Source organism: Schistocerca piceifrons, chromosome 2 (assembly GCF_021461385.2).
Source record: "Schistocerca piceifrons isolate TAMUIC-IGC-003096 chromosome 2, iqSchPice1.1, whole genome shotgun sequence".
NCBI lineage: Eukaryota > Metazoa > Arthropoda > Insecta > Orthoptera > Acrididae > Schistocerca > Schistocerca piceifrons.
This window is the reverse complement of record NC_060139.1, coordinates 1,056,164,498-1,056,236,586: the sequence shown is the minus strand read 5'-3', so window position 1 is coordinate 1,056,236,586 and position 72,089 is coordinate 1,056,164,498.

The following is a 72,089-nucleotide window of genomic DNA, read 5'->3' as shown; positions in this document are numbered from 1 at the left end:
CTTGTAATATACAGCATAATAGCAATGGACCAATGATCGAACTTTGTCGAACGTCCATTGTATGTAGTTTCTTCAGATGCAGATGATGTAGTGCTATTCTGTGAATTACCTGAGCAATCCGTTTTAAATTTCGTAAATAAGCCATACATGAATTAATTCATAAAAGCGTAGCTTCTCTTTTAGAATGTTAAGAATGACAGAGTCAAACGCCTTGTGTATCTCACGGAGGACCGCAAATAACGATGTATTTGCAGTTGAGCAAATACGAAATTTGCTTTGCTCCCACATTTTTTTCAAACGATCTATTTCTCTTCGACAGCTTTAGTCTCTCAGGCAATTTGCACACGAAAGAAATTACAATTACGCCTGCAGTTCACACACGAACGAAAAGGCATCTATTAATCTGATGGAAATAAGAGCTACAACTAGAGGATACATATCTTCAGTTATGTACTTCGTTGATAACAATTCATTTCGCTACGTGAGTAAGAGAGGTACTCATTAATGCAATACTTGAAGCAAAGATTATCTATACTTCCCTCTAGTGTATATAGTAGTATCTTTGGTAAAGAAAGAGGTATGATATACAACTATAAAAGCAATTCTGAACATGCCTACGGAACTAAAATAGCTGCTAGTCACCGTTAGTGGTTTTAAATACAAATGAAAGAAATTTTCTCCTGACCATTACTATGTCATAGAGCCAATCCTGATTATGTCAGCCCATCTTGGTGGGATCCACGATGCTCAGTTTGCCTCATGAGTGACCTCAATCGGAGCAGCCGTAGAAGCGCGCAGGTACCGTCGGTCCACGTTCCACTCTCAAATTTCTCGCCTCTCTGACAGCGGCGCGTGTTATTTATGATGGAGGCACTCACGAACTAAAGAGTTACCTTAATGATGTGGCCTAATCGTAGGCGGGCTCCATTAATGTGTTATATTTTGCACTGCAATTTTATAGTCCCTTTCGACGGCCCAATGAATCGTGAAAGCGCAGCAAGAAAAAAAGGGGGAGGCGCTTGTAATTTGTGTAGAACGCCGTTAAATAGATGCCCGGGTAATGGCCGCCTCATGCATTTTCAGGAGCCGGCAGGCTGGGCGGTGTAAATTATGATGTCGAGGCCAAATGGCGCCTTCAGCAGGCTACCGGAAAAGTGTGCGGCTACTCCACAAAGATGCTTGATGGAGCTTTGCTTTTTGACAGCGAAGTCACTAGGTGCTATGCATTTGAATGCTTTGATAGCGATTTAGAAACACTTCCTATCTTGCGCAAAAGCAAGGGAGTGCTGAAACGTACCGCCTCCGAACAATGTCTGAAAACTCTTAAACGTTTTATGTCAAACAAACCCTTACTAACATTCAAAGTTAGCGTAAGGAGGGCTATGCGAGAAGCGTTCAGTGAATTCGAAAGTAAAATTCTATGTACCGACTTGACAGAAAATCCTAGGAAGTTCTGGTCTTACGTTAAATCAGTAAGTGGCTCGAAACAGCATATCCAGGCACTCCGGGATGATGATGGCATTGAAACAGAGGATGACACGCGTAAAGCTGAAATACTAAACACCTTATTCCAAAGCTGTTTCACAGAGAAAGGTGGCACTACAGTTCCTTCTCTAAATCCTAGCACAAACGAAAAAATGGCTGACATCGAAATAAGTATCCAAGGAATAGAAAAGCAACTGGAATCACTCAACAGAGGAAAGTCCACTGGACCTGACGGGATACCAATTCGATTCTCCACAGAGTACGCGAAAGAACTTGCCCCCCTTCTAACAGCCGTGTACCGCAAGTCTCTAGAGGAACGCAAGGTTCCAAATGATTGGAAAAGAGCACAGGTAGTCCCAGTCTTCAAGAAGGGTCGTCGAGCAGATGCGCAAAACTATAGACCTGTATCTCTGACGTCGATCTGTTGCAGAATTTTAGAACATGTTTTTTGCTCGCGTATCATGTCGTTTTTGGAAACCCAGAATCTACTCTGTAGGAATCAACATGGATTCCGGAAACAGCGATCGTGTGAGACCCAACTCGCTTTATTTGTTCACGAGACCTATAAAATATTAGACACAGGCTCCCAGGTAGATGCTATTTTCCTTGACTTCCGGAAGGCGTTCGATACAGTTCCGCACTGTCGCCTGAGGAACAAAGTAAGAGCCTACGGAATATCAGACCAGCTGTGTGGCTGGATTGAAGAGTTTTTAGCAAACAGAACACAGCATGTTGTTATCAATGGAGAGACGTCTACAGACGTTAAAGTAACCTCTGGCGTGCCACAGGGGAGTGTTATGGGACCATTGCTTTTCACAATATATATAAATGACCCAGTAGATAGTGTCGGAAGTTCCATGCGGCTTTTCGCGGATGATGCTGTAGTATACAGAGAAGTTGCAGCATTAGAAAAGTGTAGCGAAATGCAGGAACATCTGCAGCGGATAGGTACTTGGTGCAGGGAGTGGCAACTGACCCTTAACATAGACAAATGTAATGTATTGCGAATACATAGAAAGAAGGAGCCTTTATTGTATGATTATATGACAGTAGAACAAACACTGGTAGTAGTTACTTCTGTAAAATATCTGGGAATATGCGTACGGAACGATATGAAGTGGAGTGGTCATATAAAATTAATTGTTGGTAAGGCGGGTACCAGGTTGAGATTCATTGGGAGATTCCGTAGAAAATGAAGTCCATCAACAGAGGAGGTGGCTTACAAAACACTCGTTCGACCTATACTTGAGTATTGCTCATCAGTGTGGGATCCGTACCAGATCGGGTTGACGGAGGAGATAGAGAAGATCCAAAGAAGAGCGGCGCGTTTAGTGACAGGGTTATTTGGTAACCGTGATAGCGTTACGGAGATGTTTAGCAAAATCAAGTGGCAGACTCTGCAAGAGAGACGCTCTGCATCGCGGTGTAGCTTGCTGTGCAGGTTTCGAGAGGATGCGTTTCTGGATTAGGTATCGAACATATTGCTTCCCCTTACTTATACCTCCCGAGGAGATCACGAATGTAAAATTAAAGAGATTCGAGCGCGCACGGAGGCTTTCCGCAGTCGTTCTTCCCGCGAAACATACGCGACTGGAACAGGAAAGGGAGGTAATGACAGTGGCACGTAAAGTACCCTCCGCCACACACCGTTGGGTGGCTTGCGGAGTAGAAATGTAGATGTAGTTGTAGATTCTAATCTTAACTCTTACTGCCAACATTTGCAGCACTCTGCTGCTAGAGGGCTCCGACCTATAGCTTGTAATATCGCGGTGTATAAAGTAACCATGCCGGTGCGAGAGAAATAGCGTGCTGTCATGGGATTTCGAGTTCGAAGAGTTTGTCCACACATGGAGTCTCTCCTTCAGTGTGTCAGTACCAGACCACACACCAGCGCTGCGACATCTTCAACAAGCCGACGCCTTGCGTTCACTATCATCGATCATCTTCCATTCAGTCCCGACTTGACCCCATCAGATTTTCACGTGTTTCCAGATCTTAGAGAACAGCTTCGAGGACTTTGCTTTCAAAGTGATGAAGCGGTGCAAGCAAAGGTGAGGTTGTGGATCACTCAGCAAAGTCAAACATTTTACCGCGACAATATCAACAAACTGGTCTCTCGTTGGGAGAAATGTGTTTGTAGCCGAGGTGACTTTGTTGAGAAACAAATACACCACTGGCCATTAAAATTGCTACACCCAGAAGAAATGCAGATGATAAACGGGTATTCGTGGATAAATATATTATAGTAGAACTGACATGTGATTACATTTTCACGCAAATTGGGTGCATTGATCCTGAGAAATCAGTACTCAGAACTACCACCTCTGGCCGTAATAACGGCCTTGATACGCCTGGACATTGAGTCAAACAGCGCCTGGATGGCGTGTACAGGTACAGCTGGCCATGCAGCTTCAACACGATACCACAGTTCATCAAGAGTAGTGACTGGCGTATTCTGACGAGCCAGTTGCTCGGCCACCATGGGTCAGACGTTTTCAGTTGGTGAGAGATCTGGAGAATGTGCTGGCCAGGGCAGCAGTCGAACATTTTCTGTATCCAGAAAGGCCCGTATAGGAGCTGCAACATGCGGTCATGCATTATCCTGCTGAAATGTAGCGTTTCGCAGGGATCGAATGAAGGGTAGAGCCACGGGTCGTAACACATCTTAAATGTAACGTCCACTGTTCAAAGTGCCGTCAGTGCGAACAAGAGGTGACAGACGTGTAACCAATGGCACCCCATACCATCTCGCTGGGTGATACGCCAATGACGAATACACACTTCCAATGTGCGTTCACCGCGATGTGGCCAAACACGGATGCAACCATCATTATGCTGTAAACAGAACATGGATTCATCTGAAAAAAAATGACGTTTTTCCATTCGTGCACCCAGGTTCGTCGTTGAGTACACCATAGCAGGCGCTCCTGTCTGTGATGCAGCGTCAAGGGTAACCGCAGCCATGGTCTCCGAGCTGATAGTCCATGCTGCTGCAAATGTCGTCAAACTGTTCGTGCAGATGGTTGTTGTATAGCAAACGTCCCCATCTGTTGACTCAGGGATTGAGACGTGGCTGCACGATCCGTTACAGCCATGCGGATAAGATGCCTGTCATCTCGACTGCTAGTGATACGAGGCCGTTGGGATCCAGCACGGCGTTCCGTATTACCCTTCTGAACCTAACGATTCCATATTCTGCTACCAGTCATTAGATCTCGACCAACGCGAGGAGTAATGTCGCGATACGATAAACCGCAATCGCGATAGGCTACAGTCCGACCTTTATCAAAGTCTGAAACATGATGGTACGCATTTCGTCTCCTTACACGAGGCATCACAACAACGTTTCACCAGGCAACGACGGTCAACTGCTGTCTGTGTATGAGAAATCGGTTGGAAACTTTCCTCGTGTCAGCACGTTGTAGGTGTCTCCACCGGAGCCAACCTTGTGTGACTGCTTTGAAAAGCTAAGCATTTGCATATCACAGCATCTTCTTCCTGTCGGTTAAATTTCGCGGCTGCAGCACGTCATCTTCGTGGTGTAGCAATTTTAATGGCCAATAGTGTATGTATGCATGAAGAATAAATATGCAGAATGTTAGTTACGTTTGTTTTATTTAAAAAGCTTTAAGAGTTTTCACATAAAAAGTTCGGAGTCATTATTTTTAAGTACGCCCACTTATTTTCATTTCTTAATACCTACGGCACTCATGTCATAATCCAGATAATCTTGATCTGCTGCTACAGTTTTTCGATTCTTCTGCTCCTCCCAGCAAGACATATACACTGGGGTCCAAAATTAAAGCAACAAACTGCTATTTCCCCAACCTGTGTCTAGTTCACGATATAATTATACAAACCGTCAACGGATGCCGCTACGATCGCGTTCTGCGAGGAAGATGGCTTTCCGACCAACGGACAACCACGCCAGCAATGACGTCAGGGCACGTATCGTGCGGGGTTTGCGGGATACTCCCACATCCATAATCGCTGTGTACACAGTCACAGACGGTGCAGTATGGCACAGAGAAGACGTTTACAGACACTCTGCGGTGGAGGGCCGTAGGAAGAATGGAAGCAGGAGAGTCGCAAACTGATGTGCCCCGATGGCTTAATGGGAATCGTTCCGTTGTTTCTCGGATGAGGCGACAGTTTATAGAGACCGAAACTGTATCTCGAAGACCAGGACAGGGCCGACGACGTGTGACATCAGAAAGAGTGGACCGTTATTTGACTGTAAGGGCACAATGGTACCACCTTCGTACTGCATGGCAACTGGCGTCTGTCCTCACACCACCCCTGGACGTGTTGTAGCGAGGCAAACGGTGCACAGAAGGCTTCAGCAGAGTGGCCCTTATTGTTGGAGGCCTGCTGTCTGTTTACCTCACAGAAGGGAACGTCTTGAGCGGAGCACCTCGACGGTCGAACGTTGGGCCAATGTTCTTTTCACAGATGAATCCCTATTTGGTTTGGAGGGTGATTCTCGATGGATTCGCATCAGGAGGGTACGTGGAACACTATTTTCGGACCCAAACATTGCGGGAAGAAGCCGATGTCGAGGAGGATCCCTAACGGTATGGGCAGGGATTATATTGACCGCAGGAACACCTCTTCACGAAATTTTATGGGTGAAACAGCAAGATTTAACTGCTGTCAGGTACAGTGAACAGATCTTGGGATCTCATGCGCGGTTGTTGCGAGATGCTGTGGACCCAGACTTCCTATTGATGGACGATAATGCTCGACCTCACAGAACACGGGTGGCTGATGTTTCTTGAATCCCACAGAGCATGCCGGAGATGCACTAGGGAGACGGGTTGCATCACGTCAGCATCCACCTACCACTCTCCAAAACTTGCGGGGATCTCTGCAAGAAGGATGGGCGTTATCGCCTTAACATGAAGTTGATGACATCATTCACAGCATGTCCTGTCTTTGCCAGGCCTGTATTGATGCCAGCGGTGGTCACATCCTATACTGAGAACATTAACAAGTTGTCAAAATGTGTGTGCAAATAGCCGGCAGCTGTGGCCGAGCGGTTCTAGGCGCTTCAGTCCGGAGCCGCGCAGCTGCTACGGTCGCAGGTTTGAATCCTGCCTCTGGCATGGATCTGTGTGATGTCCTTAGGTTAGTTAGGTTTAAGTAGTTCTAATTCTAGGCGACTGATGACCTCAGAAGTTAAGTCCCATAGTGCTTAGAGCCATTTGAACCAATTTGTGTGCAAATCTGTTAACTTGGAGCGAAACGAAGAACATTTTTGTCTACCGTTATGCATGTCACAGTTGATTACGCTCTGTATCCTTTAAATTGTCTCTACTTTAATATCACCTGTTTATACCGTTTTGTGGCAAAATAAACGCAACGTTGCAAAATTTCAGTTTGTTGCTTTAATTTTGGACACCAGTGTAGTATTCTCAACAACATTACTAAAAGCGACACTAACCTTTCTCACCTCCTGGTAATGGACCATCTTCATTTGAAGGCAGGCAGATTGAGGTCTCAGGTCCTTCCAACGACCAGGTCATTAGGGCTCAATTTGGGCGACGGGTGAGCGAGAATATTGGCCGTGTCTATGTCACAGGAATCATTCCAGCATTTCACTTGATCGTTTTAACGTAACCACGGAAAACCTATACCTGAAAAGGTGGGATGGAGATTTGAACGGCCGATCTTCCGCATGCGAGTACATCCCGCTTGGTGAGATATATAAAAATTTGGACTGCGACCAGAACTCGAATCTGTTTATCCTGGTTTGAACAAAATTATCCAGGAAGGTTCACAATTCCCGTTACGGCCTCATAGGGGCTGTAGAGGGAATGTAGTAGATAAGGTTTTGGTAAGCAATCCGTTTTGGAAATGTACTGTTGGGATAGTAAATATGTTTGAAGATCGGTTCACTTTCAAATCGCTCGCTTCACGGACGCAAGCGGCGGAGATGAGGCTGCCACCTGTGTTTTCTACAGGAGTGCTTCACGGTACGGTACGGTACTAAAAAGGGTGAGTGAGTCCCTGTTGTGATTATGACATCACATACCATTTTCGTCCGACTCCATAACGGCTGCTGGAAAATCCGTTCGTTCGCAGACTAGAGGGTTGCCTGTGGTCCTATACGGACGTGCTGTGCTCTTGACTTTGAAGAGGACGTCCTTCGTCACGAAGAAGAGAACCCGACGACGGCTACTCGAAACCCTGCCCGTGCTATGGGGCCCTGTAGAGCACATAGATCAAAACTCCTTGTATGAGAAAAAGTACCACCACAGCTGTGACTTGACAATGTCTTTATTCTGTCAGGCGAGTAGTTTCGGCGGCACATTACGGCCATCCCCAGGCCCTGTTTACCAAAGAACAGTAACGCAATGCCAATATTTGAAAACTAAACAACTACGAACACATAAAATTATGGCGCTCTGATGTGTTCGTTGTTTTATAGTAGGCATTTTGCTATTGTTATTTGGTGAACAAGGCCTGAGGATGACGGTGATGTGTCGCAGAAACTAGTCGTGTGATAGAAAAAAGACATTGTGAAGATACAACTGTGGCGGTACTTTTTCTCATATATATCATCAGCTGAAATCCCTCATCCATGCAATAAGATGGCCTTCCATAAATTGAAAACTCATTGTCTCTCCTGTGTGCATCCGTGCACCAGGAGTCTTGAAAGTGATCCGATCCTCAAACTTTTTTACATCCAAACGGCACTTTTCCAGATATGGATGCCTTATCAAAATTTTATCTGTTAACTTCACTCTACAGCCCCAAGAAGCCTGCAATAGAAACGGTGAAACACCCTGTCTAAGAATAAAAAGTTCTGTAACTTGCAGGGACGCAGCGTCGAATTTGGAATAAATCTCAAGCATTCTATGATTGCCTCCATCAGCGAAAGTTTGGAATTTTATCTGAATGTTACGCAGCAACTCAATCGAAAACTCTTCATCCCAAGATTCCGTCGCGAAAGGCTTCGTAGCCACCCGGTACGAAGCCCTCCAAAGGGATGACGCTCTTTTTCACGGAGCATGGCCCTTATCCTACGTATGTGTACAGCTGACAAGGTTAGTATACGGCCGTGTAACTGTGGACTGAACATTTTTCGTTTGAATGTGATCAATGTACTGAATTTAGATAGGTGTTGGGCTTAAGATCCGAGAGTGTCTGTGGAATGGTACATATTGAGGAAAAGTATCTGCTTCATATTCTAGCGACTAATATATCCAGAGTTAAACTAGATGAATATCAAAATCTCGAGCAAGAAAAGGAAGTCAGTAGCAATCAAATTACAGGAATTGCAGATAAGGAAGTTCTAACGGCCGCTACAGACGGGGCCGGCCGCTGTGGCCGAGCGGTTATAGGCGTTTCAGTCTGGAATCGGGCGACCGCTACGGTCGCAGTTTCGAATCCCGCCTCGGGCATGGATGTGTGTGATGTCCTTAGGTTAGTTAGGTTTAAGTAGTTCTAGGGGACTGATGACCTCAGATGTTAAGTCCCATAGTGCTCAGTGCCATTTTAACCATTTTGAGCTACAGATGGACAAACATCACTAGGAGTTTCGACAAGATAAAGATCAAGATGAAGACGTGGCGTTTCAAGCGATGCGAGTGGTCAAGAGAACGGGAGATCAGCGACAAAAAAGCTAGAAGATAACTTTTATGAGTACAGCTGAGTGGTCGGAGTCGGTCGTCCAGTGCCCTGTTCTCCCGAGATATTGCAGCAGCAATGGCTCCTTCTGAGTCCGCTAGGGGTGCGTTGTTGGATGCGGACGTACCGTCAACTCTGAGGTGCCAGGAGTACTTTTCTGATGACACGGTGGTCATCTCGCGCACAGAGTAAGGAGACTACTTTGTGTCAGACAGACTTCCAGTGCACTCGATAATTAAGCACTGGATAGAGTAAATTATTAGTCCCATGAATGTAGTAATGCAGAGTTACAGTGAGTAATTTTCCTTGAACGGTTGGGTATAGATTTTGATCGCCGGAGTATTATTTCCTTCAGGAATATCAGGTCGTAATTCATATATAAAACGCCATAGGTACTCAAAGTTACATAATCTTGGTATTTAGTATTAAGGGGACTGGGTGATAGGTTCTTAGGATAGATTAGCTGCAACAGATTTGTTCAACAAAGAATAGTTATTATATGAATGCATGCTTCAGTATTTATACAATTACAAATGGTTCAAACGGCTCTAAGCACAATGGGACTTAACATCTGAGGTCATCAGTCCCCTAGAACTTAGAACTACTTAAACCTAACCAACCTAAGGACATTACACACATCCATGCCCGAGGCAGGATTCGAACCTGCGACCGCAGCAGCAGCGCGGTTCTGGACTGAAGTGCCTAGAGCCGCTCGGCGACAGCGGCCGGCTATACAATTGCAATTTGCGTTATAAACCTGCAGTAGGTAACGAGACTGTAGGTACGGTTTGTTAGCAGCACTAACTAAACAACTCCCTCGAGCATTCGCCTTAACTATCAGACTGTCTGATTCTAACTGCGACTGTCATACGATTTTGTAATACCCATGCAGCACTGCCGCCTAAAGAACAAAATGCGTGAGTACGGAATATTGGACCAGTTGCGCTATTGGACTGAAGAGATTTTAGCGAACAGAACACGGCCTGTCATTCTCATCTGAGAGAAATCTTCAGACGTAAAAGTAACTTCGGGAGTACCCCAAGGGAGTGATATAGGACCAATGCATTTCACTATATGAATGGCCTAGTGGATAACGTCAGAAGTTCAATGAGTCTTTTCGCTTATAATCTCTGTATATAAAGGGAAATGTCATCATCGTCCAGTCCTAAACGCTAAGGACAGAAACTTGATATCTTGAGAGGGTTTTGATATTATACTGTAGGCACCGTTTAAGACGGGATTTTTCGAAATTCCTTCACTAAGATATGAAATGAAAAAGTAATGTTTTTTTTTTGTAAATATGTTGCTGTTAAGACAATTTTGAAGTTAGAATTACAAGAACAGGTATTTGGTTTCTTGGTAAAAAATTTAAAAAAAGTTGTGTTCCAGAATATTTGAAATTCAACAACTAAGGGGGTCAAATAGTGGATGAAAGTTTTTTTGAAAGGTAATGAATAATAAAGAATTACTAAAGTATCTTTAAAGCTACTACTTACTTTACGCGATCAGCCCCAATGGACCGCGCACTGCTTTGAGAGATTGCCTCCACTTCAGCCTGTCTTCAGCTCCTTTCTGCCATCCTTCCAGCAGTCCCACTGTCTAAAGGTCTTCGGATACGCAGTCACTCCATCGAGTTCTAGGTCTTCCTACGGGCCTTCTTCCGGTTGGCTTGGCGTTGAGTACAGTTTTCGGCCATCGGTTGTCCTGCATTCAAGGAACATTCCCTGCCCACCGGAGTCGTGGTGTCTTCGCTACAACCACGATGTTCACCTCTTTATAAGTACCATACAAATCTGTATTCTGACGAATCCTCCATTTTTCACTCTCATTATCGAAAACTGGTTCAAAAATCTTCCGTAGGACTTTCCTTTCAAATAACATCAGTCTGTTCAGATCTTTCTTGGTTGTAGTCCATGTATCACACCCATATACACTCCTGGAAATGGAAAAAAGAACACATTGACACCGGTGTGTCAGACCCACCATACTTACTCCGGACACTGCGAGAGGGCTGTACAAGCAATGATCACACGCACGGCACAGCAGACACACCAGGAACCGCGGTGTTGGCCGTCGAATGGCGCTAGCTGCGCAGCATTTGTGCACCGCCGCCGTCAGTGTCAGCCAGTTTGCCGTGGCATACGGAGCTCCATCGCAGTCTTTAACACTGGTAGCATGCCGCGACAGCGTGGACGTGAACCGTATGTGCAGTTGACGGACTTTGAGCGAGGGCGTATAGTGGGCATGCGGGAGGCCGGGTGGACGTACCGCCGAATTGCTCAACATGTGGGGCGTGAGGTCTCCACAGTACATCGATGTTGTCGCCAGTGGTCGGCGGCAGGTGCACGTGCCCGTCGACCTGGGACCGGACCTCAGCGACGCACGGATGCACGCCAAGGCCGTAGGATCCTACGCAGTGCCGTAGGGGACCGCACCGCCACTTCCCAGCAAATTAGGGACACTGTTGCTCCTGGGGTATCGGCGAGGACCATTCGCAACCGTCTCCATGAAGCTGGGCTACGGTCCCGCACACCGTCAGGCCGTCTTCCGCTCACGCCCCAACATCGTGCAGCCCGCCTCCAGTGGTGTCGCGACAGGCGTGAATGGAGGGACGAATGGAGACGTGTCGTCTTCAGCGATGAGAGTCGCTTCTGCGTTGGTGCCAATGATGGTCGTATGCGTGTTTGGCGCCGTGCAGGTGAGCGCCACAATCAGGACTGCATACGACCGAGGCACACAGGGCCAACACCCGGCATCATGATGTGGGGAGCGATCTCCTACACTGGCCGTACACCACTGGTGATCGTCGAGGGGACACTGAATAGTACACGGTGCATCCAAACCGTCATCGAACCCATCGTTCTACCATTCCTAGACCGGCAAGGGAACTTGCTGTTCAAACAGGAAAATGCACGTCCGCATGTATCCTGTGCCACCCAACGTGCTCTAGAAGGTGTAAGTCAACTACCCTGGCCAGCAAGATCTCCGGATCTGTCCACCATTGAGCATGTTTGGGACTGGATGAAGCGTCGTCTCACGCGGTCTGCACGTCCAGCACGAACGCCGGTCCAACTGAGGCGCCAGGTGGAAATGGCATGGCAAGCCGTTCCACAGGACTACATCCAGCATCTCTACGATCGTCTCCACGGGAGAACAGCAGCCTGCATTGCTGCGAAAGGTGGATATACACTGTACTAGTGCCGACATTGTGCATGCTCTGTTGCCTGTGTCTATGTGCCTGTGATTCTGTCAGTGTGATCATGTGATGTATCTGACCCCAGGAATGTGTCAATAAAGTTTCCCCTTCCTGGGACAATGAATTCACGGTGTTCTTATTTCAATTTCCAGGAGTGTAGTACTACTGGCTGTAGGAGTGTTTTGTAGATGTTTATTTTGAAATGTCTTGACCAACTTCTGGTTTTGAGGAGAGCACTAAGGCTGAGGTAACAGCGATTACCTGCCTGTAGTCTTACCTGTATTTCCATTTTACTGGATGGTTCATCTCTGAATACTGCTCCCTGACTTGACGATAAGAACCTTCAGTTGTCTGTAAGGGTGGAAGTGGTTCTTGAGTTTCATTATGTCTACGGTGTAGGACCATGTATTCCATCTTGTCACTATTGATTTGAAGTCCAATTTTCCTCGCTGTTGTTTATAGAATGTCAGCCATTTCCCCTTATTCTTCTTGCGACCCAGACAGTAGCACTGTATAATCGGCATATCCGAGGTTCTTGATGTGATGTTCACATCCCCGGTTTGGACTCGTCTGAGTTCATTACATTACATCTCTCGCACTACCTTCTCTAATTCGAGACTGAAAAGAACAGGTGATAGTCCATCGCCCTGCCGTAGCCCAGTTTTTAGTTTGAATGCTTCTGCCGCCTTATTTCCAATATTTACCTTCTCTGTAGTATCCATCAGGCAGGCCTTAGTGAGGCTTATTAGTTTCTTGGCAAAACCGAACGCTTCCAGACACCTCAGCATACTTTCCCGATGAATGCAATCATATGCTTTTCCGAAGTCGACAAACAGCATGTGTAGTTCTTGGCCAAACTCCCACCTTTTTTCTACGATCTGACGAAGGACAAAGATTTGGTCGACAGTAGATCATCCGTGACGAAATCCTCTTTGATATTCTCTAATAATGGTGTCTGCCAACGGTTGGATTCGATTTAGAAGACAGTTTGAGAAGATCTTATAAAAAATATTGAGCATAGCGATACCACGGTAGTTTTCACATGCCATTCTGTCATTCTTCTTGTGGATGGGACAGATTAGTGCATGCATCCTGTCTTCTGGAATGGTTTTAGTGTTCCAAATGGTCCCTATTAATTTGGGAAGGTATTCACCCACTTTCTGAATTGTTTCCGCACGGATGCCACCTTCTCCTGGGCTTCTGTCCTTTTTAAGCCGTTTTATCTGCTTCCTGTCCTCTTCTACAGTTGACTGTAGGTATTCAGGGTCTGCTGCTGTGGTAGGGGGAAGTTAAAGAGTCGTTGGGTCTTCACAATTCTACAAGTCACTGAAATATTCTTCCCATCTCTCTGCAATTTAATATTCATTTGTCAGCATCTCTCCTTTGGCATTTTTTATTAATTTGTCAGTGGGTTTATAGGTTTTCATCAGATAGTTGACCTTTTTGTACATGTTCTTTATCCTCCGTCCCTGAAAGTCTTCTTCTGCTTTTGTAATAACCCCACTCACGATCTTCCTCTTTTCTCTCCGCAATACCGCTTGTGTTTCACTTCGGACTCTGCCTTACTGCTCTGATCAGTTGCTGACTATAACCACTTTTCACGGGCTTCTTTTATCTTAGTGAACGCCTCTTCACAGACCTCATTAAACCATTTCTTCTTCCTCGCCACTCTTGTTCCAATGACTGCACCTGCAGCCTTTGTAACCACATTTATAATTTCTTACCACTGCTAATTTACATCTGAGTTCTCTGCTTCCGGCAGTACTGTAAAACGATTCCTGATCTCAACTTGAAGTTCATTTCTGGTTCCTTCCTGTGCTACTTTTCCTATTTCTAAACGCGCCACTTTCCTTAGTTTACTTCTTTGGTTTGGTTTCAGGGCGACTCTGAGTTGACTTTTAACCAAGAAATGGTCGGAACCACACTCAGCCCCACGGGAATTTCTTACAACCATAATCCAATTTATGGCTTCTGCGTCAATTGCTATGTGGTCTGTTTGGTTGACTGTTTTTCCATATGGATATACCCATGTTCCTTTGTGCACCTGTCTATGTGGGAAGTTAGTGCTACTGATAAACTTTCCCTTGGACGTAGCAAAGCTAATTAGCTGTTGTCGTTTCTATGTTCATGCAGACTGTGAAGGTTTATTTTGGTAGTAAAGCTGGTCTCCTTTCCAAACCTGGCATTAAAATTGCTGATGAGAATTCTCCTGCAGCTGTTTTTAGGGATGGAATCCATAACATCTTCCAGCTCCGCATAGAATATATCCTTTACTTGATCTTCATTTTCCTCTGTTGGTGCGTGACAGTTCACGAAGGTAAGTTGGTGGTTTTTCGCTGACAAAGTTAGTACTGAGATTCTTGGGTTCCCTGCCGTAAAATTCTTTACCACTGGTACAATGTCTTTGTTAACACAGAAATCAGTTCCAAAACTGTGCTTGACTGCTTCCCTATAGAATATTGTGTAATTTTCTACGTCTGTTGTCCCTGTACCTTCCCATAGAACTTCCTGCGGGGCAATCACCGACATTCTCTGCTTTTTCAATTCTCTAACTAAAGTTAATGCCGACGGAGGTCTGTACAGAGACTGTACATTCAATGTTCCAAATCGCAGTCCTTTTCTATGCTTATCTCGTTGTATTGGGTGTCTGTTCTGTATCCGATGCTTCGCTTTAGCTTTCGTAACACGACTGGTTTTACGAGGTGGGATTGTTAGCCCTACGCCCAACCCCCAACCTGAAGGACCAGGGTATCCCATTTAGTCTGGATCCTCACCTCCGAACTGTCCGGCTTGGGAGGCCCTACCGGTAGCTAAGCTACCGCAGGCATAGCTCTCAGGATCATTGGACCATGCAAGACTCACCACCACGACAAGGTAAGGATAGCGTTGGGGGGATCTTTAAAGCTACATCTATGAAAACTGGTGTTTGACTTCTCGGTTCGAAATAAGGAAAAGAATAGGTGTATCAGTGATTTTGGAAATTCAACCTGAAAGGGTATGAAATAGCGGGTGAAAAGTTTTATAAAAAAATTCTATTATGAAAGCAATATCACTTTTTGGTCGGAGGTAATTCACAAAAGACCAAGCTTCTATGGTCTTAATTAGTGTGAAAAGTGTAAGGGGTGTTGCAATTTCTGAACTAAATCAAAGAGAACTATTTAACAGCTACGACGACAAAACGACTTTGTCAGAATTGCACTGGAAAAGAAATGAATCTTTTATGCATTAATTTTTCACTAGGCCTAATATACGTTTATCAAATTACTTTTGTTTTTTCACTACGTAAAGTTATCGTTACTGACGACAAAACGGATACCATGTTTTAATGCGATTCCATGTACATGAATATCCGTTTGAGACGAGAGAGTGCAGTACTGGGTATAACAATCGCGCTAGTAACTATAAAACTATTTATCTCTTTCACTTTTAAACTCGCTGTATTATACTAAATTAAACCCGTTGTAGAGGGTAAAAACACTTTAATTAAGAAAAGACTGGCAGCCATGTAAATGGTCACTAACTCTTTTATAGTATGCATATTTACACATGAACAATGGGTGTAATCATATACAAATTCGATTAAAGAAAAGCAAAAGAAAATGTCTGTGGGAGAGAAACAGCGGGCGCTAAGGTAGTGCTGCAATACACGGAGGAGTCGCAACACCAGGAAGTTGGAGCGACATGCACGACGGCATCCAGAGGATCGACGCATGGTGCAGCGATTGGCAGTTCATCCTCAACGTACACAAATGTATTGCCCTAAATACGCAGAAAGACCTATTGTATGATAACACGGTTGCGGAATAATCAGTAGAAGCAATCACACCCATAAAATACAGGGTGTTACAAAAAGGTACGGCCAAACTTTCAGGAAACATTCCTCACACACAAAGAAAGAAATATGTTATGTGGACATGTGTCTGGAAACGCTTGCTTTCAATGTTAGAGCTCATTTTATTACTTCTCTTCAAATCACATTAATCATGGAATGGAAACACACAGCAACAGAACGTACCAGCGTGACTTCAAACATTTTGTTACAGGACATGTACAAAATGTCCTCCGTTACCGAGGATACATGCATCCACCCTCCGTTGCATGGAATCCCTGATGCGCTGATGCAGCCCTGGAGAATGGCGTATTGTATCACAGCCGTCCACAATACGAGCACGAAGAGTCTCTACATTTGGTACCGGGGTTGCGTAGACAAGAGCTTTCAAATGCCCCCATAAATGAAAGTCAAGAAGGTTGAGGTCAGGAGAGCGTGGAGGCCATGGAATTGGTCCGCCTCTACCAATCCATCGGCCACCGAATCTGTTGTTGAGAAGCGTACGAACACTTCGACTGAAATGTGCAGGAGCTCCATCGTGCATGAACCACATGTTGTGTCGTACTTGTAAAGGCACATGTTCTAGCAGCACAGGTAGAGTATCCCGTATGAAATCATGATAACGTGCTCCGCTGAGCGTAGGTGGAAGAACATGGGGCCCAATCAAGACATCACCAACAATGCCTGCCCAAACGTTCACAGAAAATCTGTGTTGATGACGTGATTGCACAATTGCGTGCGGATTCTCGTCAGCCCACACATGTTGATTGTGAAAATTTTCAATTTGATTACGTTACTGACGAAACTAAAATGAGCTTTAATATGGAAATTAAGAGTTTCCGGACACATGTCCACATAACATCTTTATTTGTGTGTGAGGAATGTTTCCTGAAAGTTCGGCCGTACCTTTTTGTAACACCCGGTATATAGGAGTATGCGCAAGGGCAGATTTAAAGTGGAACGACCGCATAAAGCTAATGGTAGGTAACGCAGATGCCAGTTCAAGAGTCATTAGAAGACTCGTCAGAAACTGTAGTCCACTCACAGGAGTGGTAGTTTACAAAACTCTCATTTGTACAATAATCGAATATAGCTCTTTCTTTTGGGATCCTCAGCAATAGGACCATTGGAGGAAAAGAAAAGAGCGTAAGGAGCGCCTTTCGTTACAGATTAGTTAGCTATGCGCGAAAACAGCACGGAGATTCTCAACCAATTCTAGTGACACACGCTGCAAAAGAGGATTAATGCATCACCGTGTGGTTTACTGTTAAAATTACGAGATCATGCGTTCCTAGAACAATCAGCTAATATATTACTTCCTCCTAAATATTTCTCGATAAAACATGAACGTTGAATTAGAGAGTTTGCACCTCACAAAGATCTTTACCAAGAATCATTCTTCCTGGGAGCCATTCACCACTGGAAGAGGAAAGTTGTTGTTGTTGTTGTAAACAAAAAAGAAGTTGTTTAAGGGAGGGGGTATCCCATATTCATCAATGTCTTCAGAAATTCCGGTCTTTCAGAGTCAAAGTTGGGACACGAAAACCTCTGCTTCTGACTCAGAATCATACTCCCATGACGGAGAAGTGTAAGATTCAGTGTAGATGTAGAAAGTCATGTTAAAAGCGGAATCGAATGGTGGCGGAAGTCGTTGATAGGTCCAAATAACTCTTCGTGAACCACTGCGTTGTAGAAATTTAGGTTGGAATACTGCATAAATAAGTTATTTATGTCAATGAAACTAATTTTTCATTTTCAAACATATGTTCCTCATTTCAAAGTGCGAAGTTTGAAAATTTGTGCCAGGAATAACACGTTGGAAGCACCATGAAATTGTTCGCTGCTGCTACTTGGTGTAGAGATTGGCAGTTGACTCTAAATGTAAACAAATGCAAAAAGTTGCACATAAATAAGCGGAAAGGCTTGTCATTGTTTGATCACGCGACTGATGAACAATCACTGGAAACTGCCACATCCATGAATTAACTGAGAGAATGTTTTCGGAGTTCTGTAAGTGGAGCGACCACATGTAATTGATCGTAGGACTGGTAAATGACAGGCTAACAATCGTTCGAAGAATTAGTTTTTTTTTTTCAGGGCGTCACAACCACAATACATTTCATGAAGAAATGCATTTCTTAGTGACAAAAATTTTACTTTATGTGATTAGTATCTCCCATCACTGGAGTAGTACGTACCACTGCAAGGAAATATGGCCGAGAGGCTGCCAGCACAGAACAGGGGGCATAGGGTGTTAAACATACGAATACCAAGAACTCGAATATTAGGAGAGAGCGGTAAGGTGATAAAGAAGAAATTGAATCAGCGATTAAGACGACTGCTTATAAAACACAGAAAATCCAGGATAGTATCTACATCTACATCTGCATTTATACTCCGCAAGCCACCCAACGGTGTGTGGCGGAGGGCACTTTACGTGCCACTGTCATTACCTCCCTTTCCTGTTCCAGTCACGTATGGTTCGCGGGAAGAACGACTGTCTGAAAGCCTCCGTGCGCGCTCTAATCTCTCTAATTTTACATTCGTGATCTCCTCGGAAGGTATAAGTAGGGGGAAGCAATATATTCGATACCTCATCCAGAAACGCACCCTCTCGAAACCTGGAGAGCAAGCTACACCGCGATGCAGAGCGCCTCTCTTGCAGAGTCTGCCACTTGAGTTTGTTAAACATCTCCGTAACGCTATCACGGTTACCAAATAACCCTGTGACGAAACGCGCCGCTCTTCTTTGGATCTTCTCTATCTCCTCCGTCAACCCGATCTGGTACGGATCCCACACTGATGAGCAATACTCAAGTATAGGTCGAACGAGTGTTTCGTAAGCCACCTCCTTTGTTGATGGACTTCATTTTCTTACCCGCCTTACCAACAATTAATTTTATATGATCATTCCACTTCAAATCGTTTCGCACGCATACTCCCAGATATTTTACAGAAGTAACTGCTACCAGTGTTTGTTCTGCTATCATATAATCACACAATAAAGGATCCTTCTTTCTATGTATTCGCAATACATTACATTTGTCTATGTTAAGGGTCAGTTGCCAATCCCTGCACCAAGTGCCTATCCGCTGCAGATCTTCCTGCATTTCGCTACAATTTTCTAATGCTGCAACTTCTCTGTATACTACAGCATCATCCGCGAAAAGCCGCATGGAACTTCCGACACTATCTACTAGGTCATTTATATATATTGTAAAAAGCAATGGTCCCATAACACTCCCCTGTGGCACGCCAGAAGTTACTTTAAGGTCTGTAGACGTCTCTCCATTGAGAACAACATGCTGTGTTCTGTTTGCTAAAAACTCTTCAATCCAGCCACACAGCTGGTCTGATATTCCGTAGGCTCTTACTTTGTTTATCAGGCGACAGTGCGGAACTGTATCGAACGCCTTCCGGAAGTCAAGAAAATAGCATTTACCTGGGAGCCTGTATCTAATATTTTCTGGGTCTCATGAACAAATAAAGCGAGTTGGGTCTCACACGATCGCTGTTTCCGGAATCCATGTTGATTCCTACAGAGTAGATTCTGGGTTTCCAAAAACGACATGATACTCGAGCAAAAAACATGTTCTAAAATTCTACAACAGATCAACGTCAGAGATATAGGTCTATAGTTTTGCGCATCTGCTCGACGACCTTTCTTGACGACTGGGACTACCTGTGCTCTTTTCCAATCATTTGGAACCTTGCGTTCCTCTAGAGACTTGCGGTACACGGCTGTTAGAAGGGGGTCAAGTTCTTTTGCATACTCTGTGTAGAATCGAATTGGTATCCCGTCAAGTCCAGTGGACTTTCCTCTGTTGAGTGATTCCAGTTGCTTTTCTATTCCTTGGACACTGATTTCGATGTCAGCCATTTTTTCGTTTGCTCGAGGATTTAGAGAAGGAACTGCAGTGCGGTCTTCCTCTGTGAAACAGCTTTGGAAAAAGGTGTTTAGTATTTCAGCTTTACGCGTGTTATCCTCTGTTTTAATGCCATCATCATCCCGGAGTGTCTGGATATGCTGTTTCGAGCCACTTACTGATTTAACGGAAGACCAGAACTTCCTAGGATTTTCTGTCAAGTCGGGACATAGAATTTTACTTTCGAATTCACTGAACGCTTCACGCATAGCCCTCCTTACGCTAACTTTGACATTGTTTAGCTTCTGTTTGTCTGAGAGGTTTTGGCTGCGTTTAAACTTGGAGTGGAGCTCTCTTTGCTTTCGCAGTAGTTTCCTAAATTTGTTGTTGTACCACGATGGGTTTCTCCCGTCCCTCACAGTTTTACTCGGCACGTACCTGTCTAAAACGCATTTTACGATTGCCTTGAACTTTTTCCATAAACACTCAACATTGTCAGTGTCGGAGCAGAAATTTTCGTTTTGATCTGTTAGGTAGTCTGAAATCTGCCTTCTATCACTCTTGCTAAACAGATAAGCCTTCCTCCCTTTTTTTATATTCCTATTAACTTCCATATTCAGGGATGCTGCAACGGCCTTATGATCACTGATTCCCTGTTCTGCACATACAGAGTCGAATAGTTCGGGCCTGTTTGTTATTAGTAGGTCCAAGATGTTATCTCCACGAGTCGGTTCTCTGTTTAATGGCTCGAGGTAATTTTCGGATAATGCACTCAGTATAATGTCACTCGATGCTCTGTCCCTATCACCCGTCCTAAACATCTGAGTGTTCCAGTCTATACCTGGTAAATTGAAATCTCCACCTAAGACTATAACATGCTGAGAAAATTTATGTGAAATGTATTCCAAATTTTCTCTCAGTTGTTCTGCCACGAATGCTGCTGAGTCGGGAGGTCGGTAAAAGGAGCCAATTATTAACCTAGCTCGGTTGTTGAGTGTAACCTCCACCCATAATAATTCACAGGAGCTATCCACTTCTACTTCACTACAGGAGAAACTACTACTAACAGCAACGAACACTCCACCACCGGTTGCATGCAATCTATCCTTTCTAAACACCGACTGTACCTTTGTAAAAATTTCGGCAGAATTTATCTCTGGCTTTAGCCAGCTTTCTGTACCTATAACGATTTCAGCTTCGGTGCTTTCTGTCAGTGCTTGAAGTTCCGGTACTTTACCAACGCAGCTTCGACAGTTTACAATTACAATACCGATTGCTGCTTGGTCCCCCCATGTCCTGACTTCGCCCCGCACCCGCTGAGGCTGTTGCCCTTTCTGTACTTGCTCAAGGCCATCTAACCTAAAAAAAAACCGCCCAGTCCACGCCACACAACCCCTGCTACCCGTGTAGCCGCTTGCTGCGTGTAGTGGACTTCTGACCTATCCAGCGGAACCCGAAACCCCACCACCCTACGGCGTAAGTCGAGGAATCTGCAGCCCACACGATCGCAGAACCGTCTCAGCCTCTGATTCAGACCCTCCACTCGGCTCTGTACCTAAGGTCCGCAATCAGTCCTGTCGACGATGCTGCAGATGGTGAGCTCTGCTTTCATCCCGCTAGCGAGACTGGCAGTTTTCACCAAATCAGATAGCCGCCGGAAGCCAGAGAGGATTTCCTCCGATCCATAGCGACACACATCATTGGTGCCGACATGAGCGACCACCTGCAGATGGGTGCACCCCGTACCCTTCATGGCATCCGGAAGGACCCTTTCCACATCTGGAATGACTCCCCCCGGTATGCACACGCAGTGCACATTGGTTTTCTTCCCCTCTCTTGCTGCCATATCCCTAAGGGATCCCATTACGCGCCTGACGTAGGAGCTCCCAACTACCAGTAAGCCCACCCTCTGCGACCGCCCAGGTCTTGCAGACTGAGGGGCAACCTCTGGAACAGGACAAGCAGCCATGTCAGGCCGAAGATCAGTATCAGCCTGAGACAGAGCCTGAAACCGGTTCGTCAGACAAACTGGAGAGGCCTTCCGTTCAGCCCTCCGGAATGTCTTTCGCCCCCTGCTACACCTTGAGACGAGCTCCCACTCTACCACAGGTGAGGGATCAGCCTCAATGCGGGCAGTATCCCGGGCAACCACAGTCGTAGTCCGATCGGGGGGTGCGTGGGACGAGCTGGCCGTCCCCGACAAACCCCCATCCGGACGCCCACAATGATGCCCATTGGCAACAGCCTCAAGCTGTGTGACCGAAGCCAACACTGTCTGAAGCTGGGAGCGAAGGGATGCCAACTCAGCCTGCATCCGAACAAAGCAGTTGCAGTCCCTATCCATGCTAAAAACTGTTGTGCAAAGAACGTCTGAACTAATCTACAGAGAGCGCAAACAAATCGACACAAAATTTAAACGGTTATTAAAATACAAGATTGCCTAGTAAATGCAGTAATGCTGCTACTTGCGCACTGCTGACACACTGTTCGGCGGCGGAAGGTGACTACGCGATTTTACACTATTCAAGTACTAAAACGCGATGCTACAACTCTCAAATACTATAATACGCCCGAAATTTATGAATTAAACAATGCAAGTACCAAAAACACGCAAAGAAATTAAGAATTAAACTATGTAACAAATGAGTGAGCTAGGAGTATACGACTTGCTGCTGCAGCTGCTTATCCAACGGCGGCAGGGAACACAAATTTTCCGTTTCACTTTAGCTGTATATATATGTATAAATGATGAGATTAACGGCATTATTTAATATTCATGCTGACACCCTGGTGAGAATTTTCCACGGATTTCTTTTCGCAGCAGTTATTTCTAGTAGGGAGACTAGGGCAGTATGACTAATGATTTTGCTTCCCGAGTTAGTTTTACGTATTACTACAACGTTATGGATACTACACAGATCCAGCACTACCAGTCACTAAAATTTGCACGATGAAGATATTTCATTGTTTGTTAGATGATGGTGTATTTTGCCTCATGTATTGTAAGTTTCGATGACGTAGCCGGCCGTGGTGGCCGAGCGGTTCTAGGCGCTACAGTCTGGAACCGTGCGAGCGCTACGGTCACAGGTTCGAGTCCTGCCTCGGGTATGGATGTGTGCGATGTCCTTAGGTTAGTTAGGTTTAAGTAATTCTAACTTCTAGGGGTCTGATGACCTCAGAAGTTAAGTCCCATACTGCTCAGAGCCATTTCAACCAAGCCAACTTTAGCTTATGACCGCTTACACCCATAGATAAAACGGGGCAGTCCACGGTACACTGCTGGTTCAAAATTCCCGTGGACGCTACGCACCGGCAGTACGCCCATAGAATGTTCAATCAAGAAATAGGACGGGAGAAACTAAATAATTACAGCAGATAAGTTATTTGACTATTCTTTGGTACACAAAATTACCTTCGTGAAATATTCTATTTCCATGTAGCAGATATTTTTTCCGACCAGTGTAATAGCTTTGTTTAGACACTGTCTTTCTGCAACTCATTTCCAATACAACAATGAATTTCACAAGCAGATTGAGGGGGGGGGGGGGGGGCACCTGCGGCTCTCTTAGTCTTGGTGTTGCCAACTGTTTTATGCTAAGTTTTGAACAACGGGCACTTCAGAAAGCCGGTAAAAGACTAGCTGATTAGTACAGTTGTGGACGATATCTCTGTAGTATGGACTCAAGATGAAGAGAAGCTGGATATCTTCTAGGTACATCTCAGTTTGTTTCAACTCAAAACTTCAATTTACAATCCAGAAATGCAGGAACCAGCAACTTAATTTTCTGAATTAAAATGCCATAAGCTGTAAAGGAGAGCTACACTCGTCCTGTCGAGATCTCCATGAGGAATCCAACCACAATCCAAGGCAAAAAGAGGGGTCATTAAAACCTTGATAGAAGGGCTAAAGAAATTGCGAGAACATTTATTTACAAGATTAGTTTAATCATTTACTATCGGCTTTCAGGATACATTGTTACTCTAGTAAGGAAATGGATCGAAAACTCCGTTCAAGGTAAAAAAAAAAAAAAAATGGCAGAACTAATGAAGAACAACTGCAGCCAACTGGGAAAGTTTTTCTCCTTTCACCAACAAGATTATGGGTCGTATGGCGAAAGTGTTGTCTACGTTAGCTTCACCAAGAAAATAAAAGAATGCCTGAGACCGCAAAAGATTCACTGCATCCAATAACAACGCCTAGAGCATATAAAATTTCGCGTAGCTGTACGCAAGTACATTTGAAAGCATAAAAAGAAGTAACAGCAGAGAGCGTTTCTACGCTCTGTGGTTAACACCCACTTTAGTAAACACATGAAAAACTGGTGCTTGTCACAAACTGACATTTCGGCAGCAACGAATCACGCTTTCCTAGATGGAACCAGCGATATAATATTCAGTGAAACTGGCCTTTTTGTACAGACAACACGTTATTATGTGCGCTTTTATAGAGAGGAAAGAGAGATTTGCAAACAGCACGGTAACTGTAAAAAAAGTAAGAGGAAGTTAACTTTAGTGGAATGCGTTTGTCGACTTTGTTCCAACATAAAGACGGTCGATTTCGTTTAATCCAGAATGATGACATCAGCCAGAGATAATCGCGCATTGGGCATTACGTGACGAATGGTTGTGGCCTCTATACAGGGCCCCTCGAGTCTTTGATGCAGTTACCATTTTATCTCCGAAAATATCTACCGCAATCGGAGACGAAACGCCAGGGAATAGTTTTATATATCGACCACGGCCTCTCAGCTCTAAAGTTTTAACTGAAGATTTGTAACATTGTTTGATGAAAAAACTTATGTTTTTATTTTCTTCAGATTTTAGAGATGGATGCAGATAATCTTATCTTCGTAAAAGGTTGACACGAAAGTGGCGTTATTTTGAAATATTTACTCATTGCAGCGTCGCAATAATAGTATTTACTCCTCCTCACAGCAAATAAAAACAAAGCTTTGTTTCTCACAGCGGTATAAGACATCTTTCTTACGTTGAGAAAACGCGACCCGTGCGTGTTCGTCCCTGCCAAGTGATTCAGGAAAGTCGTGTGGAGCGGCGTTTTTGGACTTGCTAAATATAACTTCTCAATTTTCTTCGCGAGGCGGTTACCCGATTAAACGGGAATAGCAGCGGATTGAAAAGTAGACTACTATCAGCAGAAATCTCGGCACGGTTCGTTTGACTGAAGATATTAATCTGGACTCATTTAGCGGGTTCTTTGCAAGAGCATAGCCAGCGGAAGTGCATTAATATTACAGGAAAGGTGGTGCTCTCTGTCCTGTTAAAGGGGTCAGACTGCAAAAGAGGCGCTGTTTATTAAGAACTAGCCTGTCAATCGAAAAAAAACTGTATTCACAAAGATATTTATATGTGTACGTAACTTCCCTACGTACACTTATAGATATCTTCGAATTCTGGAGTGCCATCACAAGTTAAGATTAATTTGACAGAATCACTGGAACACAATTGATAAATGATTCCTTCAGTAACAAAACAGTAGCAGCTTTCCTCGTTCTTGTCAAAACCCTGAACACCCTACAAAAAATATTTTCTGTAAACTGTACTGCACAGTTTCAATGTGTTTAAAGAACACCATTGTGGTGTCACCGCCAGACACCACACTTGCTAGGTGGTAGCCTTTAAATCGGCCGCGGTCCGGTAGTATACGTCGGACCCGCGTGTCGCCACTGTCAGTGATTGCAGACCGAGCGCCGCCATACGGCAGGTCTAGAGAGACTTCCTAGCACTCGCCCCAGTTGTACAGCCGACTTTGCTAGCGATGGTTCACTGACAAATTACGCTCTCAATTGCCGAGACGATAGTTAGCATAGCCTTCAGCTACGTCGTTTGCTACGACCTAGCAAGGCGCCATTATCAATTGCTATTTATCTTGTGATGCATGTACCGTCAGACCGATGTTCACCAATTATGGATTAAAGTTAAGTATTCCAACAACTACGTACTTTATTTGCTAGACTCAAATCCTTTAACTGTTCCAGACCTCACGCCAGCCTGCGTGAACTTAAACGCGTGCCTTTCGGCTTCACCTCCTAGTGGCTTGGCTGTCTTGCCAAGTCACAACGAGCATCACTAGAAGCTGCTATAATATGTATTTATTAACAGACAAACAGTTCATAAATTCTATTACATCAAGTTAAAAAAGTTAAAACCTTATCTGTAAGTACATAGTGTTATCACTAAAGTTTTAATATCCTAAAAACATTCCCCTTTGTATGAAATATGCTTCAGCGAACCGACGTTCAACGTGCAGCGGAGTAAAAGACGGCACTTAACAAGAATGAAATCAAGACAAATTGCAACCTAAAACCTTCAACTCTTCTGTCGCAATCTATTAGTATTCATGTAGCACTCTTTATAGGAATGATACGTGCAATGCTGACGTTCTTGCACACTGTTTTTTTAAACATCTAACAAATAGAAAATAGAACTGAAATAAAGCGAAACGTGTCTTGTCTTACAAAGACTTTATTACAGTTGCTAAAGACGCCACTTAACGTATACAAGTCCGCAGCTCGTGGTCTCGCTTCCCGAGCACGGGGTCCCGGGTTCGATTCCCGGCGGGGTCAGGGATTTTCACCTGCCTCGAAATGACTGGGGGTTTGTGTTGTGCTCATCATTTCATCATCATTCAAGTTTAAGTCTGCGTAAATGTGGCCTCATCTGTGAATAGGGTAGATGACACAAATCTCGGAATCGTGGTTGCCTGATGAAGAAACAAGTGACAAAACTTCTCTCGAGTTAGAAATTCTGTCGCTAGTAAGCCCTGCACACACTGTAAGTGATGAGGGTGGTAACAACTGTCATTGAGAATGTTCCACACGGTTGTCCGGCTTACCCTGTATTGGGCGAGCCAACTGCCTGGTACTGACTTGGCGGTCGCCTTCCACAGCGTTAGTCACATTTTCCACCAGGTCTGGTGCCCGAACATTTTGGCACATCCTTCCTGCTTCCCGAAACGATTCTGTCTCTGGAAAATGACGAAACATTGTTGCAAACATTGAATGCTGTGGTTGTTGTCTTCGGGGATAGGTCTCTTGATACAACCTCGCTGCCCGCCACACGTTGCCATTTGCCTTTCCGGAAGTAGACACTATGTTGGCAAGCTCTCGGTTCGAGTCAGTTACTATGGCAGGAGAGAGAAGTACGGCATGACGTATGAGGAACAGTACCACCAACTAGGAGGAAACCATGCGAACTGTTAACTGCGGCTGCATGGACAGCGCGTATTAGAGCACAGTCTCTGTAACATAGTATGATTGAATGAATGGTCTCAAGCATGGAAACCATGCGTTTCTGAACACAAGTTCATTAGACATTTTTTGTTCCGTATCCTCTAATCGATCAATCCCTAGAATTTGTACACGGTGGGAAAAATCATCCTGTACATGTAATAAAATGGGAAACATTACGAAAATGTAAATGTTGGTTTGCTCAAGATCGCTGATCTCCGAAAGTTCCTGATCCATTGCTTTGAAATTTTGACATAGCGTTGAATTATAACACGGGTGTGGTTTTCGGAACCTAATTCATTAACACATGCATATTTTTAATACAGATAATATATAAATATATAAAGGGAAAACATTATTACAAAAATCTCAAAATGTATGTCTCCGATTTACTTCAAATTTTTACTCGTTATTGTAATAAACGTTTAGACACATTTAGATTATACACTTTTTAATATATAGTGAAACATTGTTAACAAATAAGAAAGAATTTATGGTTTATTGGTTTGTGGTTAGAGTACTGCTACAAAATCTGAATTTGCAGTATCAATAAAAATGAATCAACGTCAGAGGGAGAGGAAAGAGGAGATGGACGGAGGGTGGGAGGAAATTGACATAGAAAACGGGAAGGAGGATATGCAGAGAGGGGGGGGGGGGGCAGGAGGAGATGGAGAGAGAGATGGGAGTAAAAGATAGGACAGAGAAAGGGGGAGGAGGTGATGGACTCAGAGAGGGGGGCAGGAGGAGACGGAGAGAGAGGGATGAGGAGAAGATGGAGACAGAGAGGGGGAAGGAGGAGGACATAGACAAAGAAAGGGAGAGGGGGAGATGGACAGAACCAGGGGAGAGGAGACTAGGACGTATATCCAATTCCCACGAATCTTAGAAACGTGTGCTTCCTCTTTTCTTTCTTTTCCATTTATCCGTACGGAGCTACAACAAAGTGTCACCGGGTACAGCTAGTTGCACATAAAATCAAGAAATGCCGTCGCTGCTGAAGGCAGTTAAGCTAATCAATAATAGATTTCATGTGGACGCGATGACTTCATGAACAACATCACACGTGAGCGTGTGTGCAGCTGAGAATAAAAGATTAAATGAATGAAAAATTACTATGTGAGAAAAATCATTCACGAGAGCGTTGAATTTAAACTGTTCCATTACGCAAAAGTAGATCGAAAAGCTCATGAAAAGGCATATAAATGTCCTTCTATGGACCACGTGGTCTTACAGAACCACAAATTTACAAAGACATAGAAATTACGACTTACTCAGAAGAATCCTCATAATATTACTTAATGAGTGAAAGGTAGTGTGGTAAGCGACTGGCATGTCCAGATGATATGGACGTATGACCTAACAATAGATATTAATTATCACGTATTCTGCCAAAGACGCGAAACGAACAACCGCTTATATGAAACGCAACAACAAATGAGGTCCCGTTAGCAAACCTGAAAAATCACGTAACATACGATTAAACCAGCGCAGCGCCAGCAAATAACCATCTCACCAATAATACTGAGGCGATCTCAGTATCAAGAGGCAAATGTCTGTACTTCAGATGTCGTCAGCAGACAGAAGAAGTCGGAAGTCGAGTAAGACTATCCGGTCGACCATGTCTACCAAACTAAACTTCAGCGCCAAGCAGTGTGATCAGCTGGCTGCACTTAGCTTTCAGGGTATTGGATGGAGACATGCTCTGCTGTACCCAACGCAAGATAAAGCTATTCCCGCAGGCGGTAATATTGACTATAGCGTATTTGAGACATGTAAGTGCTTGACAACCACCGAACGCGTGTATGGTTCGATCGTCATTGATGGCGGGTAGCTTTCAAAGCTGACTAATGTTTAGTTGACCGCAAGTGCATGATTTCCCTTCGTATTAGAGATGGGAAAACTGAAACACGAAACTGTTTCAAAACAAATGAAACAGAACAATGTAATGTTTCGATACGCTGTTTCGAAACAGAGAAACAGTTTGTGTTTTGTAATTTAATAAACCTACACATTTTATCATCTTGAATGTCTACTGTATAAGTATGTCCATATAAACACGAATGAGGTGCGAGAGCGCTAATCATATCGCAGAAAGTATGAAACTATCACTTACGCGTCTTGGCAGTTTCGTATTTCATGCAGCAAATGCTCTGCTTTCGTGTCGTGTGACTTTCATACTTTTCAGTTGGCTGAGAACAGCCATAGCTGAAGACAGAAGAACCACCACGAACGGAACTGGAGGTGGGAGCAAACTGCAGAAACAACGGATATGCTACTGGGATTCCCACATTCCGTCAGTATGGGTAATATACCCATCCTGCTAATTTCCATGCACACAAAGGGAATCATTGTGGATAATAGGCACAGTGACAAATAATGCCAAATAATTCGAATAAATAACAAAATATAACAAAAAAATTTTGTCTTTCAAGGTGTTTCGAACCTTTACTATAAATTCACCATGCTTCCCAGCCCTTCCCGTTCACCATTACACTATCAGTGATGTGTCAAACAGATTGCTTGCAATTATACCTACATCAAATTTGTATATGTGTCCAATAACTGTCACTCTACGCCTTTTTTTATTCACAATGTTGTAGGCTTACTTGCGTTTCTTAATATGATTACTGTACATGAACAGAGAAGCGTATGTTATAAAAGAAAGTGTAATTTAACTGAATGATTTTCACATATTTATTATTTTGAATATGAATAGTATGCGTTGTTTTATTGTTTGGTTAGTGTTTATAAAGCAGACGTTACGCCATTTCGGGATAGGACAGTCAGCTAGAAACGAAGCTTTATTTTCGGATATCTTAAGCTTCATGCTATTGCTTGTCAAAAAGATTTCGACACTCTTGAAAGTGTTTCACGAAGCGGTACATTGTGTTTCAGTACCTGTGCCGAGCCCGAATCTCGTCCGACACAGAGCGGAATGAAACATCACTGTTTCGATACAATTAGTCCGTTCCAAGCACAGGTGGACTGAAACAGCCTTATTTTGAAACAACGATACAGTTTCTGTGTCTGGCTCGAGATCGAATCTGGTCCGGTTATCCGAGACAGGGGCGGAATGAAACACCACTGTTTCGAAACAATGAACCACAGCCGTTCCGAAACAGTTACACGTATCGATACACTGTATCGAAACATAGAAACAGTGGCCAAGTCTACTTCGTATGTTACCGGTTACGTTGGCAGAAGTGATATGCTGATGGCTTAAAGTACATTAATTAAAACAAAGCATACCAACGAAGTGCTACACGCTTGTGCAAGAGCCTCGCAGACTCTATGCGAGACGTGCGTTGGTGGAGGTAGACTTGTTTTGCAGTCTCTCGCAAAACCGGTTGTCTAAACTTTCTGAACTGTCTTTTACGAGAAGAACATCTTCCCCCTCCAGAGAGCCCCATTTTATTTCAAGTAGCATTCCCGTAATACTTGCACGTTGATCGAATGTATCGGTAACAAATCTAGCTCGACACCTCTGATTGCTACGATGTCTTCCTTTAATCCAACCTATTGGGGATCCGAATGACTCGACCAGTACACAAGAATGGGTCACACTAGTGTTCTGTTAACGGTCTCCTTCGTAGATGAGCTACACTTTCCTAATATTCTCCTAATAAACCGAAGTCTACCATTCGACTTCTCTACCACAGACATTAAATGCTCGTTCCATTTCATATTACTTCGCAACATTACGCTTATAAAGGGTGAATATTAATAAAACCGACAAACTGCAGGGACGGATTCCTGACTGTAAAAGGAGGAAAAAAGATCCTATAGATATTATATCCGACAATGAACAGTGAGCGCGGAACGGCAACAAATGGTTCAAATGGCTCTGAGCACTATGCGACTTAACATCTGCGGTCATCAGTCCCCTAGAACTTAGAACTACTTAAACCTAACTAACCCAAGGACATCACACACATCCATGCCCGAGGCAGGATTCGAACCTGCGACCGTACCAGTCGAGCGGTTCCAGACTGAGCGCCTAGAACCGCTAGACCACCGAGGCCGACGACGAACGGCAACAAATCGTTCCGAACGCAACACACACCTGCAGCGCATCCACGTCGCAACTGATTTTCAAAGTGGCCTCCTTGGGATGCGATACATGCGTTCACACGTCGCATCATGGATTGCCACACTCTTTCTCACTTATCGGCTTCTCTCCGAATAGCGTCACATGCAGCGTAAACACGCTGTTGAAGGGTCTGCACATCAGGAACTGGCTCAGCATACACAACGCTTTCCAGATGCCCGCCCCCCCCCCCCCCCCCCGAGATAAAAATCCAGGGGTTTTAAGTCCGGTGATCTAGCAGGCCACGCTGCAGGGCCTCTGCATTCTATCCAACGTCCGGGGAAGATGTTGAGGTGTCGGCCAGCTGTAATGAGGAAGTGGGGTGGTGCTCCGTCCTGCAGAAACCATATAACCTGTCGTAATGCCAAAGGGACCTTCTCAAGCAGCACAGGCAAAATATTCCGCAGGGGGTCCAGGTACGTTCCTCCGTCGAGGCCTTGTGGAATAATAACCGGTGAAAATATGTGGTCGCCAAAAATCCCCGCCCATATACTGATGCTGAGCCGATACTGATGAGACACGTCAACCACTCCCCGAGTATTGTCCGTAGCCCACAGATGACAATTGTGCAGATTGCTGGTGCCAGATCTCGTAAAGGTTACTTTGTCCATAAAGAGCACTGATGATAGTAATCCCATAATTCTGATGCTCTGGTACAAAAACCATTGACAAAATCCTTCCCCTAGAGGACTGATGACAGAAATCCCATAACTGTGTTGGCTTGGTGAAAAAACCATCGACAAAATCCTTCCCCTAGAGGACTAATGGCAGAAATCCCATAATTGCGATGGTCTGGTGCAAAAACCATCGACAAAATCCTTCCCCTAGAGGACTGATGACAGAAATCCCATAATTGTGATGGCTTGGTGCTAAAACCATCGACAAAATCCTTCCAGTAGAGGGAAATCCACTGCTGATAATCCTTGACTCGTTGCAGCTGATAGGGACAGTAGCGGTTGTCATATAGGATAAACATAATCGTACTTTGGCTTACATCATGTTTGCGGGTCACTTGCCTGGAACTCGTACTAGAGTTCGTCTCAATATCCTATAGAACCTGGTCGTCCAAATCTTGTGTATGGACAGTCCGCTGTCTCCTTGCATGTTCATCTATAAGAAAGAACAAGTTATCATTCAAACGCTCAAAAAGGACTTAAAATGTTGTGTGGTGTGATGTGGTTGGCGTCTTGAGGGTACTTGTTTCGGTATAGCCGTACTGCCTCTCCACGAATTCCATCTGCTTGGCCGTACAGAAACACCATTTCGGCTTGTACACGACGTGGATACTGGACCACTCTGCTGCTGATAGTATGTTGCATCAATTACACAGCCTGCAACACTCAAGGAACACACGACAAGTGGTCAGAGGAACTTTAATTCCTCAGCGCCATATACTGTGGCAACGATGCACCTCCGGACACATGTTCCTATACTCATACAGTCGTTTGTAGATGACACTCCCTATATTAAAGCGTCATCAGCAAACTGCCGCAGATAGCTGCTCACCATGTACATCAAATCGTTTCTGTTTAAAGCGAACAAGAGCTACCCCATCTCATATCCCATAGGTAATCATGAAGACTGATTTCTCTTCGAAGGCACCTATCCTCTATGACGACGTACTGGGTTCTATAATTTAAAAAGTCTTCTAGCCACTCACATATCTGAGAAACTATTTCGTATTTTCCAACCATTGTTAGTCGTCTGCTACGTGGCACTGTGTCAAACGATTTCCGGAAATCTACGAATATGGAATCTGTCTGTTGCCCATCATTCATGATTCGCAGATTATCGTCCGAGAATTGGGCACGCTGATCGTGCTTTGCACGAGCGATGCTCGTTAAACGCTTGTTGAATATGGATAGAAGCACTTTTCTGTCAAGGATTTCTTTTATTTTTGAACGTAGAATATGCTGAGCAACTCTGCGGCAAACTGGTGTACGAGGGCCGTTCAGAAAGTAACCTCCGGTTGATTTAAAAAAATACACCAAGTTAAATAAAAATATTTTAATATATACATCTTACAACTACATCTTTGCACTATTTTTCGACATAGTCTCCATAGCGATTGAGGCACTTATCGTATCTCTTCACAAGCTTTGAAATTCCTTCTGCATAAAAATCACCCGCTTGTGCCTGTGACCGCATCTTTGAGCTCTTCGTCGTCATCAAACCGCTGTGACCCGAGCCATTTCTTCAAATGCATGAAGAGGTGATAATCACTTGGCGCCAGGTCTGGGCTGTAAGGTGGATGGTTGATAACGTCCCACTTGAAGGACTCAAGAAGGGCCGTTGTTCTGCGAGCAGAGCGAGGACGGGCGTTATCGTGCAAAAAAACGATACCGGAAGTCAGCATACCACGGCGTTTGTTCTGTATAGCCCGTCGTAACTTTTTTATTGTTTCACAGTACACGTCTTGATTAATGGTCGTACCACGTTCCATGAATTCAACCAACAACACCCCTTTGGCATCCCAAAACACCGTTGCCATCAGTTTTCTGGCAGAAAAATCTTGCGAGGCTTTTCTTGGTTTGGTAGGCGAATTTGAATGTGCCCACATCTTTGATTATTCTTTTGTCTCAGGGTTCACGTACTTAATCCAGGTTTCGTCACCGGTCACGATTCTGTTTAACAATGGTTCTCCTTCGTCCTCATAACGTGACAGAAAGTCTAATGCAGAGGCCATTCTTTGAGTTTTGTGGTGGTCGGTAAGAATTTTGGGCACCCATCGTGCACAGAACTTACGGTAACCCAATCTTGCAGTCACTATCTCGTACAAGAGAGTCTTAGAAATCTGTGGAAAACCAGTAGACAACTCCGACATTGAGAAACGTCGATTTTCACGAACTTTTGCATCAACTGTCTGAACGAGTTCGTCAGTCACCAATGATGGTCTACCACTCCTCTCTTAATCATGAACGTTTTCTCGTCCACTTTTAAATAAACGTACCCATTCACGGACAACTCCTTCACTCATAACTCTTGGTCCGTACACGGCACAAAGCTCACGATGAATAGCTGCTGCAGAATATCCTTTGGCTGTAAAAAACCTTATGACAGCACGCACTTCACATTTGGCGGGGTTTTCTATTGCAGCACACATTTCAAACTGCCACAAAAACTAAACTAGCGCAGGTACGACGTTCACTCGACCACGGCTTGATGCCGACTGACCTGTTGAGTGCGTGAACGCGCAGATGGCGTCGCTACTCCCCCCACAACCCGCACTGTGACCAATCGGAGGTTACTTTCTGAACCGCCCTCGTATAATATAGTGTGTTGTCTGGTATAGGTCTGAGAAGTCGTTGACAAAACAACAAAATTATCCCACAATCGGATCGTAACATTGGCTTATTACGTTGGTTTTCAATGGGACATTACAAAAGACAATAAACATCCAATAACAGAGAAAAGCATCAGTCTTTGAATAGTTGGCATTACGTTACTGATTGCTAGGAGCATCCTTATGGAATTCTCATCAAATATTTAATTTCGAACCATCAGAAATCTTTAGGATCTCCCTACACTCCAGTTTTCTGTATAACACTGCGGTTGTTAAATGTTATCGAGGAGGAGATTCATCACATTGGTCCACTGCCACAACCTGATAGGACGCTGCGCAACGAGACAGATGACAGTATGCCCATAATTTGTGGTACAAACAAAATACAGAAACAAAAGCATTATAGTCGTTTTGGGACTAAGGCCCGTCCATCTAAACTCAGTTTAAGGAGGTAATTACGGTAACAGATTGGTGTCACATGTGTAATTACCCGAGTGCGGGGAGATAATAAGTCAGTTAAGCTAATAGCACTTTCTCTCTGAGGTGTGGCGTTACATAACTGTAAGAAAAGTGGGCTAAAAAGTTTAATAAGCATCTGTGGAGGCTGGGAAAATGGGCAGGCACATAATGTGATATTCGTCACATTAAAAATTAATTCTGACGGAGTTCTTATGCTGGACAAGAAACAGTTGTTAATCTTTCATCTGTCACGATGCCTATCAGGCCTGGGCCACAGTATTTTAACGACCTCAAAGACAATTATCTTCTTTCAATGAAATTATGTTCTCTTTGAGGTTACAACGAGAGACGTCCCGGATAAATGAAACAGGTAGTTTTGATGATCTCTTCAGGAGTGGGATAGCTACTCTTTACATTCCATCAGCAATTTTTGCAGGACTTCCTTGCAGCTCGCTAGATTGAAACAGAAAAGAAGTAATGGTTATTAATTTACGTTTGATTCTCTAAAGGCTGGGTAAGAAGTAATGTTGAATTCACCTACGCTTCCTCACTTAAATGTGATGTTGCGTATTCATCTTAGTCGATTTTTTAAAAATTCGAAGTCCTTTCAAATTTTTTCTCGTTACACGCTAATCGGCACTTAGAGCTTGCAGTTCATAGGACAAGTCGTAACACTACTTTCATTTTGTGAAAGGTTCAATATAACGAAACGAGGTTTCCGACAAACGACAGCACGCAGAGGGGAGCGTAATTTTGTTGCATGTTTAATCGTCATAACTGTTGTGTCACCAGAGGTAGGGGAAGGTGGGGTGAAGTGACCACTCGAACATGCCGCTTACACATTTTGAATCTACATATTACAGGCGTCATACTAAATATTTCTAAGGGAAAAAGAATATCATATGATACCTACATGCATTATTTTGAAGGCTTATATAGTAGCCACTATTCCCCATCTATGGGAGTAATGTGGCCACTGCCTGTCACTTATCCGTATGGGTTATTAGTTCAAAATGGTTCAAATGGCTCTGAGTACTGTGGGACTTAACTTCTGAGGTCATCAGTCCCCTAGAACTACTTAAACCTAACTAACCTAAGGACATCACACACATCCATGCCCGAGGCAGGATTCGAACCTGCGACCGTAGCGGTCGCGCGGTTCCAGACTGTAGCGCCCAGAACCGCTCGGCCACACCGGCCTGCTAGTATAAAATAGTGTGTTAATTTGTTTCGTTATGCCAACTGGGTGCTAATCTCTGTCGGTCAATCACCGTAAATCCATAAAATCGTTTTTTCCTTTCCAATATATAATTACGGACTTTTGTTCTTCTTCTTCTTCACTGAACATCTTCCGTAAACTTCCCATAATATTTTTACCACCCACTGTGCACCTGTTTCTTCCTTAAATTCTTTTTTTCAGAGTGTTAGGTGAAACATTAAATTACTTTTCTTGCTGTAGAAAAAGGGATCATATCATTCTTCACTGCCCCAATTGGATTTTCCATTGCAGTAGGATCCCATGTTTGTTCCTCTGATTTCTGGACATATTTTCTAGGCATCTTGAGGTCCTAGTGCCTGAAACAATACTAAGTGACTGAAGCAGACCATTTTCAATCGGATTTTTAAACTACGTCAAATATAACAGATCAGAGATGGTTGTAAATATAATTAATTCAAAATTTTCGCGGAGAGTTAGAATCACAGGTGATAACTTTGCATATAAAATTATGTATAAGTCTATGTGTAGTAATGCATGGTATATGGCAGTAAATAACATTCATTGGTGTACACAGATTAAAATAAACTATTAGGTAAAATGAGTAGTGTGGTCACTTTTTCTAGTCGGATGCCGTGTTGGCGTTAATGGTTCACAGATGAAACTATCAAACCTAAAGAAACAAGAAGGCACTATATTTATAAGCGAAAACCTATTGTTTAAACAATGATATTGTATAAATAGTATTAATATGCATATAGGTGAGCTAATATGAGTAAGATAAGTGACGTACCTTACATCTGACGACTAGAAACAATAACTGAACAAACTTCCTTTGTGAAACTCACTGGGGCCAATGATGGTGTATATTAGAGCTAGTGTGACCATTTCTCGGCAGGTAGCAGCACTGTTCAGCATAAAAAAATATGCATGACCACTTTCCTGCTGTGGCCGCTTAACCCTACCTTTTTTTTTTTTAAATGGGACAAAATACTCTGTTAACGGTACTCTTGAAACACGGGTACTGTGATATAACACTTGTTAATGTTGGAGTTGAAATTATTTGCAAAAATATTCGAGAAATGTACATAAACTGAAAGGTAAGGCGGGTTGTAGCGCTACTGCGGTGTAAACACTGCCAAAAGTTCCTCTCGTGGAAGACTCAGTCTTTTCAACAAGTCTCTCCATTCTAAACTCATTTCCACGAAGACTGTTCACTTAAACACGAGTAGGTACACACATCTTAATCAGTTTTCCTACACGCCTTCTGATACGCTAGAAAGTTATAAAAAATGTAACAGACCTGTGTGCACGTCGAATGAAGTAGGGAGAGATAAGGAATTAGGAAAGGTGATAAGGAATTTTTAATCTCTATAATACAACACAAAGTCACCAGTAATCTGTATTTTACAATTGTTGTTGCCTACTCTCGACTAAATAAATAGGTACTCGTCTGCATTGAGCTTCTTCTTTGTTCTTGTAGACAAATTAAACGGCTTGTCTGGCACCAAAGTACCATAGGGAACCTTAGCTAGAAATCATGTGTTTTATTTGAGCAGCGTAGGCCTATCTTACTGCCGGATGTAAGGACGGAGCGTAGCATAGAGGCGCTCTTCGTGGTATTTGTAGCGCAATAGCCGACTGCCGCTACCTTGCCTTTAAATCTTAACACAGTTCTCTCATAATTATGCGAAAAGTTTCAATGCCATGATTAGCAAGCGCTATATCATTATACCTGTCTCTTCGGGATCTTTCGCATGCCATTAAAAATATAATCGGTCACATAAAACATACGTACCTCATTATATCGTCTGATATAACAGATGTGAGTATTAACTATGTAACAAAAACAATATTTCGAAAAAAAATTGATGAAATGTTTTGAGAAATGACTTACCTAAAAATAAGAAATGAAATAGCTTAGAGAAACATTTGAAAAAAAACCTCATTTGCTGCACGTGATTTTGAGCATCATTCAAAAGCGCGTCAGGTGTTTTTCCAATCTACTTTATTTCTTATTTTTACACATATCATTTCATAAAACATTTGGCCGTTTATTTATTTTTTATTTTCAAGTTTTGTCCAGAAAGGCAGATCTTATTGACACCTCGTATGATTTCCTGGCGTCTTCTTTTCTCGAAATATCCAGAGTGTAGTGCTCGATTCAAAGGACAGTTGACAGTTAAATATCACACCAGTGTAACTTTTTATATACAAAATAGCTAGGCCGTGAAGAGGTGAGCCTTTTGACACTTCATTTTCACAGCTTGAAGCAGCTGTTCGTCAAATATTTCAATTTTCCTTCAGATCTGCAATTTTTTTTAAATTAGCCTGATTACTTTCAAGAAATCTTTTTTTTTTGTGAAACTAGACTTCACGACGGGTCAAGTGATACCCCGTTTGTTCATTTCCCACTTACTTTGATTATGATGATGCGAACAAAAAGGCATTGTGTAATTTGTAGGCAGTCTGTGTTTTCGCTCCATTTAAACATTTGACCAACAAAATTACGTGCCTCTCTGCGCGCAGTCACTTGCTAAAAAACCTCTTTTTGATCTCTTGAACAGTTCACGAAATAGTTGTTTTATCTATTCCGCGACTCACTGTGTATATATAGGCAACCAGTTTATGTTTACCAGGTTTATTCATTTTGCTGTTCATGCAGTAAAACTGCCGCTGCAGGTGTAGTGTTTTAATTTAGTACTTCTTCACTACTTACCATATTCACGATACAGTATCCACATATACCGTTGAATGTATCTACAAAATTATATCATTGTACGACACATAGTTCAGAATATATGACGCCATAAATATTGGGCTGTGTGAATATGGAACTAAAGGGCGAAATTCGCTAGAAATATGTGTACAAATATGTGTGAAGTATATTAAATATGTGTGCAATATATTAAATATGTGTGAAACATATGGAACATGTGCTTTAACGCCCACAGACGGAGATTTGAATCGTCAATTTTATCGGAGAACCAGGAATTTAAAGGACTGTATAATGGTTCGGATTCATTTGGATTGCAATGAATGACAACATTCGTACAGGAGCACTTATTATTGAAAACAATCACACACAAAGAAAATATACATATTCGCCCTTTAGCATGCGTCGTGTGCGGAACCCGACCGAGTGTCTATTTACATCTGCTCTCCCTGGCCCGTTAGCCGCCCTTGGAGAGGTGGCGTCCTGGCCATTGCCCCTCAGGTACAAATAAGTCTAGAAATGGCAGCACTCTCCAGTGACGAAACATACAGGTCGCCAAAGATATATAAATTTCTTTCGAAAATGGTACAAGTCCTGCTAAAGTGTAAAGGAGAATATATAAAATACATATACCATTGCGTCTTTAACCAGTTTTTATTTGCCACAGTTTGTAATTGGCATCTGAGAAACACAATCACATAAAGAAAGAATACTCTGAAACAAAAAAATGATGAAATTCACTGAGTCTGCAGCAAAATAATCGCTGAACAAGGGAAAGAAAGCATACAAGAAAAGAAAAAGCACGAACATTCTGTTCACTTTTTTATCACTTCACCCGATAAAGGACATAGCTTGCAGAGTGTTTTCTTGAAAACCCCTTGCGGTGTAGGAATAGCGACCACTCGCACCATTCCGTCACGCCCAGAATGTTCTCCTTTAATGATGGCAAACTTCCAGCGTAAGGGTGGCGGGTTATCTTCCTTTACTACGACCAATAAGCCAGTCGGAAGAGTGGGGGCCGCCCACTTAGCCCACTGATGCATATGACGCAGGTAGTCAGATAACCAGCGCCGACAAAAGATCTGGAACCCTTGCTGCAGTAGTTCCCCCCTTGTGATGCTCAGTTTGGCTGTATCTTGTTCTGGCTGAGGGATACTTGTGATAGAGGTTTCAACCAGGAAATGTTCCGGGGTGAGGATCTGAGGGTCAGAAGGATTGCAAGACAGTGGTCTGAGAGGATGAGAGTTCAAGCAAATCTCAATTTGACGAGTCAGAGTTGTCAACTCTTCCAGAGTGGGACATAAAGTCCCCATCGTTCGCTGCAAATAGTATTTGAAGGACTTCACACTTGGTTCACGTATTCCACCAAAGTCTGATGATGCTGGATGAATGAAGTGCCAGTCGATGCCTTCTTCATGTATGAAGTTTTCCATCTGTGACTGCTGATTATAACTGCTCACAGCAGCTTGTAACTCACGGAGTTCCCGACTAGCTCCAACAACGTTTGCACCATTGTCGCGGTACAAGTTTTGGCACCTACCCCGTCGTGACACAAATTTTCTAAGGGCTGACAGGAATCCTTCAGTAGTCACGTTGTTAACGACCTACAGATGCACTGCTCTTGTCGCCAGGCACACAGACAGGGCAACATAGCACTTTTACCTTCATTTGGATCGCCGCGAGCCAATTTTCACACAGAACGATCCTGTGTAATCAGTCCCGCAGTTGAAGAAAGGCCTCACAGCTTCTACGTGTGGGCGTGGCAAGTCTCCCATGAGAGTATGTGCAGGCTTTTCCTTTACTTGCTGACAAGTCTAGCACTGATGCAGAACACGTCGCATTGCATTTAGTTCATTAGGTATCCAATATCGCTCCCTGAGAGATGTAAGCAAAGTTGACACCCAGAGTGGGAAAGATGAGGATGTTCGCTTTCCACTAGTAGCCTTGTGAGATGATGTTGAGGTGGCAAAATGAGGTGATGCTTCTCCTCATATGACAGATCAGAATATCGTAGCCTGCCGCCAACCCGTAGTAATCTAGTGTCATAGAGGATAGGATGAAATGATTTGAGCTTGCTCTTCTTTTCTACTAGCTTGTTAGTCTGCAGCTGGTAGATTTCTGTTGCTTACGTGGCTTCTTGTGCTTTCTGAACCACCGTAGCAAGGCACCCCGCAGTTCATTGGGAGACAAGTCAGCAGTTACTCTTGTTTCTCTGGCAGTTTTACACTTATTAATAAAACTGGTACTGTATGACATTATCCGCTGTAATCGTGACATCTTCGACAATCGACAGATGAGATCATCTTGGATTACTCTGCCGATGTGACAGAGGAATTTAGCTCTTTTTTCTGGTAACTCCTGAGATGCATAACTGCTACAGCCATCTAATACAGGCCATGAAGTGAAGGTTGGCCTTGCCTACCACAGACTGTTTCCTTGCAGATGTGCAGGAGACACTCCTCGTGAAGGCAGATAAGCTAGATTTCTTATTGAAGATACGTGGCTCCGTACCGCAGCTACCGTGGTGTCTTGCATCTCGGAAACGCGGCTCCCCACGAACGTCTTCCACCGCGTGGTTGGAGCGGCGACCCATGCCAACAGACTGGATAACTCAGTCCACAGGTAACTTCGTTCGATATCTATACCCGGAGCGCGAACAACTTGCAGCAGTAGTCGTGAAAGCAAGAGAGCCCCACAGTGTTCCAAGCGAGGTAACGACATCTTTTTCAGTGTAGTCACTTTTATTTTAGAGCTCAATAATTTTACACGCGTCACTCCATGCAGATTAGTTAATCGTGCATAGACACAACAGTCATAGGCCTTCTCCGAAGCGTCGCAGAATCCGTGCAGTTGTATGCTGACACGGGTCACTCTTGCTATGACTCTACGATCAACACGAATGTTGTTTGTCATACTAATTTCGCTAAATAGTGTCTACCAAAGGTAATACAACTTTGGAGGCAAGGAATCGTCCCACGTTAATTTATGCTGTCATAGATGTTGAAAACTATCTTGAACGTGATCACAATGAAATTTATTAACCCCAACGGATCAAAAATTGGTGACGTGACAGGCAATACAGGGCGTTTTGTGAAGCTGTAGATATAAAGTGCTGGTTTGGCACTGTTCACAATTTGAAACTGACCAGGAGCTGGATGCCAGAGTAAACCTAAAGTTTTAACAAGCTCGTTGTTATCAACCCGTAAAGATAGTTGTGTTTCTCGCAACTCTGAGCGGATATTTTCAGGTACGGGAGCGTACGATCGTGGTATCACGAGACAACCGGGGGACCGCCAGCACCAGCCTTTGGCAGCCAAAAATTTTGAAAAGGGCTAAGAGATTAGCCGAAACCGGTTAACAAACGAATATTATTGCGATCTTGACTGTTCATTCTAACTTAAATTTTCAAGTATTTCCTCACTGTTGCTGCACCATTTCCGTAATCTCTCCTACCTTTCTTCAATAGCTTACGAGAGATCTTGCTGGATCGCAATTGCAGCCCCTACCGTATCGCTAACTGAGATGCAATCGTCCTCACAGAAATCATTAGCAAGAGTGTTTGCTGCCTCGCTCCTTTCACCATCTTCGTGATCTAATTGTAACAGACACCGCACTGCAAGACAGGGTGCATTAGCCCTTCCGTACGTGACTGCCTTTAATTGGTATTCCTGCAGTGGTGCAGATCTGTCACTCCTCCACAATATTCCTTGGTAAGTGCGATCTTCATCCGCTAACAGAAATTGTCGATACATCTTCCCTACGTCTGCATGAGCGCAATGTGATCATGCGGAAGCGCCAATATTACGGAACATAAAACCTGTTAAATTGTTGGACCTATCATTAGAAAACTGTTTGGTAACAAATTCGTTTTCGTTTTGGCGGAACAATCAACGCTAGTCTTGTTTTAGTAGTCGAGCTGACTTCCTTAAGGTCAGCATGAAGTGTCATGTAAAATAAAATAGCAGCTGTCGTGATTACTAGTTCAGTATGTCCTAAGTCTTCGGTTGTCTCGCTAGTTTCTGTTCTGAGAGAAGCGTTTCAGACTGTAGCGCCTAGAACCGCTCGGCCACTCCGGCCGGCACTCTTTGAAGTCTCAGGCGTTGTGCGCATGCTTCCGATACACTTTCAATGAGCAATAACTAGGTGTGCTTGACAGATGTATGCCATTGTACACTCCTGGAAATTGAAATAAGAACACCGTGAATTCATTGTCCCAGGAAGGGGAAACTTTATTGACACATTCCTGGGGTCAGATACATCACATGATCACACTGACAGAATCACAGGCACATAGACACAGGCAACAGAGCATGCACAATGTCGGCACTAGTACAGTGTATATCCACCTTCCGCAGCAATGCAGGCTGCTATTGTCCCATGGAGACGATCGTAGAGATGCTGGATGTAGTCCTGTGGAACGGCTTGCCATGCCATTTCCACCTGGCGCCTCAGTTGGACCAGCGTTCGTGCTGGACGTGCAGACCGCGTGAGACGACGCTTCATCCAGTCCCAAACATGCTCAATGGGGGACAGATCCGGAGATCTTGCTGGCCAGGGTAGTTGACTTACACCTTCTAGAGCACGTTGGGTGGCACGGGATACATGCGGACCTGCATTGTCCTATTGGAACAGCAAGTTCCCTTGCCGGTCTAGGAATGGTAGAACGATGAGTTCGATGACGGTTTGGATGTACCGTGCACTATTCAGTGTCCCCTCGACGATCACCAGTGGTGTACGGCCAGTGTAGGAGATCGCTCCCCACACCATGATGCCGGGTGTTGGCCCTGTGTGCCTCGGTCGTATGCAGTCCTCATTGTGGCGCTCACCTGCACGGCGCCAAACACGCATACGACCATCATTGGCACCAAGGCAGAAGCGACTCTCATCGCTGAAGACGACACGTCTCCATTCGTCCCTCCATTCACGCCTGTCGCGACACCACTGGAGGCGGGCTGCACGATGTTGGGGCGTGAGCGGAAGACGGCCTAACGGTGTGCGGGACCGTAGCCCAGCTTCATGGAGACGGTTGCGAATGGTCCTCGCCGATACCCCAGGAGCAACAGTGTCCCTAAATTGCTGGGAAGTGGCGGTGCGGTCCCCTACGGCACTGCGTAGGATCCTACGGTCTTGGCGTGCATCCGTGCATCGCTGCGGTCCGGTCCCAGGTCGAAGGGCACGTGCACCTTCCGCCGACCACTGGCGACAACATCGATGTACTGTGGAGACCTCACGCCCCACGTGTTGAGCAATTCGGCGGTACGTCCACCCGGCCACCCGCATGCCCACTATACGCCCTCGCTCAAAGTCCGTCAACTGCACATACGGTTCACGTCCACGCTTTCGCGGCATGCTACCAGTGTTAAAGACTGCGATGGAGCTCCGTATGCCACGGCAAACTGGCTGACACTGACGGCGGCGGTGCACAAATGCTGCGCAGCTAGCGCCATTCGACGGCCAACACCGCGGTTCCTGGTGTGTCCGCTGTGCCGTGCGTGTGATCATTGCTTGTACAGCCCTCTCGCAGTGTCCGGAGCAAGTATGGTGGGTCTGACACACCGGTGTCAATGTGTTCTTTTTTCCATTTCCAGGAGTGTATATGGGTCGCATGTCACTTGGACAACCCTTGTTTGTTCCATCTGGAGTGTGTTGTATTTCTGCGGGTAGCAGTGTGTGGTGTCGTTTTCGACAAGTGTGACAACAAACAGATTTGCAATTATAAGGCCTATGATCCCCCTTCAGATAGTTGTAGCACAGATTGTTGCGCATAACAAAAGCTTTCCGTTCTCTACACGCGGCCTGCCTGAATTTGCTGTACTTGTGCAATGCGTGAGGCAGGTTGCACGTGGCTCGTGCAGTACTAGTAGCGACGTGGGTTTGTCTCGAGTACTTCGCGTTGGTGGCTTTCTGCTGTTTGTTCCCAGATGCGCTGTGCCGTTGTGTGACTGTAGCCTTGACAATTTTCAATGATTTGTATTTATTTTCGAGAAAAGCACACTTCTCTTTGAATGTCGGAAAACTGTTGCAACTGAGACCGGTTTCGAATTCTATTCTTATTAACTGGCCAACCTTTCTTTAAGGAGCTGTGAGGTAATTATGTCTTTCAAGGATACATTCAGCTGTAATAACATCAGTGCATGGACATTGCTTGCAGCCTCGGTAAGTAGTGCACGAAGTTCGCTAGCACATGCCCTTATCACTGACGCCAGCGTTAACAGTTTCTTCAGATGAGCCGACGCAGTCATGTACCACAAAAATCACAAATGTGTCATAGAAATGCCTGAACTGTGTTACATCACCATTAAAGGATGGCAGTTTTATGGTGGGCAACTTGATGCTACGTTTTGATGCACTCAAGGCAGATCCAGCATCTGACTAAATCTTGTCAGGTGTGTTGGCGTGATCCGTCGTCATTGTTCATAGGTCTCGCAAAACCTCGAAACCATATTTTGGATGGCTTCCCTGTCATCAGCATGTATGTCTACGTCTCCAGACAATTCGAGCAATGACTGAGCGTGTTCATACTTTTCCACGATCTTTGACAACTGTTCTAGCCCGACAGTAATATCCAAAGCGCCCGATTTTCGTGTTAAATCAAATTAGTTTGCAAAATTCAGCACCCCTGTGAGGCTTGCTTTCACCACCGAACGTGTAGTAACAAGTTTCTTTCTTAACACTTCATTCGTCATGAAAGATTGCAAAATTCAGCAAGCCTGTGAGGCTTGCTTTCACCACCGAACGTGTAGTAACAAGTTTCTTTCCTAACACTTCATTCGTCATGAAAGACTAGCGATAGGGTGCAAGAGCAGAAGCGGCAGTTAGGATGAGTGAGAATTTACAGGAAGCAAGATAACCAGACCAGGTACGTAGCTTACAGATGCGCCGTATTGATACCATTGGCTGTGTCCCCATGCTGCTCCGTTGCAACTAGCCTCTGCCGTTCCACCCACGGATGGCTGCCGCTGCGTGCTACTTCGCTGAATTCATCGCAATCCAGCCTGGAATGTTAAGTGTCCACACACGGAAATTTGAATTGTCAATTTTACCAGAAGATCAAGAATATAAAGGACTGTATAATGGTCCGGATCCATTCGGATTGTGATCAATGACAACATACACTCCCGGAAATTGAAATAAGAACACCGTGAATTCATTGTCCCAGGAAGGGGAAACTTTATTGACACATTCCTGGGGTCAGATACATCACATGATCACACTGACAGAACCACAGGCACATAGACACAGGCAACAGAGCATGCACAATGTCGGCACTAGTACAGTGTATATCTACCTTTCGCAGCAATGCAGGCTGCTATTCTCCCATGGAGACGATCGTAGAGATGCTGGATGTAGTCCTGTGGAACGGCTTGCCATGCCATTTCCACCTGGCGCCTCAGTTGGACCAGCGTTCGTGCTGGACGTGCAGACCGCGTGAGACGACGCTTCATCCAGTCCCAAACATGCTCAATGGGGGACAGATCCGGAGATCTTGCTGGCCAGGGTAGTTGACTTACACCTTCTAGAGCACGTTGGGTGGCACGGGATACATGCGGACGTGCATTGTCCTGTTGGAACAGCAAGTTCCCTTGCCGGTCTAGGAATGGTAGAACGATGGGTTCGATGACGGTTTGGATGTACCGTGCACTATTCAGTGTCCCCTCGACGATCACCAGTGGTGTACGGCCAGTGTAGGAGATCGCTCCCCACACCATGATGCCGGGTGTTGGCCCTGTGTGCCTCGGTCGTATGCAGTCCTGATTGTGGCGCTCACCTGCACAGCGCCAAACACGCATACGACCATTATTGGCACCAAGGCAGAAGCGACTCTCATCGCTGAAGACGACACGTCTCCATTCGTCCCTCCATTCACGCCTGTCGCGACACCACTGGAGGCGGGCTGCACGATGTTGGGGCGTGAGCGGAAGACGGCCTAACGGTGTGCGGGACCGTAGCCCAGCTTCATGGAGACGGTTGCGAATGGTCCTCGCCGATACCCCAGGAGCAACAGTGTCCCTAATTTGCTGGGAAGTGGCGGTGCGGTCCGGTACGGCACTGCGTAGGATCCTACGGTCTTGGCGTGCATCCGTGCGTCGCTGCGGTCCGGTCCCAGGTCGACGGGCACGTGCACCTTCCGCCGACCACTGGCGACAACATCGATGTACTGTGGAGACCTCACGCCCCACGTGTTGAGCAATTCGGCGGTACGTCCACCCGACCTCCCGCATGCCCACTATACGCCCTCGCTCAAAGTCCGTCAACTGCACATACGGTTCACGTCCACGCTGTCGCGGCATGCTACCAGTGTTAAAGACTTTTTTTTTTTTTTTTTTTTTTTTTTTTTTTTTTCACTAGCTGCTTATATTTTATGACCCACCGTCTAATTTCTTATGGTGGGTCGTATATTGCCACTTAGCCGCTGTGACTGGGTCCGGGGTCCGCAGTGACTTAAAGTAACACCACACCGGCTCCCGTCCCCACTCACACCGTTGCCCGTGTCCCGCCACGTGGAGGCGGGCTCTGTTTAGATCCATTTGTTATCTTTTTTTTGTGCAGCATTAGAAAAACTTATAACTAATACAAAATCAAGTAAGATATTAATAAACAAAACGAAATTAAATATTTAGAAAGAAGGAAGGAAGAGAACTGAATAGAGAAGTTATATGTATAATATGGCCCGTCACCTGGTTGTGGGCTGCGGCCCGGGTCTTGGAATGACCATCAAGACGCTGGCCGTTGCTCACCATGCCTTTAACATCTACCATCCTAAAAACTACCTTAACTAGAAGAGATTAGGGTACGTTAAAGCTAGAAACTAAGACTAAGACCTCCATGTCCAGCCTGCTAAACTATTTACGATATACAATAGAGAGGTAACTGATTTTGTGCTTGGCTCAAAGTTGCTAATGAAAGGGTACTCGTGGTAAAAGTAATAAGGTAATGACGCTAACGGTTTGTGTTGAGCCTGCAAGGCTCCTAGTAGAGTACATCAGGCGCAAGCACCTCCCGGCCCCGTCGACAACACGACCTGAACGGTGGTTTTCCCCGATCTACCATAGGTATCCGTCGGGTTGGGCTCAAAAGAGAGGAACCACAATTAAGATCCTTCCATCCAGGACGTGCGCCGCCTCTTAGCAGGGGGGCGTAGGTCCCTTGAAGAGGTGCCCAACTTTAAGCTTCAGATGAGAGGTTCTTAGTATAGTGGAGGTTGAGGTATAGGCTGTGTAGGTTGGTTGTACAAACAGTTCACACTGAGCCAATGAGACTTACAATGATACGTGGTGTGGCAGTTAGCACCTTCCGGCCCCGCCAGCAACACAGCCTGAGCGGTGGTTTTCCCCGATCTACCATAGGTATCCGTCGGGTTGGGCTCAAAAGAGAGGGACCACAATTAAGATCCTTCCATACAGACTGTGCGCTGCCTCTTAACAGAAGGTGTAGGTCCCTTGAAGAGGTACCTAGCTTTAAGCTCTTATTGGACATGGAGATGCTGTAAACTATTTATATATACGGTGCAATCTGTTTTTAGGATTGTGTGTGACTTGTGCACCTCTTGTCGGTTGTTCCACTCTGTTCTTTGAATTTGACTTGGTTGACACTATGGATCATCCGCGCTGGACGCTTCAATATCTGTGTTGGTGCCCTGGTCTGTATCTGTTTCTTCTTCATCACTCGTGGTGCTAATCATATCTGTATCCCCCTGGGCATCGTGACGTCTGTTTGGACCGACTTGCCTTCGGTAGGGTCTGTTGCGCAAGTATTCTATTTGTTGGATCTTCGAGATTTCGTCCGTTAGTTTGTTGAGTTCAGTCCACCTTTCCGGGTCGCGTATTATGGCATGTAGTTCGTTCTGTGTGTTCAGGCGATTTATGTGTACTGTGTGTCTTGTGTTCGTGCGTTGTCCGCAGAAGAAGACAGTATGTTCAGGGGAACCTTCTTCCCCGCATGTGCATCTATTAGTCTGCTGCAGACTCACGCGGTACAGGTGCGTGGGATAAGGGCCATGTCCTGTGATGAAATGTACCATACCGCGGCTGGGATCAATATGTTTTAGTTTTAGTCTTTCCCGGATGTCAGGGAAGAAGTTGTAGACACGGCGGCCCTTATCGCTGTTGGCCCACTCGCTCTGCCAGGTATCCACTCGCCATGCTCTGAGTTGGCGTGTTGTCTCAATCGGTACACCAGTGATCTGCCGAACCTGGTCTATTCTCCCCATCCTAAGCCAGTACATTGCTGCGCGGTACCTGATGGTGATATCTATGGGGAAAATTCCCATGACGACACATAGTGCGTCATTTGATGTTGTATTGAATGCCCCTGTTAGTCGAAGTAGAACACTTCTTTGGCCTCGACGTACAATGGTTCTGTTGGTTGAGAGATTTAACCTGTGGGCCCACGTACTGGCAGCAAAGCATAGTACTGACTCGAAGAGAGCGCAATGGTATGTTCGTGTCACTGACAGGGGTAGTCTGAATTGCTCCGAATTTAGCCTAGCCAGTTTGTGTAGTATCTTTTCTGCTTTGTTTGTGCATATTCGCATGTGTTCGTGGAAGTTCAATCGTTCATCAATGTATACTCCTAGATAGCGTGTGACTGCTAGTCTTTTTATGTTTGTGTCCCCAATTTTGACTATTGGGTTCCTGCGCAGGATACCCTTTAGCAATGTATAAGTTGTTTTGTTTCCTGCTATCTTTAATTTATTATCTGTGCACCATTGGGTTATTGTCCTAAGTGTTCCATTGGCTCTTTCTTCTAGCTGGGCACGGTTATTTGCTGAAACTACGACGAGTAGATCATCAGCATAAGCGACAGCTCCATCTGTCAAGATGTGCTCCTCTAGTAACTGTAGGAGCGGTTCTATAACTATGTCCCAGAAGATGGGGCCGCAGATCGACCCTTGTGGACAGCCTTTTGTAATTCGTTTAATCACTTTCTGGTTGTCCATTTGCCAAACGACCGTTCTGTCTCTGCAGTAGTCCATGAAACTATTATACAGAGACTCCGGTACCTGCAGGTGTCTGAGCCTCTTGAACAAGGCCGGCCACCAGAGGTTGTCGAAGGCACCTGAGATGTCTATCATAATTGCAAGTGTGTATTTGGAGGGTGTGTCGTGTACTATTTGGAGTGCTCTGTTAATTGCGTCGTCTATAGATTTCCCTTCCCTGAAGCCGTATTGGTGTGGTGTCAGTCCCCGTAGTGTTCGGTGTGCTTGTAGTCTTTTGCAGAGTAGTTTTTCTTGTACTTTACCGAGTGTATTGATAAGGCAAATTGGTCTGTATGACTTGGGGTCTGATGGGTCTTTGTCTGGAGCCTTTTTGATGATAACCGCCTTCGAGGTCTTCCACACTGCAGGCACACGGCCCAGCCTTAATGCATCGTTTAACAACGTTGTGAGAAACGGGGTGATCTGCGGTGCAATTTGTTTCAGTACCTCAGAGTGGATACCATCCGGTCCAGGCGCCTTTTTGTTTTTGAGTTCTGAGATCGCTGTCGCCACTTCTTCCTGCGCAAATGGACAGGTGACGGTTGGTGTGGTGTATACTGTGTCTACTTCGCGTCTCAGTGCTGCGTGTTGTGGTGTGTCTGTGTCTGCGATGTCGTCGGGCAGGAGTTTGCTCAGCAGGAACTCCGCTGTGCGTCTCCAGCCCTTAGTCATCTCACCATCCTCCTGTCGCAGCGTTCCCAGAACCAGTGGGCTCTTAATTTTCTCTGTCACGATTTTGTATGGTTCCCCCCAAATGTTTAGTTGTGTTTGTGCTGCTACATGGCTGTTCCAATGGTCTTTCCTGGTCTTATTCAGCTCAAGTTTATATTTATCCTTGGCAAGCCGGTAGTCGCGTAGTCGTAATTGTCTTTCTCTATCTGAAATTGCTCGTTGGTAAAGCTTACGTTTACGTTTTGAGTCTTGTTTGAGTCGTGTTAATTGTGTAGTCCAGGGAATATTTTGGTGTTTTGTCATTCTTTGCGTGGGTATGCAGGTGTTCTGTGTGTGTATAATGATATCTGTCAGCATGTGTGCTCTGTAATCAACACTGCCGGTGATGTCTTGCGGTATGTGCTCATGTATTTTTTGTCTGACCCTGTCCCAGTCTGTTTTGTCAAATAATAGTCTTTTTGGTAGTGTTTCTGTGTTGACGTTTGGTGTGCCACTTAAGGTTAGTGTGATGATGTTGTGGTCGCTAGCAGTGATCTGGTCATGTACGGTCCAGTCTCGTACGTGGTTGATGGCGGCATTATTAACGAGGGTGATGTCTATGTTTGATGAATGACCGTTGTGTCCGATGTGAGTCGGGTGATGTCCTTCCTTGTTGAGTACGTGTAGTCTGTTTTCTTGGATGATGTCATTTATTATTCTACCTCTGTCGTCAGTTCTGTCTGAATGCCACAGGGTTGATCTGGCATTTATGTCTGCACAGATGAGAAGTTTTTTGTTGCCAGCGTATTGCGCAACATCTCTGATGAGGTCTGCGTATGGTTTGATGCAATGACAGAATTGGGCGTACAGCGACGCGATGATCCAAGTATCCCCCTTGTGTGTGACTTCAACTGTAACTAGGTGCTCGGAACAGAGTTCTGTAATTTTGACTGGATGTATTTCTTTGTTTAGGATTATGACAGATGCCATGCAGCCTGTCCCCTCCGCAACTGTCACCGCACTTGGAGGAAAGTTGGGGATATGCCCTTGTCTAGTGTAGGGCTCCTGTATGCACAGAATGTCACTTTTTAGTTCACGTAGGACCCGTGGGAGCTCCGAATTTACAAGTATACTCCGCATAGCATTTAGCTGTGCTATTAGCAATTTGGGTGTTTAACTGTGGCGTAGCACTTGCTGCCAGTTTGACTGTAATCGAAGTATGTTCTCCCATGAGCCCTTACGTGATCCTTGTAAAGCTTGTCCATATCGAATGGTTCCTCCCTGCGGGCGCACACCTGCATGAGCAGGTCTAGTAGGCTGTCTGGATCTGTTGGAATATTCTCCGTTTTGAGAATCAGTCTATCGGTTTGCTCTGATGTACGGAAACAAACAGATTGGCCGTACGGGTGTAGGGTGCGGATGAGCATCCGCTGTGCCGTCTCTAAGATGTCTCTTTTTTCTAGCCTACTTAATTTTACATTTATATCTAGCTTGTCGTAACTAAAACTATCGGTGTCGATGGCGTGTGTTGGCGTCTCTGCAGCCGTGACGTGTCGTGATGGTGTAGTGGCGTCGTTGTGCACCTCTGCGGGGGGCGCTGGATTGACTTCCTCGTTGGTTGTTGTGGGGGTTTCCTTGGGCGTCGGCATTGAGGTTGTTGGTTGGGAGGCTGCGAAGGTGTTGGTATCATCAGGGGTATGCACTTTCGTATCACTAGGTTTTGAGGTAGCCTGCGATTGCCGCGATTGGTCGTCACACGCTTTCACTTTCGGGACTCTCTTAGGCTGATTGGGTTTCCTATGCGGTTTTAGTTTCCTAAAGGCTGCGATGATTCGTTTGTTTTTTGTGTGTGTTTCGTTTGTGCAGTCTTGATGTGTATCAGATGTGTTGGTTGTTTGTGCCTCCATTCTGCATTGATTTGACGTGATTTGGTTCCCACTTGACTGCTCGTCTGCGCTACCTGTGACAGACATAACAGCTTTTGCACTGTCGCCTCTGTTGCCAGACCCTCCGCAGACTTTTGTTGCGGTTGTTGCTGCGGCTTTTTGTGTGGCATTCGTGATGTCTGCCGGCGCTGTGGCCTGCTCAAGGTCGGTATTACTGTTTCGAATATTATTATGAACACTACAATCTCTGGCGTAAGGGCAATAATAGACGTCGTCTTCTTCCTCTGTCAGTGAGTCAGAGAGAGTTATTTTGCGTTTGATTTGATTACAGTCTGAGGTGTCTGATTTGTTCATGTTTTCCGTTTGGACTCCAGTTGTGCTTGCTTGCGTTACGGTTGTGTTTAGCACCGTTGGGTTCAAGGTCTCGCCTTGTATGAATTTTATTGGTTTGATACGTCCTTCGCATTTTGTAGTGTCGTATGTGCGTCGTTGTGCTGGGGTGGATGGGTGATCTTGAGTCGTTAGCAACGCTGTTTTGTGCAGTTGCTTTGGTTGGTCATGTGTGGTATGGTTTTCTGGTCTGTCGGTATCAGGATTTGGGGTTATCATGTCTATTCTCAGTAGTTCGTCTTCGAGTTCGTCTATCCTGTTCATAAGGGTCATCTGGAATGTCATCCAGTACATTATTTGTCTTTTGATTAGTTTGGCGGCTTCTGGTGACATTTGTCCTGTGAGTGTTAGGTCGTCTATGTATTCAGTGATTGCATGATGGCTGTCCTCCAGGTTTGTATTGTGTATCAAGCCTGGAATGTGACCATTGTTGGGGTAGTCGTCAGGTAATAGTTTTTGCCTCTTACGCCAGAGTATTGCACGTAGATGGTTTCTGTGCCTGGTGGATGGTGACTTGTATGATCTTATTTTTTCAGGGGTTGATTTATGGAGCATGTTGTTTGACTCAGGGGGATGTTCAGTTGCCATAGTCAGTACTGTCAATTAGTCTATCAAGCAGCTGTTTGTAGGTCTGGCAGACGCCACCCCTGCTCTTATTGCAAATTCGGTTTCTGTTCCTGCAAGGGATGCAATCGATGAGCTCTGATGCTCGACAGTCCGCGCGTTAAAGACTGCGATGGAGCTCCGTATGCCACGCCAAACTGGCTGACACTGACGGCGGCGGTGCACAAATGCTGCGCAGCTAGCGCCATTCGACGGCCAACACCGCGGTTCCTGGTGTGTCCGCTGTGCCGTGCGTGTGATCATTGCTTGTGCAGCCCTCTCGCAGTGTCCGGAGCAAGTATGGTGGGTCTGACACACCGGTGTCAATGTGTTCTTTTTTCCATTTCCAGGAGTGTATGTAAAGAAGCACTTATTGAAAACAGTCACACACAAAGAGAATGTACATATTCACCCTTTAGCATACGAGGCGCATGGGCCCCCAACTTTCGACAGCCCCCCGACCGACCTAGTGACCATTCTTAGCTGGTCTCCCTCTCGCCGTGGCATGTCCCCTTAGCCGGTCTCCCTCTCGATGTGGCATGTCCCCTTAGCCGCCCTTGGAGGAGTGGCGTCCATGGCCACTGCTCTTCAAGTACAAATAACTCGAGAGAGGACAGCACTCTCCAGTCACTTGGGCGAGTGTAGTGACCGAACAACGCTTGCACGCGGGCAAAGTCGCGGGGATAAACTCCTCCTAAACACCTGGATCGATTTCAGACAAACCTGGTATACGTATTACTCACTATCTGGAAAGAAATACTGTGGGGTAAAAACCAGAAGCGTGCTATTGGTGCGGGAGTGGTAACGTAGAGACAGAAGGAGGTAGCAACACAATGAGATGAGGAGGAGAATAGTGTTTAACGTCCCATCGACAACGAGGTCATTAGAGACTAGCACAAACTCGGATTAGGGAAGGAGATGGAGAACGAAAATGATCGTATCCCTTTGAAGGAACCATCCCAGCATTTAGGGAAATCGCAGAAAACCTAAATCAGGAAATTCGGACATGGGTTTGCACCATCGTCCTCCCAAATGCGAGTCCAGTGTGCTAACCACTGCATTACCCTGCTCAGTGGGACACATGGAGAGACAGAGAGGGGAAGGTAATGGCACTGATATGAGAGAGGAGGCTGCACAGAGAGTGGGGAGGAGGTGATGAACAGAGAGGGAGAGGAGGAGAGAAAGGAAATGTGGAGGAGATAGAGAAGGTAGGTGGAGATGGAGTCAGAAATGTGAAAAGGAGATGGACAGAGGGAGAAGCAGCAAATGTACAGAGAGTGGGGAGGATCAGGTGGACAGAGAGGGCGGGGGGGGGGGGGGGAAGAGTGGCAGATAGAGAGGGGCAGGAGCAGGTAGACAGTGGGAGGGAGTGGAGGAGGTGATCAAAGAGACGGGGGAGGAAGAGACAGACAGAGAGGACGAGGACGGCGGAGGAGATGGACAGAGAAAGGGGAAGGAGCAGATGGACTAGATGGACTATTGGAATTGGAATAAATGCACACCTGTGCAACATCTGGTACTCAGCTAGTCTTCATATAAAGGTCAGTAAGAAGGTGCCAGAATGTGAAACTGCAGAAGGATAAGTTACAGACTGTTTATAGACTTTTATACTTTTCGATACATAAGCTCAACCTTTAGAAATTTTCACTGAGCATGAAGAGATGTTGCAGAAAGGAGATTAATAACCATTTGTTCTGTAAATCCATACACCAAAGGAGAGAATCATGTGCTTCCATAAGAGCGTCAACATCACTTTGCCGTATTAAGCTACTTCAAACAATTTCGAAACGGAGAATTGAACATCGAAGGACGACGTCTTCAGCAGTTTTACATACGGATCACGGCAATTCAGCCCGGAAGTTTTAATTAATTATTGTCAAAATCTTTCTCTAATTCTACAAATGCTATAAACGTAGGTTTGCCTTTACTTAACCTATCTTATAAGGATTAATAATACCTCGCGCGTTCCTACATTTCCCCGGAATCGAAACTGATCTTCTCTCAGGTCAGCTTCTACCAGTTTTTCAATTCCTTTGTAAACAATTAGTGTTAGTATTTTACAACCATGACTTATTAAAGTGACAGTTCGGTAATTTTCACGCTTGTCTGCACCTGCTCTGTTTGGAATTGGAATTACTACGTTCTTCTTGGAGCCTGAAGGTGTTTTGCCAGTCTGATATATCTTGCACACCGGATGGAAGAGGTTTGTCATGACTGCCTCTCCCAAGGGTATCAGTAGTTCTGACCGAATATCGTCTATTCTCGGTGTCTTGTTTCGACTTAAGACCTTTCAGAGCTTTCTCGAATTCTTCTCACACTATCGTTATCTCCCATAACTTCATCTCCGTTCACTTCCCCTTCTATACTATTACTTTCATCTTCCTCGTATTGAAACTCTGTATACTCCTTCCACCTTTGTGCTTTCCCTTCTTTGCTTAGGACTGGCTTACCTTATGAGCTCTTGATATTAATACAGCTACTTCTCTTTTCCCAAAACGCCTCTTTAATTTTCTTGTGGTGATCTATTCCCTAATGAAATATTCTTCTGAATTGTTCGTTTTTCCTCTAGCCCTTCCTGTTTAGCAGTTTTGCACTTCCTCCCACTCTCATATTTGAAACATTTTATTCCCTTTCGCCTGCTGCCTGCTGCATTTTTAAATTTTCCCTTTTCATCAATTAAATTCAGTATCTCTTGCGTTATCCAAGGATTTTCTACTAGGCCTTGTGTTTGTACCTATTTCATCCTGTGCCGCCTTCGCTGTTACATCTCTTAAAGATAACAGTTCGTCTTCCACTGTGTTCCTTTCCCCTGTTCTAGTTAACCGTTCCCTAATGCTCCCTCTGGAGCTCTCAAGAACCTCTGGCTCTTTCAACCAATAAATTGTGGCCAGAGACCACATTTGCCCCTGGAAATGTCTTAAATTTAAAATCTGATTCCCAAATCTCTGTCTAACCATTATGTAATCAATCTAATACTTTTCGGTATCTCCTGGTCTCTTACAAGAATATAAGCTTCTTTTATGATTCTTAAACCGAGTGTTAAAGATAATTACATCACGTTCCGCGCTAAATTCTACCAAACGGCTTCCTCTTTCATTCCTTTCCCCCAGTCCATATTCACCTACTATTTTTCCTTCTCTTCCTTTACCTACTATCGAATCCCATTCCCCATCCCGCGCGGGATTAGCCGAGCGGTCTAAGGCGCTGCAGTCGTGGACTGTACGGCTGGTCCCGGCGGAGGTTCGAGTCCTCCCTCGGGCATGGGTGTGTGTGTTCGTCCTCAGGATAATTTAGGTTAAGTAGCGCGTATGTATATGGACCGTGGTCTAGGGGTAGCGTCTTTGGTTCATAATCAAGAAAACGTTTTCGGTCCCGAGTTCGATCCCCGCCACTGCCTAAATTTTGATAAATAATCAGCATTGGCGGCCGAAGACTTCCGGCATAAGAAGTCAGCCTCATTCTGCCAACGGCCTTGTCAAAGAGGGCGGAGGAGCGGATAGAGGTTCAGGGCACTCTCTTGTCCTAGGGGTGGGAAATTGCCCCTAAAGGCGGAAGAATCAGCAATGATCAACATGAGGATGCAGAAGGCAATGGAAACCACCGCATTAAAGACACGTAACGTGTATCCACAGGACATGTGGCCTGTATTTGAAGAAGGCCAAAAGATTCTGGAATAGTCCCTCATTCGGATCTCCGGGAGGGGACTGCCAAGGGGGAGGTTACCACGAGAAAAAGATTGAATAATCAACGAAAGGATAACGTTCTACGAGTCGGGCGTGGAATGTCAGAAGCTTGAACGTGGTAGGGAAACTAGAAAATCTGAAAAGGGAAATGCAAAGGCTCAATCTAGATATAGTAGGGGTCAGTGAAGTGAAGTGGAAGGAAGACAAGGATTTCTGGTCAGATGAGTATCGGGTAATATCAACAGCAGCAGAAAATGGTATAACAGGTGTAGGATTCGTTATGAATAGGAAGATAGGGCAGAGGGTGTGTTACTGTGAACAGTTCAGTGACTGGGTTGTCCTAATCAGAATCGACAGCAGACCAACACCGACAACGATAGTTCAGGTATACATGCCGACGTCGCAAGCTGAAGATGAACAGATAGAGAAAGTGTATGAGGATAATGAAAGGGTAATGCAGTATGTAAGGGGGGACGAAAATCTAATAGTCATGGGCGACTGGAATGCAGTTGTAGGGGAAGGCGTAGAAGAAAAGGTTACAGGAGAATATGGGCTTGGGACAAGGAATGAAAGAGGAGAAAGACTAACTGAGTTCTGTAACAAGTTTCAGCTAGTAATAGCGAATACCCTGTTCAAGAATCACAAGAGGAGGAGGTACAATTGGAAAAGGCCGGAAGATACGGGAAGATTTCAATTAGATTACATCATGGTCAGATAGAGATTCTGAAATCAGATACTGGATTGTAAGGCGTACCCAGGAGCAGATATAGACTCAGATCACAATATAGTAGTGATGAAGAGTAGGCTGAAGTTCAAGACATTAGTCAGGAAGAATCAATACGCAAAGAAGTGGGATACGGAAGTACTAAGGAATGACGAGATACGTTTGAAGTCCTCTAACGCTATAGATACAGCAATAAGGAATAGCGCAGTAGGCAGTACAGTTGAAGAGGAATGGACATCTCTAAAAAGGGCCATTACAGAAGTTGGGAAGGAAAACATAGGTACAAAGAAGGTAGCTGCGAAGAAACCATGGGTAACAGAAGAAATACTTCAGTTGATTGATGAAAGGAGGAAGTACAAACATGTTCCGGGAAAATCAGGAATATAGAAATACAAGTCGCTGAGGAATGAAATAAATAGGAAGTGCAGGGAAGCTAAGACGAAATGGCTGCAGGAAAAATGTGAAGACATCGAAAAAGATATGATTGTCGGAAGGACAGACTCAGCATACAGGAAAGTCACAACAACCTTTGGTGACATTAAAAGCAACGGTGGTAACATTAAGAGTGCAACGGGAATTCCACTGTTAAATGCTGAGGAGAGAGCAGATAAGTGGAAAGAATACATTGAAAGCCTGTATGAGGGTGAAGATTTGTCTGATGTGACAGAAGAAGAAACAGGAGTCGATTTAGAAGAGATAGGGGATCCAGTATTAGAATCAGAATTTAAAAGAGCTTTGGAGGACTTACGGTCAAATAAGGCAGAAGGGATAGATAACATTCCATCAGAATTTCTAAAATCATTGGGGGAAGTGGCAACAAAACGACTATTCACGTTGGTGTGTAGAATATATGAGTCTGGCGATATACCATCTGGCTTTCGGAAAAGCATCATCCACACAATCCCGAAGACGGCAAGAGCTGACAAGTGCGAGAATTATCGCACAATCAGCTTAACAGCTCATGCATCGAAGCTGCTTACAAGAATAATATACAGAAGAATGGAAAAGAAAATTGAGAATGCGCTAGGTGACGATCAGTTTGGCTTTAGGAAAAGTAAAGGGACGAGAGAGGCAATTCTTACGTTACGGCTAATAATGGAAGCAAGGCTAAAGAAAAATCAAGACACTTTCATAGGATATGTCGACCTGGAAAAAGCGTTCGACAATATAAAATGGTGCAAGCTGTTCGAGATTCTGACAAAAGTAGGGGTAAGCTATAGGGAGAGACGGGTCATATACAATATGTACAACAACCAAGAGGGAATAATAAGAGTGGACGATCAGGAACGAAGTGCTCGTATTAAGAAGGGTGTAAGACAAGGCTGTAGACTTTCGCCCCTACTCTTCAATCTGTACATCGAGGAAGCAATGATGGAAATAAAAGGAAGGTTCAGGAGTGGAATTAAAATACAAGGTGAAAGGATATCAATGATACGATTCGCTGATGACATTGCTATCCTGAGTGAAAGTGAAGAAGAATTAAATGATCTGCTGAACGGAATGAACAGTCTAATGAGTACACAGTATGGTTTGAGAAGTAAATCAGAGAAAGACGAAGGTAATGAGAAGTAGTAGAAATGAGAACAGCGAGAAACTTAACATCAGGATTGATGGTCACGAAGTCAATGAAGTTAAGGAATTCTGCTACCCAGGCAGTAAAATAACCAATGACGGACGGAGCAAGGAGGGCATCAAAAGCAGACTCGCTATGGCAAAAAAGGCATATCTGGCCAAGAGAAGTCTACTAATATCAAATACCGGCCTTAATTTGAGGAAGAAATTTCTGAGGATGTACGTCTGGAGTACAGCATTGTATGGTAGTGAAACATGGACTGTGGGAAAACCGGAACAGACGAGAATCGAAGCATGTGAGATGTGGTGCTATAGACGAATGTTGAAAATTAGGTGGACTGATAAGGTAAGGAATGAGGAGGTTCTACGCAGAATCGGAGAGGAAAGGAATATGTGGAAAACACTGATAAGGAGAAGGGACAGGATGATAGGACATCTGCTAAGACATGAGGGAATGACTTCCATGGTACTAGAGGGAGCTGTAGAGGGCAAAAACTGTAGAGGAAGACAGAGATTGGAATACGTCAAGCAAATAATTGAGGACGTAGGTTGCAAGTGCTACTCTGAGATGAAGAGGTTAGCACAGGGAAGGAATTAGTGGCGGGCCGCATCAAACCAGTCAGTAGACTGATGACCAAAAAAAAAAGTGTGTAAGCTTAGGGACTGATGACCTTAGCAGTTAAGTCTCATAAGATTTCACACACATTTGTAACATTTTTGAGTCCCCCGTCACAATTAAATTTTAGTCTCCTTGTACTATCTGAATAATTTATTTTACCTCGTTATATATTTCTCCAATCTCTTCATCATCTGCGGAGCTAGTTGGCATGCAAACTTGTACTACTGTGGTAGGTGTGAGTTTCGTGCCTATCTGCGCTACAATAATGCGCTCACTATGCTGTTCATAGTAGCTTACCCGCGTTCGTATTTTTTATTCATTGTTAAACCTACTCCTGCATTACCCCTATTTGAGTTTGTACTGTACTTATAACGCTGTATTCACCTGACTAGAAGTCCAGTTCCTCTTCCCACCGAACTTCACTAATTCCCACTATGTCTAACTTTAACCTATCCATTTCCCTTTTTAAGTTTCTTAACTTGTTGGCCCGATTAAGGGATCTGATATTCCACGCTCCGATCCGTAGAGTGCCAGTTTTGTTCCTCCTGATGACGACGTCCTCCAAAGTAGTCCCCTCCCGGAGATCCGAATGGAGGACTATTTAACCTCCAGAATATTTTATCCAAGAGGAAACCATCGTCATATAACCATACAAGAGCTGCATCTTTTCGGGAATAATTACGACTGTAGTTTCCCCTTACGTTCAGCCGTTCGCAGTACCAGAACAGCAAGGTTGTTTTGGTTAATGTTACGAGGCCAGATCAGCCACTCAACCAGACCGTTGCCCTTGCAACTACTGAAAATGCTGCTGCCCCTCTTCTGGAACCACACGTTTGTCTGGCCTCTCAACAGATGCCCCTTCGGTGCGGTGCTATCTCTAGTACTATCTCAAAAAAACTTCATAAGATTTAGTCGGATCTTAAGAAGATACCAACGTGGTGCAAAGATTGGCAACTCCATAGTATCCTATGACATCAATAACAACGAGCCAGAAATGGGATTGGCCAGCTCATACAAATGTCTATGTATAACAATTTGTAGCGATATGAAATAAAACGATCATATAGCCTCACTCGTAGATAAAGCAGGGTAACGACTTCGATTCATTAATAGAATACGGGGAAAATTCAATCAGTCTGCAAAGAAGATTGCTTACAAAACACTCGTCCGAGCCATCCTAGAATATTGCTCAAGTATGAGCGACCTGTACCAAATGGGACTAAGAGAGGATAAATAAAATGTCGTGTGACTAGGGTCTCCCGTCGGGTAGACCGTTAACCGGGTGCAAGTCTTTCTATTTGACGCCACTTCGGTGACTTGTGCGTAGATGGGGATGAAATGATGATGATTAGGACAACACAAAGCACAGTCCCCGAGCGGAGAAAATCTCCGACCCAGCCGGGAATCTATCCCGAACCCTTAGGACTTACGTTCTGTCACGCTGACCAGACAGCTACCAGGGGCGGACTAAGAGAGGATATTGGCACGTAAGAGCATCACGGACGGTCCCCTGTCTGTTTAACCCGCGGGAGAGTGTCGCGGATTTGTTGAAGAAACCGAACTGGCAGACACCTAAAGACAGATGTCAACTCCAATTTTCTAGAACCGGCTGAATCTAAAAAAAATATGCTACAACCCAGTACATATAGCTCCCGTACAGATTGCGAGGATAAGATCAGATTAATTACAGCTCGCATAGAGGCGTTTAGTTATACTTCCCCGCTCCTTACGTGAACGGAAGGGAAAGAGGCCGTAATAACTGCTGCCATGGGAAGTTGCCTTATCCGTGCACTTCACAGTGGTTTGCAGAATATGGATGAAGATGTACATCGTATAGAGCAGGCACGCTCAAAAGGAATAAAATGTGGTGGATAGCCTTATCAATATCGCAAAAATCCAATTTTGCCTTCCAGTAAAAAAGGTCGGAGCGTATTACAGTTTATATTAGTGTTTTAGTGTCTGTTGAGAGATACAGTGCGAGAGTACGGAATCACAGATTACAGCTTGCAACGCTAGTTTCAGCACTCTGGTATCTCGACACTCGCTACGCTACGGCACCAACGATGGATTGTTGCATAATCCGCGAATATGCCTAATGGATCTCGAAATCAAGAAAAGAGCATTAAAAATTGACTAAAGAAGGACTGTCAAAAGCAAGATATCTCGATCTGAGGCGAATACGGGCGAATACGGGAAAATAAATACAATATTTCATTTTGCAGCTGTGGAAAAGAGAAGATACGAACTCCTCTCTAACGTCAAAAAATGATTAAACTTTAATTTTCTCCATTTCTTTCAGTGTTTCTTCCGTGACAGTAATATTTTTGTACAATATAGGACAACCGCTTCCTGTCACAATTGTGATTTTTTTTTCAATGCACGATGGGTTCGAACCCTGGGGACTAATCTTTAGATAGAAAGAGCACATTGGTGCTTTTAGACTTCACCATTTTGACAAACTCACAATAGGCAAACACATGAACCTTAACAGACACAGACTAATTGACATCCACAATCGAATAACTGTACGTCACACAGAAAACCACGGTAAAGAACTTGATCTACAAGAACAAGTAGCAATAACGCTACACAAACTAAAATCTCCTGAAAACATCTTGAACGTACAAACGTAGGTTAACAGCGACAGTTCTTTCAGTACTTGTAAAAGTTTATTTTTTCCTAAAATAAACAGATACCATATTTAATAGTGCAACCATTTTATAACATAATTTACATTTGTCATATTCAGAAATATTTGTTTTGTAAATGATATCTTGTATAACTAATAATAAAATGGCTTTGTGTTTCCTTTGAAATAGTTACACCTGCATATTCTCAGAAATTCAGCATCTTTACATTTCAAATTCTTTGACTAAATGAGATGTAGATTGCTGCTGTAACGTAATGAAGCGTCAAACGAGAAAATCCATTTTCTTCCCGTGCTCGTCCAATAGCATTTCCCCCATGCATGGTGCAAATGTTTCTGGCTGCTCACGCTGCTGTTACTCCTCTACTGGACTCAAACAGAACAATTTGTCGGAAATGTTTCGATTTCTCCACTTGGCTCTTTAATTTATAGCATCTACAGCTCCACTCCTTGTCTTCAAATGGCAATAGATAAACTCAAATAGCAACAGTGAATTAAAAAAAAAAACCACAGCAAACGAAATACCGACGTACAAAACAAAAAAGCTACGACCTTACGCACAAATATAATATATTTTCGATAACATTGTAGCGAAATGCAGGAAGATCTGCAGCGGATAGGCACTTGGTGCAGGGAGTGGCAACTGAGCCTTAACATAGACAAATGTAATGTATTGCGAATACATAGAAACAAGGATCCTTTATTGTATGATTATATGATAGCGGAACAAACTCTGGTAGCAGTTACTTCTGTAAAATATCTGGGAGTATGCGTGCGGAACGATTTGAAGTGGAATGATCATATAAAATTAATTGTTGGTAAGGCGGGTACCAGGTTGAGATTCATTGGGAGAGTGCTTAGAAAATGTAGTCCATCAACAAAGGAGGTGGCTTACAAAACACTCGTTCGACCTATACTTGAGTATTGCTCATCAGTGTGGGATCCGTACCAGATCGGTCTGACGGAGGAGATAGAGAAGATCCAAAGAAGAGCGGCGCGTTTCGTCACAGGGTTATTTGGTAACCGTGATAGCGTTACGGAGATGTTTAATAAACTCAAGTGGCAGACTCTGCAAGAGAGGCGCTCTGCATCGCGGTGTAGCTTGCTCGCCAGGTTTCGACAGGGTGCGTTTCTGGATGAGGTATCGAATATATTGCTTCCCCATACTTATACCTCCCGAGGAGATCACGAATGTAAAATTAGAGAGATTAGAGCGCGCACGGAGGCTTTCAGACAGTCGTTCTTCCCGCGAACCATACCCGACTGGAACAGGAAAGGGAGGTAATGACAGTGGCACCTAAAGTGCCCTCCGCCACACACCGTTGGGTGGCTTGCGGAGTATAAATGTAGATGTAGGTAGATGTAGATGTACAAATCTAGTCAATGCCAAACTGTCTCTAAGCTTACACAGCAGTCTGCTCCACAGGTTGGAGATGAGAAGGTATTCGTCATGTAATCTAGGTTGCAAAAGTGAATATGACATTTAAAAACGCTTCGTTAGTTGTAATGAAACTAAAAATGTTATTTTGCTGTGTCAATTTGAACTCACGATCGGAGTTAAGTAAAACATTCCTAGTGTGAGGCAGATGCACAAACCGTGCTGACTAATTCTGCTGTACCTATGGACACAGTAAGGATGACGAGTCATCGTTCAAATAGAATGCACTGGATGTTAGAAGATGTTGGACGTGTGTCGAAGTTTTGTTTTTTGTAGATGTCGAGTTAACAAAGTATAATAAAGTACAGTCTCATAGGCAATGAATTTGATTGGTTTGGATAAAGCACATTTTGATTGTGACAGTCTATGCATGCTTAGATGACCGTAAATAATGAGCAAAACGTATGCCATGTGATACGCCATCTCTCCAACGGATGCCTGTAAGTGGGACGATGTGTACTATCTAGCTGTTTTCGCCCCAGTGATATGATTATACTGCCGCTGATGACCTCTTAGCTGTGAAAGCGGACTTAGATCATTTTATGTCTTGGAGAATATCATATTATTGCCAGAAGATCCCGAACTATCCTGATGTTGTGGTCTGAATTGCTGCATAGCACTGAGCTTAAATCATATACCATACAGTATTGCGATGCCACAGTCAGCTTATAATTGTAATTCATAACTTCAGTTTCGTTCGTGGTGCTGTATTGACAGGAAAAAGTTAAGGGCACATGAACTCTGTTAATTCTGATAAACGCACTTGTAACTTTGCGTAATTATTGTAACGAATGCACATTTATCAAATTTGAGGACACTGAGCCTCAACAATAGATTACAAATTTGTTTGCCCTTCATTTGGTAGTGTACCAACCTCTTACAGAATGTTGCTGTGTTACAGTAGTGCATCATCGGCGTGCATATGTTGGAGCAAACCGTACGAACAACTGCACTATTGGTAAGGTCAGATAAGGTTAATAGGACGAGTTGGTTGGTTGGTTGATTTGGGGGAGCGGACCAAACAGGGAGGTCATCGGTCCTATCGGATTAAGGAAGGATGAGGAAGGAGGTCGGCCGTGTCCTTCCAAAGAAACCATCCCGGCATTTCCCTTAGGCGATTTAGGGAAATCACGGCAAACCTAAATCAGGATGACCGAACGCGAGTTTGAACCGTCGTCCTCCCGAATGAGAGTCCAGTGTGAATAGACTTTGAAAATACAGTACCCACAGGTAGATCTGTGTTCCAACCGAGTCACACGCTTCTGTTAGGCTTCTGCTCGCTGATAAAAGCAATTTGTTCCGTAGTACATTGTTGGTCATTCTCTCGATGTGAACAGATGTACTTTATTCCAAAAAAGACCAAAAAGTGTAAACTCAGTTAAATTAAATCTCGAGAGGATTTAACATATTCCAAATTCAGAGTGTACCTCATACGTTTACTCACCCAATCTCAAATCATTGTTAATATGATGACCAAGAGTCAGTGGAACTTGCATAGCTCTATAAAACTTACCAAGACAGTGAAATCTTCAGAAGTATACTAATCTCAACGTACCAACTCAGAAGAGTTAAAATTATAGTAAAAGCCTAACTCTTCTTTCATTCATTAGTTGGTGAGCAACATCAGATACAAGATATTATGCTTCATTACTTTGCCATATATAATCAAAGTAATAACTTATCCTTCTGAGTCATATAAGTAATATGAAGTAAGTCATTTGGTAATAGCACTGAAATAGCTTTATCAATAGTGCTTTAAATCCTACAACATATTAAATGTATAAGATAATCCTCTAGCCAGAAGCGTGTAGTAATGATTCTTCTTCATTCTGTAGCTGCAATTATTATCACACTTACTTAAAAACACTTTATGTGTCTTCGAGATGTCTTTGAGAATGAAAAATGTCCTTCACTACCAAAGTTCATCATTATATACGGAGAAACAGTCCACTAAAACATATTTTTTATATCACAAAATTTACTAATGGCAGATCACTACAAATCATCTTGGATTCCCTACACTGTGGAAAAAATAGTAATTAAGATATATACATAAACACTTCACTCTGTATGTATCTCTATACACAATTTGTAGACTAAACGTACATTAGTGAAAAGTAGCACGCTAATAACACGCCTCCATATTTACAATGAAGGTAAAACGTTCAGTTACATGGATTTACGCCTTAAATAATCAGTAAAGAAACTCTACGTATATCCATAAATGTCTACACGCACAGCTACAGAATATTACTGGAAGCATGTTTTTGAATTCGGATGAGGATATAGTCAGTTGATTGTATTAGTTTGAGAACAGAAAAGTAAATAAGCGACAGCATGTGGTACCCTAGCAGTATCAAATGGACCAGAGTATAATAGCTGCTATATATTATTCTCATTGTTAAGGGCTAAGGGTGGTTCCTAACTAGTAGTCTCTACGCCAAATTAAATACATACATCGGGATGGCATTGTCAGGTACTAGTAATGGGCAAGAATCAAAACCTACCAGGAATCTTCTTTAACCAATATATAAAAGACTGTGTGGTTACGGTCCTAGTATGAAACAACCAACAGCACCTCGAAAGCATCCACACACATGAGTACTAAGGTATTCGTGTCCTGCTCGCAATCCTGGAAATGGACCCACTATATTTATATATATTTACGATCTAGTGATCTACCAGCTTATAAGCTAGAGCATCAAGCTTAGAAGCTAGAGCATCTAGCTTGGTATTCTATGGGTGTTTAATTTTAAAAACCGCTAAATGCTCTCCTCCTATCAGCGACTGATGATGATATGCAAACCACATGGACACAAGTCCGGTGGGTACCACAATCCTAAGCCTACTACTGTCTCAGAGTTGCAATGCAAATCTCCCTTCCTTAACGAATACAGTCTGATCGGTTCTTCCTTTCCTATTTTCTGTTTAATTCTCCACAGCGAATCATCGTCATCCTGATATCTATTAGTCCCCTTAAACCACGCAGGAAAACCATCTTCATTCAATTAATTCAATTCCACGTCCTCAGCATCGTTGTCAAATAATGTGGCTCAACAAGTCTGCGATAACATTGTTAATTCCATTTACATGTCTAATCTCGAACTGAAATGCACACCCCGCATCAGGCAGTACGCTCAATGCTCCTATGTTGCACAGAGCCAACTTGAAGCTTGATTGTCGGTCTCTAATCAGAAGGGATTATATTCTAAATACAATTTGAATTTCTCAAGGGCGAACATAACCGCTAAGGCTTCCACTTCATACATGAAATGCATTTTTTTCAATGTCAGTCTCCTAGAAGCGTATAATAGTAACGGTCTTCCTTCCTGATATTACTGAAGTAGAACCGCCACCAGACTACTCACTGAGGCATTCATTTGTACAGTGAAATATTTACTGAAATCAAGTAAAGCCAAGAGAGAGGTGCCCGCCATTGCCTCTTTCGTACCCTCGAAAGCGGCTTGTTGGGATTCGTCCCACTGAAATTTGCAACGCTTTTAGTGTAACTCGTTCAATGGGCTAGCTAACTGAAGAATATTGGGCACGACTTTTCTAAAGAAATCCATCATGCCGACGAGGATAGCTAGTTCCTTAACGTTCCGGGAATCCTATCCTTACTTTCTCAGGTTTAACTGGCAACCCTGCTTTCCCAAGTTTCTCTAAAACCTCCCTCAAATGTCCTATAGTTTATCCCAATATCTACTAAAAATCACTAGATTGTCCAAATAATGGTATACAGATTTGAATTTGACATAAGAAAATAACATATTTTGCTGTCACACCAGTACCTAGCCTAAATGCCACCAAGTTAAATGCAAACAAATTCTAAACCATAGCAAATGTCATAACACGCTTCATTTCTTCATTTAGTGGGATCTGATAGTAAGCCTGATTCAGGACCAAGATGGGAAAAACATGGCCGTCAGCAAATTGGCCAAAACAAGTAAATGAGGCTACGGAACACAATGGGAGACGACCTTGTTGTTGTTAAGTACGGCTACTGCCCTCGATGGTTTAGACATGAGAGATGCGGGAGTCGAATAGGGGGATTTGGAAGGGTGAATAACGTCTTATTGCTACACAACCTCTGCTAAACCGTTAAGCTCCTCCATACATGGGGCGACAGCTGGTAAAGTGGCCCCCTTATTGATACCGCATCCATCAACTCAGTCCTACATTTAATTAAGTTTGTGATACCCATCCTATCAGTCAGCACATCGCTGAACTAGCGACAAAATGACTACACTTACTCCCTCTGACTAGGTAGCAGATGATCTAATTGTACAATGTCATCTACATTATCTTTCTTCTGTACAGTAGCTATTGGAACCGCCAAATGAAGACAAAAGGACAATGTCCTGTTCTCACAAAACTGGAAGGTGAAGTTGTCTTAAGCCCAATGTGGAATAAGTCCAGTTTTCCTCATCACATCTGAGCACAGTATTAGCTGAGCTGATAGCCCTTCCACTACTCCATCTCATGAGGTACACCATTAAGACACTACTTCTTTCTCGCAAGTCTTTGTCATCAACCATATTTACTGAAGCTTTATTTCCTCCACTGTGGTCTATATACTGAAATCACTCAACCTGGTACACTAAATCTCCTAAATCCCTAACCACAAAAGGCGGTAGTGTGAACATCACCTGATCTCTATCATCTGGTTTGAAGACTTTCATAATATGTGCAACCATCTTGGTCTTCATAACCTGGACACAAAATGCACCCATAGAGATGTAAAATCTGTTAATATATTCACCAAACTAATCATAAATGGCTTGCTTGTGTCAGTAAAGTGACTCAAATAAATTCCTCATAGCAAGTGCAGGTATAACTCTTTTACATAACTGCTGGTGAACTCCTGCCAGTGTCTCCTCTTGATTTGTGGCTTTATTCTATTTGCCAAATTATACTTAGAATGCGGATACATTAACTGTAAAATTCCTGTGGCCCACAGTTAAAAAAAATCCTGTCTTTCTGTCAACCATTCCATATTATAAAGATATTTCACATTATCACTTATGGAATCAATAGAGAAACCCTTACCATTAAACACTGCCACTATGGGGTGGAGAATCCTAGCAAACTGTGTCTGCAACCCTATAACTACCCCTGCCAACAACTTATCTTTAATATCTTGTATCACCTCATCATCCATAACCTTGTTTAGATCAGCACAACTCCCCTGCACTAAACACATTGATAATAAATCCCCAACTACAATTTCTATTCAGAACAACCTCTCTTCCAACCCATTTAAGTCTGGAACATTTTCATCCCCAACAACATCTAATAGATCACTAATACTATTCTAATAATGAGCAGCTCTTTCTTGTAAACTACAGACTAGGCCTCGTGAAGGTAATTCACTCAGCAACAGGTTTGCAACAAGTTACGACTCTGAGACAGCCAAACTAACAGCACCAGCAGTACTAGTCATGCCCTTGTGCTGCAAACCAGATGACTGCACTATCTCACCTAAGACTTGCCACAGATGTCGCGAAAACTCTGCCACAATGCTTGCCAGAGCACCCTTGGCTATACCACTTCACAAGTGAGTTATTTTTAAGACCAACCCACAAACGGCTTATCTGTAACTGGCAAGACACACAGTCTAATTTTGATTTTAAAGCTGTTAGAATATGCCCCTACCCGCACGACACGACCATGCTCTGCTACCAAATTGTGGTGTGGCATTTAGGTGGAGTGAGGTTCGAGCAGGGGTTGAGCAAACATGGAGTTCAACAGTTTTATTATCACTTTATTTGCCTTGCAAAGACTAATTTGACAAGACAGAAACACTATTATAAACAACAGTTCCTTCGAGGCTCAAATGAACAGGGCTTGAATAACACAAAATATCTGTTTGAAATAATAGCAATAAGTAATTTAACCAACTCAATCTGACCCCAGATGGGCAACCCAAATGACAATGTCACTCTTTACATACGAGTATATGACCTTTGTCCTTCTATAGTTATAACAATAAGTTATTGTAGCAGAAAATATTCACTTATCTACACTCCTGGAAATGGAAAAAAGAACACATTGACACCGGTGTGTCAGACCCACCATACTTGCTCCGGACACTGCGAGAGGGCTGTACAAGCAATGATCACACGCACGGCACAGAGGGCCCACCAGGAACCGCGGTGTTGGCCGTCGAATGGCGCTAGCTGCGCAGCATTTGTGCACCGCCGTCGTCAGTGTCAGCCAGTTTGCCGTGGCATACGGAGCTCCATCGCAGTCTTTAACACTGGTAGCATGCCGCGACAGCGTGGACGTGAACCGTATGTGCAGTTGACGGACTTTGAGCGAGGGCGTATAGTGAGCATGCGGGAGGCCGGGTGGACGTACCGCCGAATTGCTCAACACGTGGGGCGTGAGGTCTCCACAGTACATCGATGTTGTCGCCAGTGGTCGGCGGAAGGTGCACGTGCCCGTCGACCTGGGACCGGACCGCAGCGACGCACGGATGCACGCCAAGACCGTAGGATCCTACGCAGTGCCGTAGGGGACCGCACCGCCACTTCCCAGCAAATTAGGGACACTGTTGCTCCTGGGGTATCGGCGAGGACCATTCGCAACCGTCTCCATGAAGCTGGGCTACGGTCCCGCACACCGTTAGGCCGTCTTCCGCTCACGCCCCAACATCGTGCAGCCCGCCTCCAGTGGTGTCGCGACAGGCGTGAATGGAGGGACGAATGGAGACGTGTCGTCTTCAGCGATGAGAGTCGCTTCTGCCTTGGTGCCAATGATGGTCGTATGCGTGTTTGGCGCCGTGCAGGTGAGCGCCACAATGAGGACTGCATACGACCGAGGCACACAGGGCCAACACCCGGCATCATGGTGTGGGGAGCGATCTCCTACACTGGCCGTACACCACTGGTGATCGTCGAGGGGACACTGAATAGTGCACGGTACATCCAAACCGTCATCGAACCCATCGTTCTACCATTCCTAGACCGGCAAGGGAACTTGCTGTTCCAACAGGACAATGCACGTCCGCATGTATCCCGTGCCACCCAACGTGCTCTAGAAGGTGTAAGTCAACTACCCTGGCCAGCAAGATCTCCGGATCTGTCCCCCATTGAGCATGTTTGGGACTGGATGAAGCGTCGTCTCACGCGGTCTGCACGTCCAGCACGAACGCTGGTCCAACTGAGGCGCCAGGTGGAAATGGCATGGCAAGCCGTTCCACAGGACTACATCCAGCATCTCTACGATCGTCTCCAAGGGAAAATAGCAGCCTGCATTGCTGCGAAAGGTGGATATACACTGTACTAGTGCCGACATTGTGCATGCTCTGTTGCCTGTGTCTATGTGCCTGTGGTTCTGTCAGTGTGATCATGTGATGTATCTGACCCCAGGAATGTGTCAATAAAGTTTCCCCTTCCTGGGACAATGAATTCACGGTGTACTTATTTCAATTTCCAGGAGTGTATATTAGAAAACTGATGAAACACTCAACTAGATACTTCTTGCCTGGTTACTACTTCGTACCCCATATTACCAAAACATCAAATACCAATATGTTACTCAATTACCAATGCTTACATCTAAGTTACCAGTACACTAGTTACATGTACTGTACAAAAAATTCATTCATATGAGAGAATATAGCAAATAACAATACACATGAATGAACCAGAAGTTCAGTAATAAGATTTGCAATGAATCAACATGAAAAGCACAGAGTACAGAGCAGATTCACAGTTTTTACAAGATTTTAAACTAAATTTAGCTTTTGCTCAAACATATGCACTGCACTTACTGATATGAACCAGTTTATTTTATATGCACAGTTTTATTTTGGCATGCCCTGTGTGTGAAACACAATACACACTAAGGATGCACCACATGCAATAGGCACAACAAC